General features: G+C 33.3%; 8 protein-coding genes across 9 annotated transcripts; 3 read left to right on the top strand and 5 right to left on the bottom strand.

Moving 5' to 3' along the window:
- Window positions 1-6,694: 6,694 nt before the first annotated feature.
- LOC110707969 (cucumber peeling cupredoxin-like) lies at window positions 6,695-8,784 on the bottom strand. Its single transcript, XM_021886062.1, has 2 exons — window positions 8,454-8,784; window positions 6,695-7,383 (listed from the first exon to the last, which is right to left on the bottom strand). Exons 1-2 carry the CDS (start codon window positions 8,629-8,631, stop codon window positions 6,938-6,940), a joined length of 624 nt encoding a protein of 207 aa, XP_021741754.1. The 5' UTR covers window positions 8,632-8,784; the 3' UTR covers window positions 6,695-6,937.
- Window positions 8,785-18,408: 9,624 nt separating this feature from the next.
- LOC110707651 (umecyanin-like) lies at window positions 18,409-19,752 on the bottom strand. Its single transcript, XM_021885674.1, has 2 exons — window positions 19,575-19,752; window positions 18,409-18,894 (listed from the first exon to the last, which is right to left on the bottom strand). The coding sequence occupies exons 1-2, from the start codon at window positions 19,750-19,752 to the stop codon at window positions 18,557-18,559; spliced, it is 516 nt and encodes a 171-aa protein (XP_021741366.1). The 3' UTR covers window positions 18,409-18,556.
- Window positions 19,753-21,623: 1,871 nt separating this feature from the next.
- LOC110707650 (cucumber peeling cupredoxin-like) lies at window positions 21,624-22,955 on the bottom strand. The gene is made up of 2 exons (XM_021885673.1): window positions 22,627-22,955; window positions 21,624-22,233 (listed from the first exon to the last, which is right to left on the bottom strand). Exons 1-2 carry the CDS (start codon window positions 22,805-22,807, stop codon window positions 21,863-21,865), a joined length of 552 nt encoding a protein of 183 aa, XP_021741365.1. The 5' UTR covers window positions 22,808-22,955; the 3' UTR covers window positions 21,624-21,862.
- A 1,193-nt stretch (window positions 22,956-24,148) lies between these two features.
- Window positions 24,149-29,324, bottom strand: LOC110707968 (glucan endo-1,3-beta-glucosidase 14-like). The gene is made up of 3 exons (XM_021886061.1): window positions 28,380-29,324; window positions 26,370-27,409; window positions 24,149-24,535 (listed from the first exon to the last, which is right to left on the bottom strand). The coding sequence occupies exons 1-3, from the start codon at window positions 28,447-28,449 to the stop codon at window positions 24,449-24,451; spliced, it is 1,197 nt and encodes a 398-aa protein (XP_021741753.1). The 5' UTR covers window positions 28,450-29,324; the 3' UTR covers window positions 24,149-24,448.
- Window positions 29,325-33,071: 3,747 nt separating this feature from the next.
- Window positions 33,072-34,399, top strand: LOC110708144. Its single transcript, XM_021886249.1, has 2 exons — window positions 33,072-33,090; window positions 33,879-34,399. The coding sequence occupies exons 1-2, from the start codon at window positions 33,072-33,074 to the stop codon at window positions 34,397-34,399; spliced, it is 540 nt and encodes a 179-aa protein (XP_021741941.1).
- A 5,319-nt stretch (window positions 34,400-39,718) lies between these two features.
- On the top strand, window positions 39,719-41,655 carry LOC110707967 (thylakoid lumenal 16.5 kDa protein, chloroplastic-like). The gene is made up of 4 exons (XM_021886060.1): window positions 39,719-40,411; window positions 40,925-41,064; window positions 41,184-41,256; window positions 41,335-41,655. Exons 1-4 carry the CDS (start codon window positions 40,027-40,029, stop codon window positions 41,442-41,444), a joined length of 708 nt encoding a protein of 235 aa, XP_021741752.1. The 5' UTR covers window positions 39,719-40,026; the 3' UTR covers window positions 41,445-41,655.
- A 156-nt stretch (window positions 41,656-41,811) lies between these two features.
- On the bottom strand, window positions 41,812-51,359 carry LOC110707965 (methyl-CpG-binding domain-containing protein 11-like). Its single transcript, XM_021886059.1, has 3 exons — window positions 51,205-51,359; window positions 50,988-51,087; window positions 41,812-43,294 (listed from the first exon to the last, which is right to left on the bottom strand). The coding sequence occupies exons 2-3, from the start codon at window positions 51,072-51,074 to the stop codon at window positions 42,146-42,148; spliced, it is 1,236 nt and encodes a 411-aa protein (XP_021741751.1). The 5' UTR covers window positions 51,075-51,087; window positions 51,205-51,359; the 3' UTR covers window positions 41,812-42,145.
- A 9,717-nt stretch (window positions 51,360-61,076) lies between these two features.
- On the top strand, window positions 61,077-65,333 carry LOC110707964 (axial regulator YABBY 5-like). Of its 2 annotated transcripts, none has more exons than XM_021886058.1 (7): window positions 61,077-61,904; window positions 62,478-62,621; window positions 63,619-63,766; window positions 63,908-63,956; window positions 64,074-64,149; window positions 64,369-64,437; window positions 64,975-65,062. In XM_021886058.1, the coding sequence occupies exons 1-7, from the start codon at window positions 61,809-61,811 to the stop codon at window positions 64,975-64,977; spliced, it is 585 nt and encodes a 194-aa protein (XP_021741750.1). In that variant the 5' UTR covers window positions 61,077-61,808; the 3' UTR covers window positions 64,978-65,062. The 2 variants fall into 2 exon arrangements, with proteins under 2 accessions (XP_021741750.1, XP_021741749.1); XM_021886057.1 differs by having other exon boundaries at window positions 61,081-61,904; window positions 65,023-65,333.
- Window positions 65,334-72,089: the final 6,756 nt, after the last annotated feature.

The following is a 72,089-nucleotide window of genomic DNA, read 5'->3' as shown; positions in this document are numbered from 1 at the left end:
TAAGAGTGAATTTTGATGAGAACGTCTCACATTAATTTATTTGTAAAAAATAAATTTTGATGAGAACGTCTCACATTAATTTATTTGTAAAAAATACCCATAAAAGGATGTACAAGATCTTGTCTTTACTTGAGGACATGGGCTCACTCAAACTGATGCATGATTAAGGGATGTAGTGAGACAAGGTGAAGTGACAACTCGGTTGTTTATAACATGGAGTTGAGAATTTTGTGGGGCATAAGAAAATGGCAAATTAGGCATGACAGTGACCCTTAAAATATGGTACCAGTAATGAACAACGGCATTTATACTCACAGAAATGGGCCGAGCTAGTGTTTTTTAGAGCCCAATAGCAATTGCGGATTTGAATAATATGGGCCGAGTAATGTAGTGAAACATCTTAATTGCCTTTTAGGCCTTAGTAAATCCAAAATATTTGATTGGAATAGGAAACTTTAGAAAAATGATACTAAGGTGTCGTTTGGTTCACATGGGAATTAGAACTTCTCCATTAATTTGCAATTTATGGGAATTAAATTCCTATCATCAAATTCATGAGAATTTTCTAAAATTGTTTGGTTAACAATGAGGGAAATAACTTTCCATGAGAATTTCTACTTATCTGGGGAGGGGGGGTTTACCGGTTAGGTAAGTAAGTTCCTACATTTTGTGGGAACTCAAAATTCCTAGGAAGTTCCACTTCCCCCTTTTCACCAAATTTTTGTCAACCAAACAACACATAAAACTTGCAATTCCTAGGAAGTTTCACTTCTCATGTTTTTTTTATGTCAAACAAACAAGCCCTAAGCTTCTACTATGCATTTATCTTTAGACTTTCCAAATTAAAACCAACTCATATTTGACCCACAATATCTGATTTGTAACCCGAACTCTACCTGAACTCAGTTGACACAATTTAACCCGACTCGACCCAAACCAACCAGCACCAAAATGAATGTTCCTATTGATGATTTAAAAAATAAAAAAAAAAGTATCTTAGCAATAAAATCAACTTAAACTGAACCTGAAATCGACCCGAACAAATCTTACTATCCCCGAATTGACTTAATCTGAACAGTTCGATTGCCATTTCAATATATTTTGCATTCAGTACTAAATGTTATAACTTTAAGGATATGTTTAGTTTACGAACTAGTAAGGGTTTAGAATCAAGTATGAAATCAAAGTAATACATATTTATAACTTGATTATTGGAGCAATAACGTATATTTAGTTCTTTTTCAGGAATGGACTTTTTTCTTTTATTTGATACCTAAAGGTAGGTTTTGCATGAGACAACTTTGTCCCATAATTTCTTAAACCATAACATACGTTAAAGTTTTGATGTATATTTTACAATCATGAAATTCCAAAATTTCTCACTTTTTAATTGAAGCTTACCTGAAAGTGCATAGAAGGACCCTACAAGTCAATAATTTTGGTGCTTAATATGTTTAATACTTTAATTACTATCATTATAAATAAACTAATAAAAGGAAGATAAGACCATTCCATTAGTTGACAATATACCCTAGAATAACAAAGAAAAAAGGGTAAGCAAAGAAAATGGGAAGAAGCTAAGAAAACACGTTATTAGAAAAAAGGCAAGGGTTTCCTAAAAAAAAGAAAAAAAAAAGAAAAAAGGCATGAGAAGTCTCACATGGGTGAGTAGGTGTAACTTGAGCCGTGTGACATTTTCGACAAATATAAAAGAAAATTCAAAATATGTAAATAATGTACAATTTTTCATGGTAAACGCATTACAGTTGTACTTGTATTCTAAAATATGTATGGAGCTCTATACTATGTGACAATTTTTGTGGGTCTAAAGCAGTGGCGGAGCCACATTAGAACAAGGGGGGACAGTTGTCCCCCCATTTTCGGAAAAAAAGTTTTTTAAAAAAAAAAAAATCAAGAAAATACAGTAAAAGGCTATAAATAACATATACTTACAGTAGATATCACAATATTGAATATGGTTTGGTGGTTGAGTCCTTAGTAAGGTTGTGTTTTGGTCCTAGGTTCGATTCCCTACTCTACTGTTTTTCAGCTTTTTTGTTTTTTTTTTCCCCTACTTCTTGTTTTTTTTATTACATACTCTAATTTTCAACAACCTTTTTAATTTGATTTTTTATTTCCTATTGCTTGTTTTAGGATTTTTAATGTTATTTCTTATTTCCTACTTCTTGTTTTTAATTATCGCTTAACTAAGTGTGCTTAAACTCAATTTTTTTTTTACATTTCTAATAAATAGATTACTATTAATTAATTGTTTGTAACTGTGTTTTAACGAAATACATATTAATAATATGATTGATTTGAAAAAGTTGAGTTTATTTTTTCAAATGTAACTCAAACCCTGGCCCTTCATATCTACCATCAATTTGTTTTAACGATAATTATTTGACTTTATGATAAGGTAATTAATTCGTATTTATCAATTATGTGATTACATAACAGGATTTACAAATATAAATTTATTCATTTTTGTTGGATAATTTTCTTAATATACAATAAAACTTTTTTACCCCTCTTTTTCCATATAGAAATAATTGGCATATGTGATTTCAAATAAATATTAAACAATTTAGGTTATCAATTTTTTTCTTGAGATTTTTGCCGAAACTTTAACCTCCAAAATTTGTCCCCCCGAATTATAAATCCTGGCTCCGCCACTGGTCTAAAGATGGAATTCTACAATTATACCATGTGAAAGGATCCTTTTCAATGAACATACATGTTTACATGTTAAGGTTCTAATAATATTTTACTCAATATTAAAACAAAATAAAAATAAAAATCTCTAATTCTTCCGTCCCTATTTCATGCGGTACTATTTGATTACGAGTCATTTTTTATAAACTGTGCTATGATTATGTATGAGAAATATTGTAGTTATTATATAAAATTACGACGATTTTGGAAGAGAAATAGAGAACGAATTATTAAAGTTATGGAGAAAATTATATGTATATTAGTAGGGTATTATTGTTTAACTTTATGAAACTTGAGTTTGAACTTGAATGATCATGGATTAGGTCACTTCCAGCATTTGAGTTGGAGTGGAACTGATCTTAATTAGTGGGCTAGTTCCTAGTGGCTAGTAATTTTATTTAAGAAAAAGAGTTGTTGCATTCTTTTTAATTTTATATAAATAATTAGTTGTTAATTTCAATTTGTACATCGTGTAATATATCATATACGGAGTATAAATATATTCATATTTATGGATAGTGGTCCTAATGGATTGTTCAAGTTCTAACTATACTAAGATATTTTTATGTTAATATTGTGAAATTAATATTATAAATTGAAAATAAATGAACAAATTAAAATTGTAAAATACACAATTGCTTTGATCAAGGTTCAACTTTTTTATGTTTTTCTTTTTAATCAAAGCTAATAATGAGGGTCATCTTATTTATTTATTTTTTTTCCAAAAAAATTAAATAAAATAAAATAAACTAACTAGTAGATCCTTAAAAAAAAAACATTTATATGTTAGAATGTGTTGTAATTGGACAACAATGTCTTAAAAAACATAAAATTTTAACTATCGGTACTCAAGTACAAGCATTTTTTAATTTTTTTATTTCACCATGATTGCTACTTGCTAGTTGCTACTTGAGTTGTATTACTACTTCTTTTGGCATTTTAATACTTGAAAAAATGGAAACTAATAATCCTTTTTTTGGGTTTTCTGCTCAAAATAATATCACCTTCTCGAAATTTCAAAACAATCCCACCTTCTCGAAATTTCAAATTAATCCTACCTTTAATCCCCATCTACTCAAAATGATTCCTTTTACCCATAACCTGTTTAACAGGTTGATTTATTTTATTAATTTTTTTTTCCTAACCTCTTCAATGGCAACTCCACCATTATCACCACCCTCCATAACCAGACCACCACTTCATCAACACCACCACACCACTACCTGACCCAACCTCGCCTGGTCTAGCAGAACCCCCCACCACCGCACTACACCACCCAACTTCGCCGCCTGGTCCAGCAGACCCCCCACCCAATCCCTAAACCCGACCACCCTCAATCCCAAAATTCGTTTTACCTTCGCTCTCTCCACCCCAGCTGACCCCCTCACCTAATCCCAGCGATCCACTTGACCTCCACTGCGCACTCCCAACCATATTCTAGGCCACCAAATCGGCAAACCTCACACGCAAAATTCGAGGTCTGTTTTGTCGTAATCGCCGCCAGTGCGAACAACAACAATTTAGTCTTATCTCGAAGTTATTCCGATCTAAATTGAGTGTTGTGAGAATGTGAGTTCATCGTCGATTTCGGTGGTTGGATCTGGCGAGTTAACTTGGTGCAGTAACCGGTGAGTCTGGGCAGATTGAAGGCAAGTCCGGCGAGGTTGGTGCTAACAAATGTTGCGAATTTTGCGTTTTGTTTGAGTCCATTGGTGAGAGTTTCGCTGGCAAGTCGGTATCACAGAGTATGCTAAGTAGGTTTGCTCCGGCAAGGGGAGGGTGGTTGTAACGACGAGCGGCTGGTCCGGCAGGGGCTCTGGCAAGGGAGAGTGGTTTTAACGGCGAGCTGCTGGTCCTGGGAAGAGGAGAGAGGGATTTTTTTATTCTTTTATTTGTTTTTTAAAAAACCAATCAAAAGCTAATACGTGGCCAGTCACCTTCTGAAACAGGTTACCAATTTTACAAACTGGTAAAAGGCTTGTTTTGAGTAGATGAAGGTTAAAGGTGGGATTGTTTTCACTAGAAAACCCAAAGGTGGGATCATTAGTTTCCATTTTTCCTTAATACTTTCCTTGTAGGATCTTTTACATTATATACATAGAATACAAAGTTGTTAATTATTGTTTTGGTATTTTGAATTGACATATACCTTAGGTTTTATAAATAGAATGAAAGTAATACTACCTATTAGGCTACTACGTTGAGGTTTTAACTTTCACGTGACTAGATAATTTGAAATTTGTCAAACGGATAGAAAATAAAAAATTCCCTTAATCCCCGGCCCCTATGAGCAAATGAGCTATATCTTTAATTAAAAATAAAATGAACTTAAGGTTTACCAAGGAAACTAGTCGAAACTTGCCTCTCATCATATCATGTCTTAGTCTCTTTAAGGTCAAGGACTCGTTAGGCATGCGAAGTTTACTACGAGTACTAGCTTCTTTTTTTTTTTGTTTTTACAAAAGATTCTACGAGTACTTGTTATTACAAGTAATTTTTCTTTGGTCCTTAAATCACATTCTAATCTTTTCATCATAGAAAAGGTTAAAGTCAAATAAAATTTACGTTATTCATATTGAATTAACAATATTTTCAACAAATTATTTTAAAAAAAAAATAACAAAATAAAAAAAAAAAAAAAATACACCTTCTTCCGTCTTATTATATAGCATCTGTATTCTAATTTTTGGAGAAGACAATAGTGCTCAGATAATTTTAAATGATATGAATACATTTTAGCATAGGGTTCTAAAGAATGATATGAAAAAGTTAATATTATATTGTACATCATCATCCCACCAAAGTTATTTAAACCAATTAATGCTTAACAAAAGTTATTAGCTCATTGGAGAAAGTCACAATCGCTTTTTTAAGTAGGTTCTTTTTTTATGATCTTGGATGATCAGTTACAAAATGTCAAAATAGTTGAGGAAGTGGTTGTAAAGAATTCATCATCCAATCAACAATTTTATAGTCTAGCAATTAACTAATAATGGTAGAGTTAAAAGAGTTTGTCCAATGATTATACATGTTTAAAATACTTTATTTCAAATTTTTGTACCCTTTTCTATTCAAATTAAAACAGCTTTGAAGTGGTAATTTTTTCAAAATTAATACTCAGATATTAATAAATTATCGTATTTTATTTATCATGATTGATTTGGAGTTTTTTTTTTAAAAAATCAACATTAAGATAATTTACTAATTATTTGATTTTCTTATATAATATTGTAGAAATTAATAACTAAAAGTTAGTTAGTCTTACAAAATAATCATGAAAAACATTTGAAAAAGGAGATCATTTGACAGTTACAAATTACACTTTTCAACCTGATATATATATATATATATATATATATATATATATATATATATATATATATATATATATATATATATATATATATATATATATATATAGCGAATATCTCAAGATTAAGTTTCATGTAAAAGATTTTTGATTTAATGTTGATAGTTCTCCAAAAATATTTTACTTTCAACTTCTTTTAGTTTGCTTTGGTAAAGTATGTAATTCTTGTGCATTTAAGACTTCTTAGCCATATTTCTTTTGTGGTAATTTCTTGTTTACTTATTTATTATTTTAATTTTCTCTTGCGGCTTTCTCTAGAATGTTATATATCATGACTAATTGTAACAAATCTAACTAGTGTACAAGACCTAACTAACTAGATATGAGTCATATGACCTGAAACTTCACCTTCTAAAATACTACTACATGGCAATTCTATCAATCTATGGCTCTATGCTTGTGAGATTGTATACCATAACTTATTTGCTAATGACATTTTAAGTCGAGTAAAGCTAAAAGCCTAAAACTATGCATATTGTGAATCGAGCTAATGAAATTTGAAGGGCTATGCGCATGTAATCTGCTTGGTTTATACATTTTCAAATATAACATACATTCGAGTATCGATGACTAAACTATAAATTAAAAAAGTGAATTACGCTTATGCCATTGAAATTTAAACTCATCATGATGAGAAGAAAAATATATTTATACCGAACAAATGTACCATAAAACAAAGGCTGATGGATGAAAAATCAGCCCTTATTATTACACAAAGAACTACCAAAAATATATATAGACCATAACATGATAAAAAATTAATTCGTTAATAATAAACGAAATTTAAAAAAAAAGGAGTAAATAAATAATAACACCCAAAAACATGTAAAAATAATGCAACAAAAATCATCTCTAGAACATCAAAGCCGCAACACCAACAGACACTAAGCTCAACATGCTAACACTGGTAGAGGCGGCGAAGTTGCCGGGGGGGGATGAACTTCCGGGACCATCGGCGGCAGGGGAACCGGCGGCGGGGACGGTGGGGGTGCCAGATGGGGTGGTGGGACCTTCGGCGGGGGTGGCTGCACCACCAGAGGGGGCGGAAGCACCACCGGCAGGGGCGGGTGAAGAGGCGGGGGAACCAGTGGGTCCGGTGACGGTCACAGCGAGCTTTTGACCAGTGGAGCAGTGGTTGGGGATGGTGCAAAGGAAGTAGTGGGTTCCGGCGGCGGTGAGGGTGATGCTGGCGGGGCCGGTGCTGCGGACGGCGCCAATGGTCCTGTTAGTGCTGCATACATCATAGTTTGCCTTGCTCACTTCGGCTACGGTGTGGGCCCCGGTTGTGAAATTGAACACTGCATAAATAATGTAATGTTAGAAATTGAGATACAATATGAAGTACGGAGTATTATCGTACACTTAACTATACATGATATCGGTGTATGTTAGTAAAGTCGGGGAATGAACTACATATATTATTCAAAAGAAAAGCTTGGTAGGTAAAACGATGTGTTTAAGGAGATTGGCCTCAACTCGCATTTTGAATTAGTTAGATAAAGGTTTAACGTTTGAGGTGGTCAAGTTTATTTGTTCAAATTGTTTCTAGAAGAGATATAAGTGACATAATGTAACACCTAACACGTACAAACGACTTTATACTATCAACATAAGGGTATGCAAATTTGTCAACAAACATGCATATGGCATTTTTGTATAACAATCATATAGCTTTAGAAATCTTTTGTTTGATGTACAACACACTTTGTTCCAAAAGCATGGTGCTAAAATAATGCACTATCGATCACACCATTCACACCACATGTTTTTCTTCAAAAAAATAAATGAGAAAGTATAAAGAATAATGCTGAAAGATAAAAATGGTCCAATATGGAGTTCCATGCATACTATGCAACTAAATATGAGGCTCCATTATTGATATATATTTCTCATGTATTTTAAATTACCAAACAAAAAATATTTCTCCTTTTTTTTTTGTTGTAGTACTAAAGTACTTGTTTATTTTATCATCACAAAGATAAAATATTGACATAGTTAACGAATCTTTACCACTTTTATAGTTTATAATTACTATTACCTTTATCTTTTGTTTTCTTAAAAGTTTTTAATTCAAAGTCTAGATCTTTAATTAAAAAGATGCCTTAACCTATTATTACTACCCAATATTAACTAATCATAAATAGTAAAAGAAATTATAATATAAAAAATTCAATTTAAATCAAGATCCAAAAATGCATTAAAAAAAACAAGTAACCACTTCCTCATCCCACAATATTTGTAGTTTACCTACTTCACAATCTCAAAGATTACAAAGTAGGCATACTTACATACAAACTACCACTTCAGCAAATATTATTATGGGACAGATGGAGTATTAACAAAGACCGCTAACACGAAGAATACGTACCAAGAACATCACCAACGGCGAAGGTTTCACCATTAGCCCAAGTAGAGTAAGTAGAAGGAGAACTTGGAATAGTCCATCCAGTTGTACCACCAACTATGTGTGTTGCAGCTGAACAAAGTTCAGAAATTCCAGCAATCATAACTAGTGCAAGTAACAAAGATGATTTGTATCCTGCCATTTTTTTTGAGTTTTGTTGTTGTTGTTGTGTTCTTCAAATGATTTAGTCGCCCCTGCTCTAAGTTTTCTATAAACTTTTAGGTGTTTTTAGAAAGTATTAGAGCAAGAAATAATGGGATGAAGTTAGATGTGTGTTATTTTTGGTATTTATAACAAAAAATTCTAAGTCTAACAAAAAGTAGAGAACCGTGTTTTTTTTTTAAAAGTTGGAGAATTTTTTGTTGGTTGAGCCGTTGGATGTTTGACACGTGTGTGTGGATTAGTTGATTTTTTTTTTTTTTTTGGGAGGATTAGGAGAATTTAAGTGTGAAGAGGTCAACTTTTTGTTTGTTTTTGGTTTGAGTTGGTTTTTTGGGCTGTCAAATGTTCAATATTATTTTAGTCAAAAATGGTGGAAGACAAAATAATAATGATAATAATAGTAAGGATTTTAATTATTGGCTAGATCTGGTTAGGTATTTAGATCTTAAATTAATTGATCCATGAATTATTACTGAGTGAATGTATAAATATATAGGTCATATTTATGTTAAGTGAGATTTCAAATTCTAAGCTAGTTTTGATTAGGTAAGTAATAATTGGAATTCAAAATTTAATTAATGATTTAAATCACGAGCGATTTATTTTCATAGAATTTGGATATTTAGTTTAGATTCACGTGTAGCATACTTGTTATCAAAGGGCTTGTTTGGTTAGACACGAGAAATAAATTAAATTATTTATTAAGAAGAAATTACTATGTTGTAGTTATATATTTTATAATTTGTGATTAATTACTTCATATTATTCTTACCCTAATATAAAGTATGCTTATAAGATCGATACATGTATATTCATTTCATATGAATTGAATAATATTCGGTTGAACATGAAAAGTATGCAATTATATGTAGTTAGAAGGACATAAGTGAACAACCTCCTCCAATCTACATGGTATTGTCAACCAGATAATGTACTCCGTTTTAAAATGAAAGTCTTATTTCAATCAAGTCTAATTCACTTTTAATAAATCAAACTTCAATATTTTGTTTTTCACTTTTAAATTTTAATCAAGCAAACATATTTATCCATATTTTTAAAACGCGTGTAAAAGATAAATAAGACTTTTATTTGAAAGCAGGAATAAATTTCTCCCACTTACCATGATTTTGAGTGATAACCAAACGACTTCGAAATTTGAAGTATACATTGTAAGACCAGTAATATATACAAATTGCAGTTATATATGCTTTTAAAAAATTACTCTTTTATATATCTATACAGTATTGTATAGATAAAATTAGATCAGATTAACAATATTTTAAGATGTAATTAATGTAAGACGATGATGACGATGATGATGTATTAAATGATGTTATAAGATATAGGGAGACGTAGATGATAATAATTAAGGGGATGGGGTGCATATTTGGCGGCGAGTACCCGTGTTTAATGGGGACATTTAGTCGTGTCGAAAGAAGTAAAGAGGAAAGAGAGGTCTTAAAATTAAGGGTATGTATCAATTTATGTAGCTTTCTTTATTTAGTCTCAAAAAACAACGTAGCTAGTAAGATTAAAAGATTTTTGTGCACACATGCAATTAGCCGTGTTGAAGAGTTTGGTCTCATTTCCACCTAACCTATTTGGACTTTTTATTTAAGTTGACTATTTTTTAAATTTTTTTTGGTCCTTTTACTTCTTCTTAATTGTGAATTGTGATTGCTTTCCGACTTACTAATCTCTTTTATTGACCAACCAATGACTTAATAAGTACGGAGTTAATTACAACATATTGGACGTAGAAAAATACATTATGATATTATAACTAGAAGGTTGACAAATTCGTATTGAAAAAGTTATACACTATAGTATATAACGAGCATGATTTTGACATGAAAACAAATTTAATTTGTTAATTGGCTTTTAAGGAATGAAAGATTCTTCTTAAGCTACAATAACAAAAAATAACATAATATAATGATGTTTTATCATTCCTTTATGAAAAAGGATAAGTACGGAGTACATCAAGTTCTAAAATTAATATCAATTTAAGAAATATATTAAATTCTTATTCGTAATCATAAGAGTTGTATGTATCATTACCCTTTTCTAGTTCCTTTTTACATGATAGCTAAAAGAATTGATGTGATTAGTAAGTGGTAGATGTGATTATGGATGCTAGTAACTAGGATTTGGGCCAAGACGTGAGCAATCAAGCCAGTCCCATGGTTTATATATACGAAAAGCATACTCCGTATTAGATAAAAAAGCGTAGTGCAGTTTTACGTGCTAAACATAATTTAGGAGGTAAATTATATTGTTTCCTTTAAGAGTGTGTTATATTCATTTGATTTTCAGGTATATGAACTTATTAGATCTTATTAAAATTTATCATAGTTGTAATTTGTATTTGGCCAGATAGCCCTTATCAGAACTAATTTTCTCTAAACTGAACTAAATTTATCTAAACTTAATACTAAACTCATCTGAACTTATTATACCTGAAATAAGTGAAAATAAGGTGAACAGATTATCAATTCCCTAAATCTACCTCCTAAAGACATTTCAGTAGTACATGCTAAACATAATTTATGAGGTAAATTGAAAGGAAATGACATATACTTGTGTGGTAAATTATTGAGTAGTAGATAAAATGGAAATGTTAAGCATAATTATGCATTAAAATTTTTGAATAACAATTCCTCATGGTTTATCAAGCAAAATTTATTTAAAAAAAAAATTGAATTGAAAGAAGAGAAGTCAAATTTGGCCCCTGTAATAACCCCATTGTCTTCATCCCACCTCTTCTTTTTCAGATCATGTGATCCAAGCCATCAAAATCATTATAAAACCATATCATAATAATACAATGCCAAAAATAAGAATAAAAACCAACTAGAAACTTCTAGAAATAAAATAAGAGGCTAGTTTTCTAATATTTGCGTTTGAAATATTGTGCAGCCGATTAAAGTTGTCCAAATTGAATGATTTTTGTAGTCTATTTTTTTTTTCATACTCCCTATTAAAAATAACTATCCCAAGTTGTCCAAATGATTATGATTTAATATTTTTCACCATAAATACTTCGTGTTAATGCTGCTCTTTGACAGAATATTGGGCCGGCCTTTGGGCCTGTGATAAACTTGACCCAACAAAATTTTTGTGACTTGCCAATGATGGAGTTTGGTGCATAACATAAAATTGAACGTAAAAATAACAATAATATGATGATGCATCACCCCAAAAAAACAAAAAAACAAAAAACAAAAAAAAAAACACATCATAAAATAATTAGTCTAAAATTCTAATGTTGGTAAATACGTAGCTAGAGTATTAATTATGCTTTCATCACCTATTTATAATTTGGTGAATTATAAAATCAAATGTCAAAAAGACTATTTCTAATACGGAGGAGTACAATTTCAACTTTTATGACTAATTCAAGGTGTTGTAGACTTCAAAAGATTGTGTATATAGTCGTACCAATACCATTAAAATCAGAATCAGTCTTAGAATTTGTAGAATTAGCAATACCCAATGTGTAATTTGTTATTGAATACAATTAATTCACAAATTCATAATAAGGGCTCGCCCATTCTTATGAGATTGAAATTCTAACTAAGTTAATTTTTAATCTATGTGCAATAGTGTGTGTGAGAAGTGTAATTTGATTAAAATAACACTTTTCAAATTTCAGACTTGAAATAAGAATAAATCATATCTAATCAAATGGAGATGTCATGATTGTGACGTGTCTACTACAAAGCTAGAAGAATAATAAGTTTATGAGATTTTTATCATCTACCCTCCACGAACAATGTCAATGCAGAAGTCAATAAAGAATTTAATACAAAATCAAAACTTCAAAATGTAAAGAATTACAATTTGACATAGTACACCAAAAAATAGGGCTACCATTACACTTAAAAAGGTAACATTAGGACCAAAGTATGAAGGAGCTGAATTAGTTGAAGGTGAAGGAGGTGTGATCACAACATCAATAGTAGGAACAGCAGGAGGAAGAGTTGATCCCGGGGCAATTTCTGGTGGTGGTGTAGCTGGAGGCGGTGGTGGCAAGTGTTGTAGGACATTGATGGCCAATTTTTGACTATTTAGACAATCAATATTAAGGGTGGAAATGAAATATATATCTTATGCCCTCTTTGTTTAGGGAATTCCATTTAGAGACCTTGTGTTACACTTGTTGTAGGCTTTCTTTGTTACTTCTGCTACATTGTGGCTCCCATTATTGAAATTAAATACTGAAAATTTTGGAAAAATGATTATATTAGTTCAATATTTGAATTGAGCATCCATGAATATAATTTAAATAAAAGCGTTACAATAGCTTGGTTAGGACGGGTGTGCAAATGTACATATAGGTATCGGAACATTGTCTGCATTTATTTTATACTACGTTATAATTTAAAATTACCTATAGTTATTCTAACTAGATCGGACATTCACTTATATATTATCTTATATGATTACAAAATACTTTGTAGCTAGAAAAGCTTGTTCACGGGTGAAATAATAATTAACATGTGAGCATGATATGTTTTTTAATTCTTAAATGGAGTAGAATAAAGTTCTCAATTCATGAATATGATTTCTTAACAACACACTATTACAAAAATTATAATATAAGAAAAATATATTTCCTAAATAAATCATGACTATTAATTTAACAAAGTAAATATGCTAAAACACAAACATAAGGAAATAAAATTACCTAAAACATCATCTTTGACAAAGACATTGGAAGAAGCCCAAATAGAATAGGTTGTTGGAGTAGGAGGATCCACCCAATTTAATGCATCTCCAACCATATATGTTGTTGCATCTGTGCAATGAACAATAATAATGCAACTTCCATGATTATCACTAAAAACATTCTCATTTTTTTTTCATCCTTCAATTTTCTATCTTTGAAAATGTAGTTAATTTGGTCAAAGAGACAGTTCAAGTAGCTATATATAGTTATATGCTTATATACATGTATAGTATAAGACTATAAGGTATAGTGAAGTACAAGTATAATGGAGTAATTTTTATAATGTGGAGTCAATTGTAAATTGTTGACTTCGTACCAAGAGATTTGCTTTTTTTTTTTTTTTTTTTTTGACAAAGAGCACTAGCAAAGAAACAAACAAAACAACCACCACTAACTAAAAGACCAACAAAGGAAGTGGCGATCACGAGCACGAACAGCCAGAGCAACCCAACTTCGAGGAACTTTACAAAGACGTCAAGTCGAAAAACAGGGGAGGAGCCCCTTAATCTCCTGAAACAACCACAAATAGGAGTATCTGTAGAACTGGAGTGTTGAAACAAGGAGATCATAGCGGCATAGTCTGTACAAATGAGAAGACGAAGATAATCCTGACGGACGGCAGCTCGAAGAGCCCACAGAAAAGCCTGCAACTCCGCTTGTAGAGCGGTAGCGACGCGACTGGCCTTTGCACTACCTCCAAGAATTTGATCTGAAAAAACCTCTCGAAAAACCCAACCGGCGCCTGCATGATTATCCTGGGAAAGCCAAGCACCATCAAATATCAGACAATGGTCGAGACGATCTGAGGCGCCACCCTGTAGACATAACGACATCAAATCATGAGGAGGAGAAGGATAACGTCTGGCCAAAGTCAAGAGATGTTGTTGAAAATCACGAGCTTTCATAGCCCGAGTAGTCCAATGGGCAAGGTGGCGAATCAAGGAAGGAGACCAAACCGCTTACCGAAAAATACAATGATTCCTCATAACCCAAATAGCCCAGAGAAAAGACACGAAACACAACAAGAAATAGGCCAAATTCCGACGGAAACGTTCCGACGGACATATATTCCGTCGGAAAGTCGACCTGTCGGAAAATTCCGTCGGCAAAAGGAAATTTCCGTCGGAAATTTTCCGACGGAATTTATTCCCTCGGAAATTACAGCTTCCGACGGAAAATTCTGTCGAAAGCTGTGAATAAAACAGGAAAAACAAAAAAAAAAATTATTTAAGGATTTTCCGACGGAATTTTCTGACGGAAAATTCCGTCAGAACCTGTAAATAAAACAGGAAAAACAAAAAAAAATTATTAAAGGATTTTCCGACGGAATTTTCCGTCGGAAAATCTTTAAATAAAAATTTAAAAGAATTTTTTTTTATAAAAAAAAATAGAGTTTCCGACGGAATATTCCGTCGGAAACTCTATTTTTATAAAAACCTAACCCTAATTCCCCCTCTCCCCTCTCTCCCTCACTGCCTCCGCCTCTTTCTCTCTCCTTTTTCCCCTTCTCTTTCTATCTCCTCTTTCCCCTCTTTCTCCTGTACGTCCTCCTCTCCTTCCTTCCTCTCCTTCCTTCCTCCTTCCTCTCCTTCGACGACCTCAACAACAACAACAACAACGACACAACAACATCAACAACGCATAACAACAGCAACAACCATAACAACATCAACAACGCATAGCAACATCAACAACAACGCAACAACATCAACAACGCAACAACAACAACAACATTTGTAATTTTTGTAAATTTTGTAAATTTTTGTAATTGTTGGATTGATTTTCTGATTTTTTGTTGATTTCCTTAACTTTGTAATTTTTGTTGAATTTGTAATATTTGTTGATGGATTGATTTTCTGATTTTTTTCCCCTTAACTTTGTTTTTGTTGATTTTTTCCTTAATTTCTGATTTTTTGTTGATTTTTTAATTTTGATTTTTGTTGGGTAAGGGGGTGGCTGGGTGGGTCGTGTTGGTGGTGGGGTTGGGTGGCCTGGGTCTGGTCAGGGGTTAGGTGGGGGGCGTTTGGTCAGGGGTTGGCTGGGTGGGGGGCGTTTGGGTAAGGGTGGGGTGCGTTTGGTGTGTGGGTGTCTGGGTGGGGCTGGGTGGGTGGGGTGAATGCTGGCTGGGTGGGGCTGGGTGTCTGGGTGGGTGGCTACTGGGTGGGTAGGGCTGGGTGTCTGGGTGGGTGGGGCTGGGTGGCTGGCAGGGTGGGGCTTTTTTTTTTTTTTTTTTTTTTTTAATAAATTTTCCGACGGAATATTCCGTCGGAAAATACCTTCTCCGACGGAATATATCTTTGAAAGTCAGATCCTGCTATGACGGAAATCATTCCGTCGGAATCGTCATTTCCGTCGGAAACTACATTTTTTCCGACGAAAGGTTTTCCGATAGACATGTTCCGACGGAAATGACGATTTCCGACGGAATTTCACAATTTTCCGACGGAAATTTTCCGTCGGAAATGAGCTTAATTCTCGTAGTGAAAGACACCAGTCCAACAAAATCCTTAGACTGCCTATAATACAAAACCACAACCACAACCCAGTTTGGAAAAGGAGTGAAACCCAGGTGACCTCCATTTTGTTGATGATTTAGAGTGTTGTATGGTGCTTGGCCGCGCCAGGTAGGCGCGGCCGCGATGAGAGCGCGTCTAAACCGCACACCTCTCTAGAAATCAGCATGTTGGATAAAAGTAGGAGGTGTGCCTGCGCTTCCAGGTGGAGTGCCCACGCTCAAACCGCGCCCCTCACAGTCTTCTAGTTTCATTTGCAGAATTTCTTGGAGGAGCGCCCACTCCCAAAATAGGCGCGCCTGCGCTGCTTTCCAGTTCTGCGGTTTTTTGCTGACGGTTATTTCTCTTATAAAAGAGAATTTTCGTGAACAACGAAAAAAACGACATAACAATTTCTTTGTTTTCTCTCCCAAAAGTATTCTCCACATTTTCTCTCAATTTTCTTGCAAACTATTGTGAGAATACTCTTGAAATTTAGCCAATTTTTGTGAATTAATCATTGTTCTTCGATTATAAGTGCTAAGAACGAAGTTTTGCTGTCAATTGTATCTCAAAGAGGATTTCCGGTTTAACCCAAGCACTGTGTGGGGGAAATAAACCTCTTTAGGAAAGTGTTTACACGCCTTTGACAGTGTATCAAGGTTTGAGACTCAAGTGGTCATCGTTTTTCTCATGTTCATGTTCATCATCATCAAGGATTGGAGTTGAGGCAAGTTAGAATCTTTTGCATTAGTGTTCTTGTTTGTATTTTCAGAAAAATCATTGTTTATTTGGTGCTTGGTTGTACTATTTTTAATAGTATTTGGTTTGTTGTATAATTGATTGTTATTATACACAATTTAGGTTTTGTTTCCCACAAACTTTAAGTAATTCTTTGTTTGAATTGCTGTAAAACCTAACACATTTAAAGTCAAAAGGTGGGGAGACCAAAGAGATCCTATGAAGGGATAGTCGCGAAAGTGATGTGAGGTAGTCTCAAGATTAGTGCGACAGAAAATACACACTGGATTAACTGGAAGGCCCTTAGAGGAAGAAGAGGGAGACCCCAGAAATATTTCCACCACGGCGCAGGAGCTGGAGTACTGACAATTGAAGCAACAGATTGTTGACTCAGCAAAGAATAAGCCGATTTAGTGGAAAACCGACCATCCCTAGAAAACTTCCAATGAACAAAGTCATCCATGACTCGGTGCGGCCTTTCCAATGCCAGAATGCGCTGAGCCAACAAACTATCAAAGAGCCAAAAAATCTTAGAAGTGTCCCACGCGCCAGAGCGCGGAATAATAATGGAAGAAACGTGAGTCGGCGCCTCCGACTCAAACGCAGAAGACTTAAAACTCAATCCTCCGGGAACCTAATCATCGTCGAGGATCTGAACTCGGGAACCCGAGCCAACCTTCCAAGCTAGACCCTTGTTCAAAACAGACTGCCCCTTCGTCAAACCCTGACAACCCCAAGAAGAGCGAGACATCATTGCCGAACTAAGAGAATGAAGTGAAGGGTATGTCGCACATAAGACCCTGGAAAGGAGCAGCTGAGGGTGCTGGAAAATACGCCATCGTTGCTTGGCTAACAAGGCCTGATTAACAAGAGCCATACTATAAAGACCCAAACCTCCCAGTCCTTTGGGGAGATGTAAAAGTGAAGCTGACTGAAACGCCGTACCCCTAGAAGAAGAGGAGGACCGCAACCAGAAGCGAGCTAACATACAACCGATGTGGCTACATATCGAAGCTGGAACCTTAAAGACCGATAAGACATGATTAAAAGAAGCCACCAACACCGATTTAATGATAACCAACTTCATCGCAGCTGACAGGTTAAGGGAACCGAACTGTGAAAGACGATCAGAGGCGTTGTCAATCAAAAACCGAAACTTTAAAACTTTACTACGGCCCACGTCGACCGGAAGACACAAATAAGCACCGAGGGATGGATGATGCTTTAGGCTCAAGCATCTGGCCAGATAATCCCTATAGTCTGAAGGAGTATTAGGACTGAATTTGACAAAAAAATTTCTAAAGATTAATCATTTGGCCCGACACCTCACTGAACTGCTGAATGACCTGTAAAATGTTATCACAATCTTTGATAACACAGAATTATTATTCAGAGATCACATGCTTGATGTTTTTTGGCTATAAATTATGTTCAACATGACCTTAAAGTCCTTAATAATAGGGAGGTGAGAGACAGTTCGGATCGAGTTTGATTTAGGTTAATGGATTATGAGTAATAGTAACTCGTCTTGATTACTTGGGCTTTTTTTATAAGTGTGCTTGGCCCAAATAGCATTCATTAGCCATTTTGAAGGTCTTATTTTTTCCTAATTATGATCCATCCATGTAATTTAGGCCCTTTATCAAGAGAGATCGATCATTCTTGGATCAATAATATGCAATAGGTTCTTGGATCAACTGTTTTTTAGAAGACTTGTCTCCGTTATAGTTAAGAATTTCTCTAGCCTTTGGAAGACACATAAATCTGAAGTGCGTGTCAACATGTCCCTCAATTCACGACTTATTGTAACACCATAAAGAAAGTTTTAACATGTCATCCTACAAACACGCCAACAAGTAATGGCACGTCAATAATGTTAATATATGAGGCACTCTTACAAAATTGAACAAATATGTGTGATCACGAGCACTTTCAAATGGTTAACAATAGAATCCCACAAGAAGCAAAAAGAAAGCAAGACTAGATGAGGCAATGAGAGTGGCAAAAGGAGTGAGATGATTTGAAGCTGATGGGGCTGACGAGGGAGCTGGTGGCGATGACGACATTGGTGACTCGTTGGTGATGTTGATGGCTAATTTGAGGCCCGACGAACAATGACCATCAATGGTGCACATGAAGTGAAGTTGGCCAATTTTCTGAAGAGGAACTCTTACAGGACTTTGAGTCTTGACTGAGATAACGTTACTTGTGTTACATGTCTCATATGCATCTTTGTTCACCAAGGCCACCGTGTGAGATCCATTCATAAAGTTGAATACTGTAACAATATTATTCAATCCTTAACTTAAACATGGTACAAAAATCTAAGCTAAATTATGAATTTGGATACCTAAGATTAATTACTTAATTATATATGGAACAAGTAATAGGTAATGTGTATACTTTTAGTGATCAAAGTTAACTAATTCTATACAGAAAACGAATCATAGTCAATGATACAACTTTTGTTACTCCGTATAAAAAGTTTTTTTATGATTCAAAACCATTACATTCCAGTATAATCTAATCTTTGCGATTACAATTATATGTGATTTGTTTGTTCATTCAAAAACAAGATACTTGTTTCAAAGTATATGAAATAAATCTACATACTAATTTTGGACACAAACTTTTCTTTTTAAGATGGTGTTCAAGTGAGTCTAGCTCATGGTCTTATAACAAGGAACTCCGATTTGATCTTACACTCAAAACCCCTAGGGAATTGAATTCATCTCCGTTATATATACGTAATCTTGATTAATATGACGTATATCATGGTACATATTCCATAGGACCATAGCATATAAACTAATGTACATGATAGGAAAACGAAATTTTAGCAATGTTTAACACATTAAACATTCATAAATCGAATTCATCTTGTAAACATTAGACCCACATATATTGAAAAATAAATTGTTGAATTAAAATAGAGAAGAAATGCATTGATATTGTTACCTAAAGTATCACCAACAATGAAAGTGTGCTTGGAAGCCCAAGAAGAGTAAAACGTTGGGGAATCAGGAACTTTCCAGGCTGCATCATCTCCTACAATTACATCTGTTGCACATACATTATTATTACACAATATTAGTGTTGTAATTACTACTAACACCACTAAATATTTTTCTACCATCTTAATTTAATTTTCTTAATCTTGCTCTAATTCTCTTTGCAATTTTGATTTTATTGGTTTGCTAATTACATAAATAGTCGTGCACCATTATCTTAAATTTGATGATTACATTTCAATTGGTTTTCAATAAAATAATATCGGATCATTAGTTGTCAAAATACTTTAACAAAAAATTTAAAGAGATGAAGAAATAGTCAACCTTCGTCTCTTTTATCTTCTAGCTTAGCTGCTTAGCAGTTAGCACGTACTAGATGATGGAGCCCTTACATTTGTATGTGCAGGTCTGATCTAGATGTCATGGTAGTATATATTGACTCTTAAAACTTGGTCGGGATCCAAAATGTCTAACTTTTCCATTAATACGTACTTATAATTTTTTTAATATTGTTAATATTTGAAAATATAATTTGAGATAAATCTAACAAGATCTTACAATATACAAAGTATAATATAATTCTATGGACATAACCTATATTTTTTGACAGATATGAACATAACTTCTAAAAAAAAGTCATTGAGATTGTGTAGTAAAGCTTAGGAAGATCTATGTAGGCAGTATTCTATCTTGGATACGAAGCAGGTTCTCTTTGATATTGAAAATAATCTACATGTCTCCTAGGCCAAGATGGCTACTCCAGCAAGTTCTTCAAGTTTTATACGGTTATGGTGGTAACAGGGCCAAGGTAAAATAAGGAAACTAAGCCATCTTAAGATATGACAACGAAGGGTGAACCAAGGCATGAATGAGGTGGTTCCAGGCACTAAGTAAGCCTCTTGGGGCCCTTTAATAGCCCCTTGAAACACCTCAATGCATAATCTCGTCAGGTTAAAATATAGTCCCTGGAAACCAGCTTTGATGGCTATAATACACGAAATTGGACCGATTTCGGAGGTTCGACACCCGATGTTGAAAAATCTCGGGAATGTATTGGATGCATTCTGGGGTCATATAATGTTGTTTAGAACTATATACGACCATTAGTTAGTCACATACAGAGCCATTGGCAGCCTTAAGTCAATGAAAGAAGTTGTGTACATAAACGGTTAAACTGAAAGTTTAGGGGCAAAGTAGATAGTTTCAACCATTCAAATAGCCTCCTGGGGTGTTGTGGGATCCATGGATAACACCCCGACTTGTTTTCTTTTAAAGTCCGAAAAATTCATAAATTGTCCAAAATTAAAGGCTATAATCCACAAAATCAGACCAATTTTGAAGATTTTTAGACTTAGTGTTGAAAATTATCGGGATGGTAGAGAATGCATACATCTCGATCAAGATCATATATTGGTGTTTGGAACCATATATGACACCTAGTCAATCACATAAAGGCATGTAGTGACCTTAACTTAATTAAAGGAGTTGTGTATGTAGATAGCTAAATTGACCATGCATTTAAAGGAAATATAAAGGAATGGTTCAACTACCTATGCTTTCGGGGTAATTTTAAATTATTTTTTCAAAATTGAAGTGAATGCGTGGGGTGTTCCCCACTCTCAAAGCTCATATAAGATGGTTTGGAATCATAAGAATCCTACTAATAAGTCTATATTATTACGAAATTCCTAAGTTGGCTAAAAAGAAAGACATCGTATGACTTAGCTAACTGTTGTACTTTATCATGATACATGAGTGCATGCACTATTGCCAACAGCATGGTTTATCTACTGAGAACATTGAGCTAGCAAAATGATGGGTGTGAAATTCATTAAAACATAAATCGAGTGTGACGTTAATCAATCTTAGAGGGTTGCACACACTCCTTAGTGTTGTCGTCGAAGCCATCGAGCCAACTCCAAACCAGGCTACCAAAAAAACGAACACGTACAAGCACAATTTTTTTTCCCCTAGTGAATTGTGAATTGAATATTGAATATAATGTATACCCTTGAAAAGACTCAATAATATAACCGATAAATGTTACATGGAAAAGAAATGCCAATCCATCGTTCACATTTAACAAAAACCACCATGATAACAAAATTTAATAATAGTCTTTGACATTTTGTGAAAAAAATAATAGCAATAAATAAAATACAACAAAATAGTAATCAGAATAATACACGTTTAGGGGTGATCATGCTGCCATAAAAAAAAAAGGGGTGATCATGCTTAAAATAATATAGCCATAATAGAGGCAATGAAGGAAACAGAGAAGAAGGTGGAAGTAATAGACAAAGGTGGTGAGGACCCTACGTCGGAAGGCGGTGGTGGTGCCACTGACGGTGCAGGGCTCGGAGAGGCGGTAGTGGTGGGACCAGGAGAAGCATCCGATGAGTCAGAGGTGCTGCCAACCGTTACAACAAGTTTCTGACCACCAACACAATGAGAAGCAAAGGTGCATACGAAGTAGTGTGGTCCTGTTGTGTTGAGAGTTATCTCTTTCGGGCCAATGGCGAAAACCTCGGCATTCCCTGGATCACATGCTTCATAACCTTCCTTTGATACCTCAGCCACATTATGAGGAGCAGAAAATTGGAAATCTACAATCACATAAAAATGCAAATGAGTATTATAAACAATGTCATACATTCATAAACTTAACCACTTATATTGCATACTTTGTTCTAGTTGACTTTTTATGACACAAATTTGTTCTTAGCTTCAATTGTAACACTAATTTCATCATAAAAAATTAACACATTTTACTAAGATAGTATAGTTGGATCTTACACTTTGACTCAAAACATATAATCAGGACGATCTTACAGTTACAGACTGAGGATTCAACCGCGACTCCCTAGCAGAAGCCGGGTGTGGATCAATCATCCAACCAACCTCATCAAGACTAATACGTACTTCAAGCACCACAAAAGCTAATTCATACAAGTAGTTTAAATTACATACATAAACTAACACAAAAACTTAATAATTACCTAAAATGTCACCAATAGCAAAGTCTTGTTTGGCAGCCCAGGTGCTATATAAAGTTGCTGGAGATGGTACAGTCCATCCACTCTTATCTCCCACAATGTGTGTTTCCGCAACAACACCATTCGATACCATTATTATTGCTACTGCAACTATGAACAATACATTCGACATTGCTCCAGCCATTATCAATCTCTCTTTTTCTCTGATGCAGACCTTTGTGTGTTCTTAAGGTCTAATTGAGTAATATAATTATGTCCACATTATATATAACATGTTACATGTATTTTCTTTGAAGCCAGACATAATGGGTTGCCACCAAGTCGGACAACGTTTAGGCATTGTTAGGATGACTTGATCAGTTCGTATTCTATTGCTTTGTTTATTTCAAATTGACAAAATGCCAACTAATACGATGTGTGTAGATTCTCTCATCAATTTAACCATTTTCAGAAAATCTGTGGCTTCGTCATAAAATCTATCGAGCTATGATCATCGACTATCGAGCTATGATCATCGACATCATATGTGGCTACTAATTCAGGACGGAGGTAGTAATAAGAATTAATAAGTCCATTAAATCTCACCCTGCATAAAAAAATTGAAAATTTAGGGAAGACGTACCATTATTTTGTTACTCGTATTATATTTCGATCTCTTAGTAAGCCAAACCAAAGTACAAATCATACAGCTAGCAAAGAATAAATTACTCCCCTGATTACCTGATTGTACTCATTGTTAGACAAAGTAAACCATAACAAGTACGTAGCTGTTTATTGGGAGTACTATTTGTTGATGCTATATATTTAAATTGTTTGTAAACTTTGTGTCATGTGCTTGGTCGGTCAGTTGATCATGGGCCTGTTCGGGGCGGCAAGGGGAACCAAATAGTTGACCCTTCAGCCTAATATAGTCATCCAGACAGCCGCCCCCTAGCAATCCAGCCGAGCAAGTGTAATGCTAAAATATTTTTAACAGGACCATTCAAGGGCGAGCCACACAAAGAGGCCAGAGCCCCAATGATAGCAGGGCCAAGCAGGATAGGCTAGTCGTAATCAGCGGTACTTGGTAAACAATTCTGATATCAGAAAGTGTGATTCAATTTGGATAAAAAGCGGCCGAAATGGCCTGCACTTCCCTCAAATAATATATACTTAGTTCTCATGAGGACAATGCGTGAGTAGGGGAGGTGGATTATACAATTACACCCAATGATCCCACCTCATCGCTCGCAACCCTGGCAAGTTGCAACCCATTATGGAAAGATTGGAAACCAATGACATATTTCTGCTGAAGTTGGACAGAAGGTTCATGGATAGACGGCAATCCTTTGATAGCGCCATCAAAATACCATAATAGATGGCACCTCCCAGCTCCCACAACTGCCCTACTAAGTCAATTCATTCGTTGTAACCCAAGATACCAGCAAAGTTTTTCTCAAAGGTTATAAGTTACACTCGTCCAACATAGAATGCAAAACAAAAAGTCATGTAAACGCTTACATCCAACTAAAAGGCTAAATTACGGTGAATGCTAAACAATGGTAAGCACCATCTGATGGTTAAAAACTTTAAAAGCATTTGTCGATTCTTCACAAAGCAGAAGAGGAGATTTTATTTGCTAATTGGAAAATGATATATACTGCTGAACGTAACAAATATTATCAGCTTCATCTAGCATGTGTTTTAATAGTTACAAAAATCATCTGTGGCTGCTGGAAACATGCTTAAACATGTTTTAATCAGCACAACAGATTAGTTACTGAATAATCGAAAAAGTACCTGCTACTTGTTTAAATCCTGAATAAAATTTCACGCTGTAGCTTTATCATGATCTCAAGAGCAGAAACAATATCATCATGGAGGTAGTAAAAACGGTGGAGTATGGTGTCAACCAACCTTGAGCTCGTATATCCTGCTCATCGTTGTAAATCAAGGAATCAGATATATAGCTTTATATTTTTACACCTTAAAAATTTCAGAAAATATAAATTCGGCAAAGTTGGGATGAGGGTCATGTCAGGGACAATAAGTTCATATAAAAGTTACTACATTTAATTAAGGGGTTTCAACTTTCAAAGTGAATAGAGTGAAGCCATTATGATAATATGTGCTATCTAAAGTGAAATAAAGCGATAGCTGGAAAACAGCATAATATCATATCAGGGGCACACCTCTAGGCTTTAAAGTATCTTAAAGTTGAATTATAGAAATGAGGAAGAAGAGAATACAGGGAGAATGAAAGATGATCATAATTTGATGTGATTTGATAAACAAAAGGTGGCTACAATCCTAAACCTTCATGTGACTCCGGACAAAAAGCTAAGCAAGTAAAATAACTCCCTATAATTCTGATTACACCCCCCTCCAACTGATCTATCTATATATAGACATTACCATTTTCCTCACCTCTCTCTTTAAGCTAATCCTAAGTTCCTAACCAACTAATATTGTCATAGCAAACTACCAATAGACCAATCTCCTAGAGTCCTAGAATAAACATCACTCCTGAGAAAAAAGCCCTTTCATATTCCAAGTGAAACCCTAAGTTTTAAGGATAGATTACAATAACCAATACTATTCATACAATAGTCGCAAGACTCACTCGCAATTTATTTGGCACATTGAATCCTGTGCATAAAAAGTGTGTCTCAATATTATTTCCTTAGCAAAGACAATTCATTACAAGAATAAACCTGAGAGAATGACAAAGCTAACCAAATTCCTCAACCTTATGCCTCCAAGTTTATTGAACATATATATGAACACAATCCTATGTTCGGAAAGTCTTACAGATAAAGAGGTTACAAATATTTGGCTTGAAATTTAGAAAGAAAAGAAACTGCTAATCTGTTGCTCGGACTTTTATATCATGCTCTAGTAGTGAACAGATTTGGAAAAATGAGCTTGTAAGGACACTTAGCTACCTTAGTCTTTGTCAATCCTGTCCCTTATCACACCTTCAAATATCCTACACCAACTTCTCCAAGCTTGTAAGAGGCTCTAAGGGCTACTCCCAAATCCCCATATGTCAGAACAAGTAATAAATGAAGTATGATATATTTGTATGCTCTACAAAAACTCCATCCCCACTATGCAATAATAAACTAAAATTTCAATACAGTCTCGGAAGATAAAACTAAGATATAGCACATTCATTGGTAAATAAAAAGAAGCCAACCAAATATTCTGGCACAGGGGCTGTCCTACATCACATTTAGAGATAAAGATGGAAACTAATCAAGATTAACAATGAGACAGAGCAAAAAATAAACGTCCATGTTTCTAGGTTACAACAGTCATATAAGACAATAGAGAACATGAGACTTTGACCCCAAGATGTACCACACTATATCCCTATCAGAATACTGCATGAAACCAAGCCTAGTGTACCATGAAATTCTCACTAATACAAAAGGATAGCTAAACTTGCAGAGCAGTATTGCTCGCATGAAGGACTTGTACTTGATATTGATAAATACTAACTCAAAAAGCCTAGCAATGACAAATGCTTGCCTATATGAATACACCCAAAAAAAGGGTATGACATAACAGCAATGCAAAAATCTGATCTAAATAGACATTATATAATATAATCTTGTACTCCTTTTATCTCTTAGAGCAATGTTTACTAATCTTAGGTCAATATATGATAAGTTTGCATAAGTTTTGATAAATGAGGCCGTCATCCACTCAGCTTAATTAAATCTACAGATAGAAACAAATACATATATAAATCAAATGCATACCTTTATTGAGAAAGGTGATGCAGATACTGCAGATGACTTTAATGCAGGAAAACCAACATCATACGAGATGCTACCATCAGGTTTCCAAAGCCCGAAATTCCTCTCGGAAGCTGGCCCAGGCTTGTCATCCTCATTGAACATTGCAAACACATAAGCTTTAAGCATGATTTTTGGCCTCATTGGAGTCCCCTTCCTCAAAGCTAGCCTCTTCCGCAGGTTGTAATTATAGGTCTTTGCATTTTCTGGAGTAGCAACAGCTTCACTTGGATCCCCATGAGATGCCCAACCAGTCTCAGTAATTATTACCTCCATCTTCTTGAAACCCGCATCTTCTAGAGCAGCATAAGCTGCATCAATCTGAGCATCAAGCAGATTGTCATAGTGGAGTTTTGTTTGGGAGTCAACAATGCCAGGATTTTTCTGAAAAAGAGCATATTTTACATCAATGTGTTTTGGATCACTCATGTAGGTGAGGAAAGGATAAGCATTTAGGCAAAAAGGTGATCCAATCTGTTGAAAGAAGTTCAAAAGTGGCACCATGAATTGCTGTTTCACATTATCTCTAAACGTACAATTGGATGGAGGGTAAGAATTATCAAAAACACCGAAACTATGGGATGTGGTAATTTGAATTTTATGATCAAGATGGAGACTTTTTGTTGCATTATAAATATTCTTCGCTGCACCTAAAAGACTTTCCGAGAGGTCCTGATCATTCCCTAGTACTTCATTTCCAATGGCAATACCAACAATACGAGTCTGAGGATAAAATTGTTGTATGTTGTCTTTGACCCAGCTAAGTGCATGGTCTGCATTGTCACTCATGTCTTTGAGGTAACCATTTGGAAGTCCGACAACCAACTCAAGCCCAGTCCCGCTGAAAGCCTGAAGCACGCTGTGATCAAAGTCAAATATTCTAACATTCCGTATCTTTGCAGCTCTCAAAAGCTGAACAACTTTGTCGGGCGTTGGGATATTGTCAGCAATTCTCCCATAATTAATTCCATAAGTTCCAGTAAAAGCATTAACTGTCAATGGTGCTGGAAGAAGGAACAGAAACAGCACAGTCAAGATTAAATCTTCCAGCTCTCAGAATATAATCACTTAAAATTGGTCATCTTCAATTTTTTAAAGATACTAATTAGTTTATGTAATGGACATGGACATGATGCTTGAAGACTTGAAGTGTCCAACACCAGTATTCGAGATGAAAGGAAGGGCCCGAATTACATTCATCTAAACTGAGTGAATATTCAAACTTAACAAGAATTGCATTCATTATATTAGCCTTAATATCAAATACATTTAACATCACAGAATAAGAAAATTCTCCACTCAAACCACGAGAAGAAACAAAGAGCAGACAACAGTTTAGGCCATCCAATATAGTAGTTCACTTAAAAGGCTACTTATTCATCACACCTCGCAGTGGAGGCCTATTCTATTGAATCAGGCAAAGCAACCATATGCTTACTAATCCATCAGAACCAGATACTTTGACATGTAAATTTTCTACAATGATCACAAAGGCTATAAAACAATAGTGAATACCCATAGCATATCTACTTCTTGCTAACGAACCCCCCTCCTCGGTCAGATTCCTCGTTTTGCTCCTCAACCTACCCGGTATTCGCAGCTGTTTTCACAGCAAGAACTAATCAATAAGGAATTACTGTACAACTATAATCCCAATTTTTTGTACTCCTACTTACTAATAAACTGACCCTATAGACAGGAAACAACCATTAACACCCCTAAATTCATAGCAACTCCAACTTATATTTCAACAATTCAGTAAAAATACAATCACTCTATCCATTGCAATCCAACTCCAACAAATATAAAAGCAAAACAAAAATCCCACCCAGGTATCAAAACCCAATAAGATCAAATATGAGATAAATTTAAACAAACTGAATACTAACAAAATCAAACTAGTAAATAGCAATAATAATATGATCAAATTAAACTTTAAAATATTTTTAAAAGAATTTAATTAGGAAGAATTACCAATCTGTGATGATAAGAGCAAGAACAAGAAAGAATTCAATCTGCCGAATCTCATAGCTTTGTAGAACATTTCAAGTCTCAACCTCCACAAATTTGAATTTAAGCAGCCTTCAAATGAAAAAAAAGCTACTACAACCAGAAATTATTATTATAATTAATGTTAAAATAGTTACTATTCAAATATACCATGAAATTCTCTTTTTAAAAATACTCAGAAATAAAGATTTCAACTTGAAATTGAAGATCCCATTGAAAAATAGATGTTCTTTAAGAATAATAACTCTCAATTTATGAAAACCCCATCAAATTAAATGCTAAAAATTGCTTAAAATAAAGCCCAATAATTGATTGTGGAAAATTAATAGTATCACAAATTAGTTACTGTGATTACTTTATAAACAGTGATTATCAAATCAAGAAGAATAAAGAAAAAAAAGGAAGAGGGAAACTGGAAGAATGTGGAAGGGTTTTATAAGAGAATGGGGTTTTTGATTCACACTTGTATTCTCAGTTTAATTAGTTTCTTGTTTTTTTTTGAAGTTGTTTTTGTTGAAGAAAGTAATCACATTTTTTTTAAGGTAATTGAGATTTTAGTCAAATGGAGTAAACGCGCTTGAATGTTTTTGAGTTTTTTTCCTTTTTTTTTTCTTCTTTCTTTTTTCTTTTTTATTTATTTATGCATATATTTTCTACCTTTTTTTTTATTTTAAGAAAAGGGTATTTTTAGGTATATAGAGTGTGTTTAATACGCTTTAATTTTTAAATTAAACTTATTAGACCTGATTAACCTTAATTTTATCTTATATTTACAATATTATGCATGATCGAATCTAATCAGTCGTGATTACACCTAATTTGGTAGCTGATAAAAAAAAATGGCAAGAGTAGTACAGTAGAAGGGATAAGGCTCAATATGCTAACTTTGTGTCACGTGATGACAGTCACCTCGATGCTCTGTCACAACAAGTCCTATATAAGGTAACTTTCCTATCCTTGTGTGTTTTACTGATGCATGTGTTTGTGGTATAGGTTAGTGTCATTGCGTGTTGTTTCATCTATTTATTAACTTGTTGTGCATATGGGAAAGACTAACCTGGATCAAGACTCAGAATTCAGGTGTCGCGCAGGCGATCTGCGCGCTCTTATACCTATGTGCTCCTCGTAATATAATGAGTACGTTGTTTTATTTACCTTATTTTTATTTATTATTTGATTTTATTAGAAATTATTTGAACTTATTTTAGTTATAACATAAACTTATCAGAACTTGTTAAGCCTTATGTAAATTTACTTTTCTCAAAATAAGTAAACACAAGGCGAACAAAATATGGCCTAATAATAACACTCATAAGTCTATTAAATTTTAAAGGTTAAATATAATACATTGTACAAAATGATTTTCATGAGAGTTTATATTATATGAGTACACATGTATACATACATCAATAAGAAAAATATAGAATCATCAAAGTAAACCGGTTGACCTTGAAGTCAAATATGATGACCTACATACTCTTTCTACTCGTGTTTAGTTATTACATTACTCCGTATTAGTTGTATACACCTATATCAACTTCACAATAATTTCTGAACAAAATAAGCATTGTTCTAACCAGATATTTTCATATATACAATGGAGAAAATTCAATCAAAAATAAAAATGTCTTATTTTGCTAATCATGTTTGAATCATGATATTAATTCATAATGTCGACTAAAGAAACAAAGAAATGATCGAAGAAAAGAAACCTACCCTACTAATCATTGTAGTTGAGCTGTACCATTTATGTGCTGTGCAAAGAACCAACCACTAGATGCTGTGATGATATATGTGATTGTGATACAACCATAAGATTGCTCATCTCACTTAATTAATAAAAGGTTAATTAAACTAGGTCCATAGGATTATTATATTAGCTAATATAAGTATAGTTTATACTTCAATAAAAGGAAGTATTTGGCTGAAAATGTTTGTTGTTACTCTCTAACATAAGTTTAGGCTTGCTAATTAATTATTGAAACTTCTACCGTTTCCAAGCTGACTTCTAATGGTAAACTCTCACTTGTGTTAGTTATCCCAAAAGAAGCAACTTCCAAGGGTCTCTATGTATGGTATATATATAGTCTTTGGTATTTCGTCCATTCAAAAAAAGTATTCGATTAGTCACGTGTTTGAAAAGTAAAATTGAAAAAAGTAGATCGGAATTTTATTTTTCAAACATTAAATGCTAGAAAAATGATGGAATATATACATTATCCATATTAATATATTTTTTTTGTCATCATATTACAATAAAATGTAATATTGTTTATACATTTTTGTATAAAATAGACATTGTAACAATAATTACTCCAATTAAGCTTGTAAAGATAAAAAAAAAATAAAAAATAAATAAATTCTTCATCATACTAAACAAAGAAATTAGTGTTTTCCCTTCACATGGATTAAGTGTAAGAAAATAGATTTACTAGAGTAGATTTTTTTTATTAGTGTAGATTTAAGCATAGTTTCTAATTCTAACTATAGGATAAATTTACTAAGTATTTCGTATATGTCTAAATTAAAATTTTTGAGCACAATTGATTATCAAATTGCATGTTAAGGCATTTTGTTCAAAAAAAAAAAAATTTGAAAAAGTTAGATGTCGCTCAAAAAGAAAATAATCTAACAAACTTTTAAGGTTCGTTGCATGCCAATTACAATTGGAAAGTGGAGCAAACCTATTGAGTTGCAATAAGGATCTTATCTTCTTATATAATGAACAAATATGATTTGGTAAGGTGTCAAATAATATAATTTCTTTTTTTACATTATCAATCGATTGAGTAATGTAGTACGTGATAGAGACCATGTTTGATATAGTTGTTTCTTTTTTGCCACCTATTGGTTTTAAACCGTTATTTTAACTTATGAACATGATTGAATAGTCAAATGATATGTTTGAATTGGTATCCAAACTTTTTATCTAGCTAACATTATCAGATTATGATATTAGTCTAGTGAATAAGTTAACAATTAACAACTGAATGACTGATTACGATTTGATTTGTTTTTACTATTATTTGAAAAAATTGTGTAAAAAGAATCATAAAGAGCAAATGATATTATTGACAGTCATTCAATCTCATGTCGTAACTCGTAAATACCACCTCATGACATTAATCAACTAAGCTACTAAGATATTCGTATCCACGTACACTCCTACGTGTACACCCCTTATATAACATAGTATGACACACAATAGTGTATAAACCATGCATGCAAAAGGCAAAAAACGTCAAAGATTCTAAAGCACCACTTACTTTTTATATATGCATTAAAATTGAAACTTTTAGATCGATCGATTAGAGAATAAGTGCACCTTTGTATCGTTAAGAAGTCACCAAAACATCAATTTCATGTTTAGTGCTATCAACGCTGTTAATGTACAAAAATGCTTAGTTTTGTGAAACAATATGACGATTTACTTTTTAAAACCACCGAACATTTTTAAACCTTTTCATGTTATTTTATTTTCTATCAATTTCATAATTAAAGTTATAAAATTATACTCCATTGCATATAATAGGACAATTAATGTTACTTTGCTATGAGAAATACTTACCCATTAATCATATGTTATTACGTGTACTAAAGTGTATTTGATTAAGGAGACTTCTTCATGTAATTAACCACAACCAACTACACTAAATTAAAACAAAACTTCTATTGCACGTAAACTAATTTATACTTGTAATACATACGGTATTGACTAAAATATTTTAGCTATATACAGAATGTTATAAAATAAATACAACAACATTTGGGAATCAAATAAACGAATCGAATCTTTAAAACTTTAAGGTATGTTGACTTTAAACTACAAAATTTATAATTAAGTATAAGTTGATGGAATATCTACATTAGACTAATAAGCTTGGAATAATATATATCAGTCTAATTTTTTTTTGTACTACTATTAACTCTTATATAACTGCATACAAAAGAGGAAAACACACTCATTTTATTACTCTATATACTTCCTTCGATTCATCTCTAAATTTACGTTCTTTTTTATTTAAACAGCTTCATCTCTATATTACTAATAAGATATGTTAATCGCTCGCTCAAACAATTACTAACAATAATAACCACTTTGAAGTCCATTTTCATAGGAAAATTGGAAAAAAGCTTTAATTTGGAAGAAGATACACATACCATGATAATCAAAAAGTTCAAAGAGATCTTATAATAAAATACAACCATCCAAAGTATATTTATTGTGCTTTTTAGGTAAATTAAAGGAGCATCTTTGCATGTACAACATCTACATGACTAAAAAGGTCACACCTTAGAGCTGTCTCTTCCTAAAGAAGCACATATCCAACCTTCATTTTCATTACGTACTAACAAAAAAATTAAATCAAATCAATTTGAACGTTTATTATTTTTTTTTATGTGAACTGCTATTCGTCGCTCCCAAATTACCAAGCGTCGCTCCCATTTTAATATGAAATTACCATTTTGCCCTTTTCATAATTTGGGCTATATAAAGCTCCACCGCTTTGTCACAACAAATCCCGAGCATTTTTATAAGTTTCCCGAGCACTTTGACCCACCACTTGCTTTAAAAAATTCCCGAGCCCACCACCAAAAACGTATTGTTTTTTTTTTTAAAAAAAAGGAAGAAGCTTTAGCGACGGGTTTTGGACGATGGACGACGACAACGATCGTACACCGGAGGCCACGTCGGAAGAATTTTTTTTTTTCGGTGCAAGGGACTTTTGCCCAGAAATTTCGGATTCTCCATGGAGGATCCGAATAAAATTTCCAAATCCACCATGGAGGATCCGAAATTTCTGGGAGGAAGTCCCTTTTTTTTATGTTATTGAATGTTAGTATTATTATTATTGTTATTATTATTATTGTGATTATTATTATTACGATTATTATTATTATTATTATTATTATGATTATTATTATTATGATTATTATTATTTTTAGTATTATTACTATTATTATTTTTGTATGTTATTATTGAATATTACTATTGTTATTATTCTTGTTATTGGTGTTATTATTGTTATTATTATTATTAATATAGATATGATTATTATTATTACGACTATTATTATTATTGTTATTATTATTATTATGATTATTATTATTATTATTATTATTATTATTTTAGTATTATTACTATTATTATTTTTGTATGTTATTATTGATTATTACTATTGTTATTATTCTTGTTATTATTGTTATTATTATTATTATTGTTGTTGTTGTTGTTGTTGTTGTTGTTGTTATTGTTGTTGTTGTTGTTGTTGTTGTTGTTGTTGTTGTTGTTGTTGTTGTTAAAATATTGTTATTAATATTATAATTAAAATAATAATATTGGAGTGTTTTGTGTGTATTATTTTATATTTATAGGTATCGGAGTTCGAAGACGGCGATGACAGTGTGAATTATAGTGCTCATTTTGTCACAGGCACGTTTTTCCAACGTTTGATGATGCAGTTAATTGGGCGGATGTTGTTGCCATAAATCTGGGATTTATTTTGGTTAAATCGTCTTACAACAAAATCAGAGATGGTCGACCGTATCGATATTTGAGATGTGATCAGGGACGAAAGAGCAAGCCGAGAGATCTTGAGAACGCAATTCGGAAGGACACAAAAACCAAAACTAATGGTTGTCCTTTATACATCAAGATATATTATGAGTTCGTCACCGATAGTTGGAAGATTCGGGCAAAAAATGATGCAAATGGGACCCATAACCGTCCAATGATTGTGTATCAGGAGGGTCATCGTAAAATTAGTAACTTGAGCCAGGATGCGAAGAAGGTTGTGCGTGACATGACAAAGTCTAAGGTTGCACCGCGTAACATCATGGCGACGATTGCAGAGCAATTTTCTGATGATCATCCAAACATCAGACATATTTACAATTGCCGGAATGACTTGAAAACGGAGATGTCTGATGGGAGAGGAGTTGTTCAGCAATTTCTTCATTTGGCGAGACAAACCCACATGTGATCGGTATGGATTCGACTTACAAGACCAACCGATACGGGATGCCGTTCTTTGAGATAGTTGGTGTGACACTGACAAATCAGAATTTCCTCGTCGGTTATGTGTTCATGCGCAACGAGTGCACGGCCAGATATCGGAGGGTTTTGCAGAGATTAAGAGAGCTGATTGGGTATGATAAGGAACCGTCAGTATTTTTGACTGACCGTGAGCTTGGCCTCTGTGCAGCATTAAGAGAAGTGTTTCCAGGGACATCGCATTTACTTTGTCAATGGCACATTAACAAAGATGTGGAGGCTCGGGTCACTGATATGTTCAAAAACAAGAGGATTGGTGCGAGTTTCAAAAACGGCAAATGGAAACGTATCATGGATGCTGCAACCGAGGCGGATTATAATGCTGTTGTTGATACAATGAAAACTCGGTGGGCAAGTTATCCGGCAGTGATTAGTTATGTTGAGAGAACATGGCTTTGTCATAAAACCAAATTTGTGACATTCTGGACGAACCAAGTTCTTCACTTAGGTAACACGAGTACTTGCAGAGTCGAGAGCCAAAATTCGGCCGTGAAGATGTGGTTTGAATCTTCGACAAGTTCGTTGTTATTATGTTGTAGTTGATGTACTTACTTTGTTTTAGTTATTCTAATTACAAATTGTAACGGTTTTTTCATAATTCTAATCAACGGCAGGTTCTTTGGATACCGTATGGGCCCGAGTACATTGTCATATTGGTAACCAGATCATTGCGATTCGTAATGGTTTGGAGGCGTCTAGGTCGAAGATTGGTGAGAAGTACAGACAATTGCCACTGTCACGTATTAACGGCAAGGTGTCCCAGCATTGTTTGAAAGTTCTCGATGACGAGACGAGAATGATGAGGGAGCTGAGTTACCAGGTGTATGAGCGTTGTGGATGTGCAATGCGTGTGACGCATAGTTTGCCATGTGCTTGCCAGATACATGATTCGCTAGTTGCGCAAACATGCTTGTATACAAGGCAAATTCATCCGTTCTGAAAGACCTTGTTTATCGGTGATGAGGTTGATGTACCGGTGTTCGTTAACGACTCGAACGAGGAAGCTGCACATTTTCGTTCCCTGGTTGATGAGGTCATTGGTAGTGATCCTGCTGTACTTCGAAATGTATCTCGAATCATTGAGGAGGTCTGCATCCAGATCATTCAAACCTTGAAGAACCACAAGTAAACCACAACGTTCGAGGTCGACGAAGAAACAATGATACAAGACGTGATCCCTGTTATTTCGAGCATGTCAACCGTCGAAACACTCCATGTGGTGCACAGCAAACAGGTACGGCTGGCAATTGTGATTTACACGTATTTCATCTTGGAGCATTCTAATAATGAACATTAATTTTGTGTAGGAGCAGAAGATCCATGTGACATCCGCCAATGCAGGTATTTGCACTTGCTTCCAGGACCGATCTTGCCTTACATCACGGCATGGAAGGATGTCATTGGCGATGATAACTGTGGCTTTCGTTGTGTGGCCGACTTCTTCCTCGGTGATGAAGCGCAATGTCTTGACGCTCGGGAAATAATAGCAAACGAGGTTGCTGCTCATCCATTCTTGTACGAAAGGATTTACGGGATTGGAAGGGTTCGGGTGAACGTGGAACGTATTAGATGGGATGGTGGGGTGGTTGATTCACGACATTGGATGGTTGCAATTCAAGATTTATTTCCTATTGCAACATGGTTCAACGCAAGGGTTATTATTCTTGGTGTAGGCACCGTACCAGGCTGCTACCACCCATGCATCACGATCTTACCGTTGCGGGCACGAAACACGGTCAGGGCACCTGCCCGAGAGTTTGTGATTGCTACAGTTGGGGGGTCACATTTCATCCGTATTGATCTTACAGAAAATTCACCTCTTCCCCCGATCGCAGGATGGTGGACCGAGCACCACGAGCCAAGTGTCGACGGATGAGATCAGCAATATGAAGTGAGAAGGAACATGTGGGATGCATTAGTTAGGCAGTGAACTGATTTATGTACTTTCACTTAGGTTGAACAGTTGTAGCTATGTAATATAAATCAATCAATATAAGTAATTAAACAAAGTTTCAACAAAACCCAATATTATATTAGTCTCAAGTTTTAAAATTACATGCAGAATACAAAGTACCGTAAAACAATGACTACCAGCTAATATAAAACTAAAGGAGAAGTGATTCACAACCCCATCATCGCCTTCCAATCAGCTATTAGCTGCTCAGTCATTGCCCTCGTGTCACGCGTCATGCTGGGATACTCCTCCAGTGATCTCCGGTGAATCTCCATGGACCGACCCATCCACTGCAAATAAAAGAACAACATATTAACAAAACAAAGTACACGTATTTGTTTAAGTGGTATATAAAGTATAATAAAAGACAAATGCTTACGTAGTCCGTGTTAGTCCTCTCCGGTAGTCTGCTACTCCCATCTGATGACCCACTCTTGTCCAAAAACAGACATCCGCCTAGTACTAACCACATGTAGGCACTATAATGGACACTAAAGGGCCTCTGCGCCTCCAAGGTCGAGTCCATAATCCTCTCATTCAGCACCCCACTGCCCTGCCAAATGGTCTTTGTACCGCACTTCTCATTCAGCTCTTCTGCAGTCATGTCCATGGTGACCGAGCACGCGTCCCGTAGCACGTCCGTGCTAGGAGTAGTGGAAACCATGGAACCATCAACACGAAGCCCAAGAATACGGTACACATCGTGCAGCATGATGGTGATCTCCCCAAATGGCATATGAAACGTGTTCGTATCTGGCTGCCATCTCTCAACGAAAGCATAAATCAACGGCCAATCAAAACGCCTAAACATGATCCCGGGTAAGTGAGACAAACCACTACCATCAATCAACTCCAGGCGCTCCTGTGCAAGACGACCTCGCCAGGTATCCAACTCAGAACACAACTGTGTCCTGCTCAAACAGCGCAAAACATTACGCTCCTGCCCGCCCCATATATACGCAGCCACGTGACCCCCAAAACTAGGGATAACAGTACCATCCTCAGGACCACCTGGCATCGGCTGCTGCACTACCCATGTCTCTGCTGATGTGGTGGAAGGCTGACTCGTTTGACTACTGCTACCAACAAATCTCCCATATTGACCCTTATACACCGTATGGTAATCCTGAGGGTCATACTCTTCATCTCGATCAGCCTGACTTGCCCGCTCTTCGTCCTCATCGTCAAATGTAGGCTCTCCACCTGACGAGTACATAGGGAGGCTCCCTTGTGACTGATGCTCCCCCGACCAAGTACCAGCAAACCCATATTGCTGCTCATGATGAAACGGTGCCCCCGTATTTCCTGAACGACCTGACTCCCTCCTAACAGACGCGTTCAAACGTCTTGATATTGCATGACGAGCACCAAAACCCTCAATCTACATTAAATAGGTAGAAAATCAAATATCAATAACAATAAATCAAAACAACAATAACAATACTAATAACAATAACAATAATTTCACAAAAGAAAAAAAAACAAATCAAAACAGTAATAACAATACTAATAACAGTAACAATAATAATAATAATAACAACATTAATAACAATAACAATAAAAATAATAATAATAAACAACAACAATACTAATAATTTAACAACAATACTAATAATACTAATAATATAAATAATAATACTAACAATAAAAATAATAATAATAAACAATAACATAAGGTGTTGGTAATAATACTAATAACAACAACAATACTAACAACATTGCAAAACAACAACAATAACGGTAATAATACCAATAACAACAACAATAATAACAATATTACCAACAACGATAATAATAATGACAACGATAATTATAATAATAGTAATATTGCTACTAATAATAACATTAGGTAACATTACTAATAATAATAATTTTAATCGGTTATTTAAAAAATATTAATCATGAAAAAAATAAAATATTAAGCACGAAAAAAAAAACATAAAATTAATCACGAGAAAATAATAATATTAATCACGAAAAGCCAAAAAAAAATTGAAGAGAAAAAGAAAAAAAATTAAAAAAATCTTGAAATCTATAGGGACATCCGCCTAAAATTTCCGGATGTCCCATGGAACATCCGGAAATTTCAGGCGAATGTCCCTATATATTTCCAGATTTTTTTTTTTTTAGATTTCACGCGCATGCTCGCCACCACCCACGCCGCCGCCACGACCCCCAAACGTCAATCTGATTCGCCGCCGGTCCGCCATAGCTAGCCTCCTTGGATTGGTGTTGGTTGTTGGATTGGTGTTGATTGTTGAAATTTTTTTGCTTACTTTTCTGTTTTTTTTTTCACAGATTTTTTTTTTCCCAAAAAAATCTGTTTCAGATTTTTGGTTAGTTTTCTGTTTTTTTTTTCAGATTTTTTTTAAGATTTTGAAATTTTAGAGAGAGAAGTACGAGCGTGAAATGTGTTGTACGTGTCGTGAGTGAGTAACGTGAGTATTTATATACTAGGGGCAAATATGAAATATCATACAAAATTTGCGAACGACACCTCGTAATTTGGAACAACACCCCTTTTTATTTGTTTAATAAAGCTCCAAATCTTAATTGATAATTAAGACCTTTGTATATGCCAATAGTTACAACACACGTTTGTGATGGAATTTTTACTTTTTTGGCAAGCATTTCTTTATATCTCAAAGTTTATCATGTTATTGTTTCTTTTGATCCAGGCTAGTACTTTTAATGCAATATATCCTAGTCAAGTTATCAATACGAATTTCAAGACTTTCTGCTTGAAGTTCTTTAGCCATGTATGTCCACGTCGTATATATGGAGTAAGACTTTGTTCTCTTCAACTTAGAAAACTAATCTCACTTGGGTAGCGATAATGGGATCACTAAGATGGACAATTCACAAATGTATGTGGGAGTACAAGCAACAAAGCAGGTGAAAATGAAGTATGGATTGCTTAGATTAGTGTGATTACAATAAAAGACAGCAAGGTGTGCAAATGGAAATTATCAAGACCTTTAAGAGTATCATTATAGACTTGTAGAGAAATCATGCAGTTGTTTGGTTTTTATAACAATAACTATTTCCTTCGTTTTTCAATTCATGTATGACATTTTGACCTTTATAGAAACTTTGACCATCAAATTTTTTAAATTATACAGTATTGTTTAAAAAGAAATTCAAAAATATATAATCAGATAAATCTGACAATATGGTGTTGAAAAATCAAATGTTGCGTACAATTCAGTACTCCTTATTAATTATTACAGATTAGAAAAAAGTCAGTAACATAATTCAAATATTATTTATTTTTTTCTTTTCTGAAAGTAACAGTTTTTTTTTTTTTGAAACCATGGTGAAAGTAACATAATTCAGTAATATAAAATATTAACAATTAAACATCAGTTTTAATAAGCAAAAACTGCAAAAAAAAGACTCCCTAATTTTACAAAAATGACCCCATATATATCTATTGGATCAGAGATATCCAACAAAACCTTATCTCTTTAAAGTCCAATGTTGCCCTCCTTCACAAATTTTTCCCACCAAAAAAAAAAAAAAAAAAAAAAAAAAAGTTCATACTACTAAATTCTACTAACAAAAACTTAAAGTGAAAGAAGAAAATAAGAGGGAAAAAAAAAATGGCAGTAGCATCAGCTTTTCTGTCAACTGCTAACACATTCCATTATCTTTCATCATCCAATTCTTTAACACCCACTTCAATTCCACCATCAAATTCATTATTTTGCCTTCAAAAAAACAAACATTTTAATCTATTAGTACCCTTTTGTAAATCAGAATCACCAATTTTATCATCATCATCAATTCCATGTCTTAGTAAAAGAAGCTTTGCCCTGTCTTTATCCTCTGCATTTCTTCTATCATTAGCAGGGAAAGCCGTGCCAGTAGCCGAAGCGGCGCCATTGGAAGCTGAGGATGATTTAGAGCTCTTGGAGAAGGTCAAGAAGGATAGGAAGAAGAGGCTTGAAAAACAAGGAGTTATTAACTCATCTACTAAGGAAAAAGGTTCTTTTTCTTAATTTTTGAGTTTTCTGAATGAAGTCGTTATTTCACGTACACTACCCGTGTTGGATCCTTGAGACTCGGACAGGCAATCGTTTTGGGCCAAAATCATTGAATATTATCACAATATGCTACCCAAGTCCAAGTAACAGATTTGAGCTTTACCTACTTATATCTGCTGTCATGCTGAAATTCAGACTGTGATTTACTGCTGAAAACACACAAATAATTCAGTGACTTTAAGGGGAATAATGTTTGAACTGCTTAAGATCTCGCACCTTTTTCATTTATCATTTTGTTGAACAATTACTCCTTGCAGTTTTAAATGTAATTTCTCCTTAACAGTAAACGAAGAATCAAAAGCATTAGGGTAATGTTTATATCGAATTTATGGGCAGTTGCATGTTTTTACTGTTCAGTAATCTCCAAAGTTCTGCAGTACTGTGAACCTAGTGGTTAATGCACATTTCAGTATGATGCTTATGCAGTATGTTTCTTTCTGTCCAAAACCATCAGGATACCTGCAAGATGTCGTGTACAAGTTGAGCGAGGTAGGCCAAGCTATAGATAGCAATGATCTGAAAGCTGCTAGTTCAGTTCTTGGCGCTAGCACTGACACTGATTGGATTAAGAAGGCTAATTCAGCCTTCGCCAAGGTCTGTTCCTGAGTCTTTACTCGTAGTATTTATTGCTGGATTCAAGTCTTCTATTGATCTGCAGAACTCTCAGTCTATTTTTATTTCTTTTGAACTTCCTGAAAACACTCCCCTAACAGCTAAGCTTAGGCCCTGAGGAAAAGGAAGAAGTTGATATGTTCAACACCTCAATTTCAAAGCTGATATCATCTGGTGAGGGCTGGAAAACTCTCTAAGCTTACTTTCTCTGCATTACGACGTGTCATACTGATATTTTTTCGTTGTTTGTAGTGGCCCAGAAAGATGTTGAATCATCTAAGATTGCGTTTGTATCTTCGGCTAGTGCGTTTGAGAAATGGACTACACTGACAGGACTTGATGGAGTTCTCAAGGGACTTTGAAAGAGACTTTCTAATTCTAACTGCACTTGCCTTATTTTTAAGCAAGAGTTGTATCCACTTCCTCTATTTTGGAGTAGATTTCATACTTTCTACTCATAATTTGTAAAGACCCACTAGTTCGGCAACATTTTTTCTATGGAGTATGTGAATTTTACCATTCTTGAGGCCAAGAATTAGCATTCATTTTACATGTAACTATTCTCATAATTAATCACACCTTAGTTGTAATTCGGCATTTTCAAACTTATATCACGGTTTTAAGAGCATATGTTATAATGCAAAGTGATTTTTATCTCCTCGATCAAATGATCGGCTGCAAACAGCTGATAGAGCCGCGTTATTCAAGTGTTATAAGGATATAGAATTATTTAACCGTACATATAAGTGTAGCTTCATACATTACATATAATGGTTGTTAAGTTATAACAGAAGCAGCAATTTGACAGCAAAACGTTACAGACAGATCTCTACAGGAGCTACAAATTTTCCCCCTAATCACAGGCTAGGTCAAGACTCTGTGGCCTAATCTACAACTGTGTACAGGGGTATCTTGACTAACAACAAATCAGAATCTACCATAAACAACAAATCAGTTTCTACCATAAACAACAATGCTACTACAGTCATTCAGAGAGCCCCATAGATCTCAAAAAGAGATGACTCAACAGCAAGATGACAATGAGATTAGCGAGAATCAAGATTCAAGATCTAGCCTCGCCTGCCTGACTTCCATTCTCGATCACCTCCAATACCTTCTTGTTTATGTCACCCTCCACGGAATCTTTTCCCTTTGGTTCTGTGGGTTCTGGAGTAGCTGTTCCATTGTCTTTGGCAGCAATATTGACATCAGCTTCAGGCTTCACCTGTTCTGGCAAACTGTCCTGTTTCTCAGGATGTGGTTGCTCCGCAGCTTTAGAATTATCCTCTCCAACTGCGTTCTTTTCAAGAGTAGTTACTTGAGAAGGATCCGCTCCTATTTTATCCTCAACATTTCTTGCATCTGGATCAGTTGATGCATCTTTCTTGCCTTCTTCAGCATCTTCTTTCACCTGTTCCAGCAAACCTTCTTGCTTCTCAGCCGGCTCTTGTGGGCTTTGCTTCCCTGCTTCTAAATCCGCATCTTCAACGGGAGTCTTATCTCCCTCACTCTCTTTTGCATTTGGAATCACAGCATCTTCTTTCACCTGTTCTTGCAAACTATCCTGCTTCCCAGCTGGCTGTAGTGGGCCTTGCTTCTCTGCATCATCAACGGAGGTCTTATCACCCTCACTTTCTTTTGTATCTAGCTTCTCAGTTTCTGCACATTTCTCATCCTTAGCTACAGGCACTGCAGTCTCACTCTCAGGCTCAGGAGCAGCCTCCTTGGTCTCAGAAGTCACATTTTTGTTTTCCGGTTGGTTCTCTTTTGCAACTTCCTTTTCAACTTCCACCTCAGCCCCCCCTGTCTCGGTCTTTCCAGTTTCCTGCATCTCGACATCTTTATTGGCTCCCTCGTCTGTCTCTTTTTTCTCTATCTTTTCAGCATCATCCATCTGGATCTCATCCGTCTTAGTTTCTTCAGCTGTGGCCTCACCATCCTTGCTATCTATCTTGGAAGCAGACGATTTCCTACTCTTCTTCTTGGGGGGGTCACTTTCAGGAGTAGTAGGAGAAGCTTTTACTTTCTCACTAATTCGAGCTGATCTTCTAGGCGTCTCACCAGTGCCCCAATCAAATTCAGATGCTGGTGGACCACCAGGATGAGATTTCAGGTACTGCTGCAGCTGCCTTTGGCTGTGAATCTCCTCCCCTGTTGGGGCAGTAAAAACAATCTCGTTCTTCCTAGGGGTGCCTCCTCTTTTAGGGAAGAACTGCAAACACCTCATCACATTACAAGATTCAGAACAGGAAATCCACAAGGAAATCACATCTTTCCCCCTTGTATAAAGTGCAAAAAGTAAAACACAGAAGCATAAGTGGGGAAAAAAGAGGAGAGAAGGGGGAGGGGGGGAGTAGTTAACATTTTCAGCAATAAGATGTACTCCCTCTATCCACAAATACTTGCATGGTTACTTTTGACACAAAGATCAAGAATCATTAACATAAATGAGTAAATATATTGTAGTGAAAAATGAGAAAATATTTAGATAAAATAAGAAAGAGAGAGTAAAAGTGGAAGACACCATAAATTGTGAGCGAGTTATTTTGGGACATCCAAAATAGGAAACCGTGCAAATTTTTGTGATACGCAGGAAGAACTAGTACAAAATGAATATGCAATCAATATTATACTCCACACAAACTTAAGGAGATAAAGAGGCAGGGAAAAAGAAAGGGGGGGGGGGGGGGAGGGGCGTGCATACAGTAGGAACATTACAATTTTTTTATTTCAGTTTCCTTAAAAAATAAAAAAAATAAAAAAAAGAAGATATGACATCAATATTCCATAAGCTTTATAAGCATGCTACCCAACTAAATGCCGCATTTGCAGGACTAATTATATGAGTTAAGATTGCACCCAAGAAGACAGCAAAAGTTGTTTCCTTGAGGATAAAATCAAACAAGTATTCATTAAACCAGCAACATGATGATGACTTGATCCTGACAATAGACTCATCCTAGGACTGATAAATAACCAATCGGGGAGAACTTATGTATGCTCTTTTTGCATTGATGCAGTAAGCCTAAGCAAGTATTAAGGTTATCCTTCGTCAAACACACATTATATATGATTACCACATTTCAAGCTCTCACTACTGACCGAAAGTATACTACTCTAATGTGGTGCAAGAATGAAACCAATACGGCTTTTGAAAAGAGTCTGTTTGCATAACACTAGCTTCAAAGCTCACAAATGAAGAAGACAAATCAGAGTTGCTTTGTCACAGTTGATGTAGTTCTCCCAATTAAAAAGCATGATCACAAAACCCCAACCAAAAAAGTATTTAGTAAGCTAGATTAGACCATTCATCTATCAGTACCATCCACAAAGATCAAAAGAATACTATCGAGAATTTAAACACAAAGCAAAGGCAGCTACTTTCAATACGTCACTCCTAGTTGTTTTCAGGCAATGGCACCTACACAACATCGCAAGCTCACAACCACATACCCAACGTCTAGTAACAGGATCAACAAATTCTAATCCTAAATATATCATAATGGCTCAAAAAGAACCCATGGCAAGCCTATAAGCCATCACTAAAGATACCTACTAATCACTTGTGTTTCAAATTTTCAATACTTTCATGTGCCTCAACAAGTGGTTGGTCAAACTTGAAGTAGCGGAATTAAGTTTCAAGATGACACAGCCAAAAGTGTATCCACTGAGCCACACACACACACAAACAAAACAAAAGGAAAGACAGTGAATAAAGGTGTGCCAGACGTAACACGGTCATTAAAACAAAGTAAAGATGGTAGGGAGGCATCAAGTTAGATATCAAGATTTGAGGCGTCAGCAGATTAGATGAATGCAGAGGACCCAAATTCTGACCTCATTGGTTCAGCGAGAAAGAAGGTCAGAGGAACTAAGGTTTTGCAATCCCACTCCTCTCAAGGCTATTAAAGCTTGTTCAATCAACAGCTTTAAATTTTTATCAGAGCCAATTCAAAGGGAATGCTAAAGATATGCAATATAACAACAGGAGATCTATGAAGACTCAAATGCCACAAGATATCAATAAGGAAATGAAAATGAGATAGGTTGTCACCTTGGGACTCTAAATCAATAACAGCGTATTCTCACCCAAAGTCTGTTCATATCCACCATACAGATATTTTAACATCAAGTTTAAATATTTTTCCAATTATCGATTCCTTCTTGATAGATAATTTAAGTCTTTAAGGGGATTGAGTCCCAAGCAGCTAGCTGCAAGCAGTTGTAGACTAGTAGCACTTACCTTGCAAGGATTTCAATTAGGTCAATTGCCCAACTATACCCAGCAAAACCCAATTACGATTGATTTATGCCGTACAGGTACTTTCTAATACAAGATTTACAACATGGATATGAGATATCACTGATGACCATCAACCCATGCGGAAATCGTAGGTATGAGCAGACAATCAGATATTACGCAAAACGTGGGTTCTGCATCTCATACATACTAGAAAAGCTGACTATGAAAACTCTTGTCTGTACCATCAAGAAATTCAGGACCAACCTCCAGAGTTAAGATTTTTTTTTTTGGACCATACGAGGAACTTAATTGGCTTGTGTCCAGCTAGGTTGCATAAGCTTCAATCCATCCTTAGGGATGCAACAAAACAGCAAATATCAAACATGAACAATTCTCTAAGGCTCTAAGCCAATTGATAGAGCAATAGTATCTTACCCTAAAATTTTCCAACATAAAAGAATGATTCGTTTCAAATCTTTCATAATAAGGCATTACCATATTAAAACTTCATCTAATCCAAGAGAAAATAGCTTCCGCAATCAGGGGATGACCACAAAATTCAACACATGCTACAAATCTAAATAAAAGGGAAGTGTCAGAGAACTATAAGCAAATCTACCTTGGGAATTTATACTAAACATGAAAAACAAGATTTCCTAAACGGATAGACTAGAACAACTAAGGCCCAATCTCTTCACCTTAAAAACAATAAAATTCAGTATAAATAATTCAAGTTTAGTAAAAATAATTCAAATAAGTTCACTTCAATAAACACAAGTTTTTACAAAAATTAGTATATTCATATAACAAAATATATAAGTAAGTCAATAAAAATAAGTTTTAACCGGTATAGATAATTTAAGTTCAGCAAAATAATTTAAAGTTAGTAAAAATGAATTAATTTCAGTTAGTTTCAGCAAAAATAATTTAAGTTCAGTAAATATTAGGTGAAGAAAAGAAGGTCTATTAAGGCTAGTAACTACATATAACTTGGATGTACAACAAGAAATGTATCGCCATACAAGATCAAATCCTTATATTTATCTTACCCACTGAATTATCAGAAATATCTTCACCATGCATCCCAAAAGTATAGAGCATTTTCACTTAGAGCTAAAAGAACACAAACAAACATAACATATTTATCTCTCAAGCTTAATGATGTCCATTGTTCTTGACTCTTTTCTCCTCATATTAGTAATCAGAATTCCCTCAATTTGCTGATCTAAAATCTCTTCAAATTTTCACTCATGCCATGTTATATAGACATACTTGCTACAGATTCTATCCCTACAAGCCTAAGTTAATAAGTCCACACCTCAACAAATTAATCCAAAGAATAATTAATTAATACCATCCAATCCATTTGAATACTGGAACAGGAGTAGAAAATCCTGAATTTAAAAAGATTCTCCAGTGGACATGCATAGCAAGTCTGCTATTAAGCTATAGTTACTAGGTTAAGCCCGAGTATGACATATTATCCTCATCCCAGCAAACTCTAAAGGAACTACAACCTCCAACAGCTAACCACAAGAGACCTTAGTTTACAGTAACTGAAGATGTAGTGATAAGGCCTTTCCTCAACTTTCAGCAACTTCTAGCAGACCCAAAAAAAAAAAAGGGTTGCTTCTGTTGACCAAGAAGTACCCTTTCCTCGATGATAGGTCATTTAGGTGTTGATCTAGGAATTACCTTCAGCTAATCGTATAACAGCAAAGAAAAGGCTTCATACTAGCAGCCACAATAAAAGGATGACTTTTTTTTACATCTAGATCCTCTCTTTGGAAGGATTTTACAAACACTTCTCTAAATTTCCCAAAGCAGACTTGTCAAAACAAATTTCCAAAAAAAGTATCAGATTTATGACGTGTTAATCATAAAGAAAGCACTTGGATGTTTATCTATTCAATATGTTCATGAAGCAAAATCCTAATCATTCATCATCAAGTCCAAGGATTTAGCAAGCTAGGGATTCTGCAATCAGCAAGAGAACCTCGAGAACAAGGAGGAATCCAAACCACTAAGGTTAAGCATCTTCAGTATACTCCACTACAGCAGTACAGCTGATACATATTGACTCTCCCTATCACCACCATATAGATGCTTTTTCTGAAAAATTGGTATGTAAAACGAAAATAGTTGAGGACTTACCAAATTCTATCAAAACAAGTCATGCGCAGCTTAACAGAACCTGCATCATTTCCATAATAAGTTCAACAGATCCTCAGCAAAAGTAGGGAAGTGTTGATTTCATATAACAACTTGGGGAGCTCTAAAATTGGTTCTGCACTGAGCTCTGCAATGTTCCTTGAGAGGACTTCATACATAGGATCAGCAGAACCAGACCTCTTAGCAGGGGAAAAACCCATGTTACAGCCATGTAAAGTAAAACTATGTAATACACTAACAGCCTAGAAGATTTAAGCATTTCTTGACAAGAGCACACCATAAGAATATAAGGATTCCCTATAGTCCCTCTAGAAAGATCTTTGTCCCATACTCTTATATGCATAGTACCCTGGTACTAGATTGAATGAATAGATCAGTTGTGCATGTTTGTTATCACCTAAACTTCATATGAAATCTCAACTGCAGGGTTTCAACAGTAGTAGTAATAACATCAATACAGAAGCATTTCCATGATGACACATTAGACCTTGTCTCCTCCAACGCCTATGAAAAATGAAATGTACAAATATGGTAAGCTATTAACTCCAACAGACAGTTCATGCATTGTCAAGGTAAATAAGGCAACCAAATTCTGAGATACTATCATCAAATCTATAAAACTCTTACTCCCTAATGCTTCTGATAAACCCGGGTATCTCATCAACGCTTCAACCATCAAAAATCTAATTTCAAAGGAAATGCAACAGTGAGCAACAGCAAAAACCAAAGCCTTGTATGAGTTGGTTACATGAACCCAAAAAATCTGTCTCATGTGGTCATCCACAAAGATTCACTTCCTTTAACTGCTTCTATCTAAATTTTCATGCTTTTGCAAACCCAGTTTCTTCATATCATCTTTAACTCCCTTAATTCAAGCCATCTATGGTCTTCCAAGACTTCTTTTGAAATCTCCATTTCCCAATCCTTCCTCTGTTCCTCAAGCTAAAGTCTCACATGCCCAAACAGCAAATCTTTTGCAACAACAATTATGCCCTCAAGCTAAAGTCTCACATGCCCAAATCGCGGAAACGGTTGCGGTATCACGGTAACGGGATTGATGCGTTAGTCGTGGGATTTTTTTCATTTTTCCCTTTCTTTACCTTTCTAAAGCAAGTACTTCGCTGGAAATTAGCAAGCTGTGAGATAATATCGGTCAATGCGGGCGAAATTTAGTTCGTATCGGTCGAATCGGCTAAAATCTCGGTGTTTTGAATAACACCGCATCAAAACGGGAAACTCATATCGGTAGGGTTGAAATCCGGTACATATCGACCGAATCGCGACGTATCGGCCGCATTTTTATACTATACCAAGCTAAATCAAGCAAACCCTAACATTTAAAAAAAAAAAATAGTAATAAAAATAAATAAATAAAAACTGCCAAATGAACTAAGATCAAAGACACGGAAGTATGAGGTCATGAATTGAATTTTTACCTCAAGAAACATTAAACCTGATTGGGTGCATGCAAAAACTTAGAAGCTTCAGATGCTACACCTACCTAAAATGTTCAGAGTTGTGAACCAGAGCAATAAAGTTCAAGGCTGCTTTGAGTCAAAATGTAGAAACTCTACCCCAAAGCAATAAAATTGAAGGGAAAGGCAAAGCAAAAAGGTATTAATTAATTTTAAAAGCCTATTAGACATTTATATGGCCCCAAATGGAAGTCAGAGTTATCAAAAATCAAGCAGCCCTTCAAGCATCATGAAGAAGTTGCTGATAGAGTAGCTATCACCAATACCATGCAGCCAAACCATCAATTATCTCCTTCAGGTTCATCCTTAAAGATAAATATCATAAATCTGCTCTCCCCCTAGTCAACACATGACAAAGACACACGATCTCCAGTTTCATTATCAAGGGAGCTCTCATAATAAAAAAATCAATCATTTGATAATGACCACCCACCACATACATTATACTCCATTATGTGTTTATAACTATGGATAACATATTAACATAAAACTCCTTGTTGTCTTGGTCTCATATGGTTCATGGAGAAGAGCTAGTGGACTAAATAAAGAAAAACGCACTAGTGTACAGTAACTTAATATCCATGGATCTTTTTTCATGTTCACATCCAATTTATCATAACTACAGATCTTCAATGTGGAAACTCATATAACATCTCCAGTCAGCAATGCTTTAGACTATATCCATCACTAGGTCACCTCATAAAACCTCAATCCTTAAACCTTGCAAACATCCTTAGACACCTCTGTTCTAAAAATATCCAGCATTCATCATAGTATCATACATCTTATACTTGAAGCATTCATCAAACATCCTTTCAAGTGAACTCTCTTTTCTGCAATACACTACCTTCAATAATAGTAAGTAATTGGAGCATGTGCAAGGCTTTCCCGTAACATCAACTCAAATCAAGCTGTAATCCATTTAGTAATAACTATTAGCAATGGCACTTTCATAGATTTCCTTAAAACACTCTCCATTTCAATGTCCTCAGTCCTCACCCAGCTTTAGATCAATAACTTGTATTCTTATGATAATAGCACTAATCAAATTTTAAAATCCTAGGAACTTAAATTTCTAATTTGCAGCCAAGCCAACCATACAGTGAAGTTCAAAACTATGCATAAGTTGCTCTTAGATCCTAGTTAAACTTGCACTACTAATTTATGTTGTAAAAGGTTCACCTAGCCAGGCCAATGCTCAAACATTTTTTTTTATAAAAAAGTAATGCATACACAAAATCTTTGGCAATGTTTTTCCAGTAGAGAGCATCCCACTGATCTCAGTCTTCTTTCTACTTCTAATTTCCCCATACTAGCTTACATCGAGGAGAAATTGTTAACAGTTATTCAACTTATGGATCACTTGTCACTCACATTAACAGTGGGGAATTTTTTAACACTGAATAGCAATTGAATGATTAAAAGAAAATTTTCAAATTGATATCCACCGCATCTGCAGTTCGAATTTCCTAAATCCACCACTCCCAAACCAGCTAAAAATTTTAAAAGGAAATGAACAATTGGTAAAGCAGCATTTTTATAAGAAAAACAACATGACACTACATTTTGAATATAGCATTTAAAGAGAAATGCCTGAAATTAAAATGCGCAGTTAATTATTTGCTTCAAAAAATGTTTACAAGCAACAAGTAAAATAATAATTTATTAATTAAAATAAAGATGTAAGTGCCTTCCCACAATCCCACTAAACCCTAAAAGACAAAAAATCAGATAGTTTAACCATAATTTGAAATATTTTGTTCCAAAATCCCTTTCCCCCCATTTTCTGAGAAAGGCATAACAATCAAATTAAACTAGCAAGAAATCCCCAAATACAAACCCTAACTTACAAAAAACAAAATTTCCTACAAATTACTCAACTAATACAAAATTAAACACAAACCCGTATCATAAATTACCACGAATTCACCAAAATTAAACCCAATTCATACAAAGAATTAAGAAACTTAATACCAGTAGAAAAATTAAAAGTGAGAAATTGAAGAGAAAAAGACCTGTTTCTTCCAACCAGAAGGAGCAGGGAGCTCCATTGAAACAACTTCTTCTTGTCCAGAAGCATTCTTCTCAACTTCAGTTGCCATTTTTAACTTTCACCTGCAAAAATTCATAGTTTACCCACAAATTAATTCCAAAAAAATCAAGAAAAAATTCCAAAAAATTGAAAAAAAATAAATTTAAAGTAGTTTAGAAAGAGAAAGCTTAAGGCTTTACTCTAATTCTGTGAAATTTTAGGTAATCTCTGTACTCTCTCTCTCTTGCCGTTTGTGTTGCGAAAATCAGGTGAAGAAGAATCGAAGAAAGGAAGAGAGAGAAAGTGGATATAAAGGAGGTGGGGTTTGTTGAAATTTCTAGAAAATAAAATTAATTTGTCTTGTATATGGAGGATTATTACACGTTCATTATTTTTATTATAATATGGGTAATGATACAGGCAACTCTTAACGACAACGAAGCATGATACAGTGCTGTTATGTATAGATAGTTGCATAGTATTTTATATTTTTTTAAGTTGGTAAGGAGAAAGGCCCTATCAGACCCAGAACCTTTCACAAATCCTCCCGACTCAAATTAGCGGGCTTAGTACTTTGGGAGTGGGGGAGAGGGGAGGGAAGGGTAAGGGAGATAGGTGCATATGCTAAGGCCGTAATAATAAAGGAAAAATGAAAAACAAAAAACAAAACAACATTGGTATTACTAAGTTGTAAATTGTACCATTGATAGTATAATGGTGCTATAAATGGTCATAATAGTATCATATGGTACTTTTAAAGTTGGTATTTGTATCATTAGGTTGTGAAATATTTGTATTACGTCGGTCTTGTTCACTTCACCTTAAAAAAATAATATTCAGTAAAATTAATTGTAGTTCAGTAAAAATAAGTTCAGTTCAGTAAAAATAATTCCAGTTCAGTAAAAATTAGTAACTTTAAAGAAGAAATACAATAGAGAATCAGTAAAAATAATTTAATTTCAGCAAAAATAATTTCATTTAAGTACAACTAATTTCGGTTCAGCAAAAATAAGGTAAAATGAACGAAGCCTTATTACATTAAAATTTTATGACTAGATCATGTATGTCGATAGGTGTTATCAATGTTGATTTAATGTTTGATATTTTTTTAAGGTAAGATGAAAGGCCCTGTCGGGCTGGAACCCCTCACGGGTCAACTCGACCTGGATTAGCGTGCTAGACAATTTGGGAGGGTGGGAGAAAGGTAAGGGAATCTCATCCCCAAATTATCACTGATGGGGATTGAACTTCCAACCTCATAACTGGAATGTGCTCTCCTTTTCACTAGACTAGATCAAGTTTAGCTTTAGCAATAGATCTATGTATGTTATTTCTTATAATAGGAGATCTATACAAATACAATATCTAGCTAAACAATTAAGATTTAGCCTAATAGAAAAATTTGCATCTCACAACCATAAAGTTATAGAATCAAATCCTTATAAAAGATACTCTAGATAGAGATTCCAGTATCCTCCACCCCCCATCCACAATATAATATTATGGAGCAAATCGTAGAGTTTACGGAGTACTCCGTATAAGTTTAATTTACCCCCCCAAAAAAAAGGTTCGCAATAATAGCTCAATGTAGAGTCCTTTCAAAGTTGAGCAGGTCCAGGGTCCATGACCCAATGGGCTAATGTACACAGACCCTAGAGGCTGTGTAAGCCCAATTGTTCTATTTGGGCTTTACGACAGTAAATGACTACTTGATGGGCCACTGAAACATTGTGCAGCACAATTGATTAAATTGATGTTCAGGTCATTTTGCAAGTCTTAACATGTCTTTTGCCTTGTCTCTCTATGCTTAAAGAATAAAAATATACTTCGTATTTTGTAATCACAACAATTGTTAAGTTTAAAGGGTGTGTTTGGTAAGTGATAATAAATTACGGTAATGATAATTTGAATGAATTTATATTTTTATTACCATGAATTATACAACTATTTATGTTATAAACTAAATTATTAATTATAACAAAGGAACAAATTATGATTTCGTAATTTTTACGACTGTATTGTTATTATATTTACAGTAATTTTACTAACATCGACCCTAAAAGCAAATTGAGTCGCAATACAATGATACAGATAAAATTAATCCAAATTAAAGGCCTTTAAAATGAAGTAGGGTCCGAAAGGGACTTAGCAAAAGCATTTCATATTCTTACATCCACATGATGAAGATACATATTGTTCAAGGAATTAATCTATATACAAGTATATAATGTGACATTGTGTTATTATTATTTAGTAGTAGGGTCATAAATATTACAAGGGGTGTTTATAGCTTGTTCTATACTATTTCTTACGTCCTAATTATATACAAATTGACCTATATAGTTTCAATTTTAGAGCAAATATTCTGAGTTTAGCAAAGGACATATCAATAATTCATTAATTCGTAATCATGTACTAATATTCATTAATTAAAGACATGCGTGATCAGGTCAACCTATGCAATTTCATCGTTTTAATTTTCATAATTATGCTCGTTCTAGCTATTAATTAAATTCGAATAAATGTCAAATGCAACTATAGTTATATATATGTGTGCTTGAAATATTGAAAATAATGCTTCTATGTTTGGATGTTTTTTGTCCATCTCGGAGATAGATTTATCATTCCCCAGAAAGCTAGGTGTGAGGAGGATGCCTAGTCATGTTGACTAGGTGATCCGTAATACGTGTGGTTAGACCTTTAATTAATACAAATATGCTATGGTTTGCAAGTAATTGGTACTTAATTTTACTTAAATGCTTTGTTTGATTTGAATTTAATTAAATTCCCTTTTGAGAAGGCACCAGGCACTTAAACAACTCGTACGAAGTGCCTAGCTGCCTAGGGTGATAATGGAAATATTGGGGGATGAACTTAAGAAAATACATTGTATTATTATTTGTATTATTATTCACAAGGGATAAGACATCTAATAATATGATCACCATGTTTAATTGATTGACCTTACAAATTCATTCCTTCTTGATCATATATATGTATGCATGGGAGATGAACATAAAAGATTAATATAATAAAGTTATGGCTCAATGATTATGAGTGAGGGTTAGATAGAATAATAAAAGGTAAAATTAGGAAATCTTTCTTACAAGAGGTAAATATATTGAAAATCATCGATCGAATCCTTGATTTATGCATCTTTTGGTTAGTTAATGATCCTATATCTACTTGCCTTTCCACTCATGAATAGATATGTACAAATTATCGTGTTGTTACAGCGATAAAAGTGTCAAAATTAATTTTGAAAGTGGGAAAACCTGTTCCCAAAATAATAAAAGACAGATAATAATAAGCTAAAAAGAGTTCTATCGTATCGATCCCGAAACATTGTGCAACCATATGCAATGAATTGGTTGATAAGACAGACAAGCACCAAAACAAGTAGGGGGAAGTCTCCAAGCATATCATGCAGTTGAGACTTAAGTGTGAAGTTGCATTGTCGTATGGCCAACCAAGACAAAGAGGTAGACAAAAGGGAACTCAATTCTTCCCAATATAGCATGACAACATCCTTTTTTTGTATGAAAGAGTTAGGGCAAACTTTTGCATCTTTTCAAGAACTATCAAGTCAATATCTAGCTCATCTCCCACATGATAGAATACAATACGAATTGAAGTTTTAATGCATATTTCCTTGATCGCCCACCATAAAAAGGTAAAATTACAAGATTGCTCCTCAAATTTTGGGTAAGTTTTAATTTTTTTTTTTAATTTAAATAACTGAGGTTAAATTTATTATGACAGTTTCTAAAAATTTTGCCCTATATTGACCTTTTCACTTAAAATAATAACAATACAAACAAAAAAAAACTATTATAGATGGTTGGAATTTAATTATCTGATGATTTTCAACTTCAATAGCACATTATAGATGACTAGATGTTTTGATGAGTTAGACAAAGAATTCATGATATATACGGGTTTCTTGTTTAAATTGTGATATATGAATTAAAGTCACCACTTTTTACAATCTCTTTACTTTACTCGGCATCTTATACGAGTATATATCTTGTAAAATTTTTCAATAACATGATAGTAATATCCTATGCAGCTATGCTACCATTGCTACAAAATATAAGTGAATGTCAATTATCTTAGCTAGTATGATTATTACAATTTTAAAAATGATACATTATTAAAAACCCATGCGTAAGATTGAATCTCATTTGTATTATCTATTCATCTACCCTCGTGGCTTTTTCTACGCCAAAAAGAAATATCCCATACTTTAATGGAACCAATTTTTATTTTAAAAATTTGTTAATTAAAAAATTGAGATGTTATTTATTGGGGCAGTGTGAAAGTTGGTGCATGTGTAAGAGTAAAAAATAGGGAGTAGTATGTAAAATTGGAGGTACAAATTAGCCAATGCCTATGCTAGAGAAATGAAGAAAGCTGCTAAGTTGTCAATGACTTTAATTTAGGTTTTTATTAAAAGAAGGAATTCTCTCCATTTACTCTTCTGAACACTCTGCGCCTTCACTTCGATCTAGTGCTGCACTCACTACTCACTAGTATAGGTGGATCCCAGATTCCTCTTCTGCCAATTTTATTCTCCATAATATTATTTTATACTCGTACCAAGTAATTTATTTGAAAACCCATTTTTTGAAGAATAGAAAAATATTAAATGTATTTTAAAGTTTTTTAATTTATGGATTTTATTTAAACTTATAGGGATATGTATAATTGAAATTTAGTAAACTTAAATCTACTAATCATCTCATGAATTTGTATAAAGTTCTTATCACTTCATATATATGTGTGATTGTAGAGCTCGGTGGAAAATGAGTCATTCTTAAAGTTTAATTACAATAAAATTGAGTTAGTATTTCTAGGTCTAATAGATACAAGTCAGTCAGCAAAAAATTATCACAAATCAACACTATAATAGTATAATCTATATCTATACTTAGTATTTAAAAATACAAATCACAAATCTATACTAAGCCACATGTTACCATAATCACTCATATGTCACACGTCACCTCCCTTAATTTTTCCTTTTAATATTCCATTTTTAATATAATAAAATAAATGTTTAAGTCTTTATGCATTTCGAAACTTGCAAATTTAAGTAATTAAGAAAATTAAGTGTTTCATTTTCAACATAATAAATTAAAGTTAAACTAATTATTATACATCACATAAATAATAAAATAGTCTTTCATCTCCTAAATTTAAAATACAACTTAAACTAATATGTCATTTCATACCCCACAATACCCATGTATATATACCTAATTGAATTCCAAAACAACTCCGACGCATATTACACAAACACTTAACACATTTCAAGAAAAAATAACCTAAGTAACAACCTGTGCATCGAACAGACCAAAAGGCTAGTTTAGTTTAAAACACCATAACGGGCCAATTAATACTATACTTCATGGTATTCTATTCATTACCTTTTTCCTTACAAAACTGAACAATAAAAGTGGTGTAGATCTACTTAAAGCATACGGAGTACATTAAACGATAAATATTGTATGAATATTAAAAAAATAAACACTTTTTTTTTTGAGAAAATTTAAAAAAACAACACTTAGAAAAGAGCATGAAGTGTTAAATTCGAATTCGAATATCATTTACAATTTATGACCACTTACCAAACGTATATTGTAGCCTTGTTGGGCGAGTATTTTGAGGAAGTAAGTCCTACCCACGGCTATCTGAAGTGTGGCTGTGAATGTACCTTAAATTTGAAGCACAGCACATCTTCCAAGAGTCGATCTACACTACATATAGCTTCCAGATGCTTTGTTCTTAATATACAAGACAATTTAACCAGCTACATCTATTTATTGTTATGCTATTTTTAAATTAAATCATGGATTCACCTTCTAGTTGACCTACGATATATTCACATTGAAATTTGTGACCAACACAAAAAGTAAGGTACTAACGAACCTCTAGTTTTTAAGCTTATAAGGTTCTGCTGTAACTCTAGGATTTAAGTTATTTATACCAAATGAAATTTACTACTCGTATGGTTTATAAATGGTATATATGATCGTTTATTTTATGTCCGCTGTTAAGTTAATACTCGTATGAAATAATTAATCTCACAAAATAAAAAACTAGAGTAAATTCTTATAATAAATTAGTCATCATGTTCAGAATTATTATTATTATGATGACGTATTTTCAGATTGAATTATGAATATGATGTACTCTATATATATAGCCGCCGTATATATACATGTAAGATATCGAACGAGTACTATGTAGTAGATAATATTAAGACTATTTATGTGATGACTAAATAAAAATCGATGAAAAAATAGAGTGGAAAAGATAATGAGTTAGATGTTTATGAATTGATTTAATCAATATAATCCATATATGGAGTACAATTAATTAAATCGGCCATGTAAATCTAATTTACATTAAAATTATGACCAACTTCAATGTTGCTTATCTCCAATTTATTATGACATAAGTCATAAGTACATTTTTTTTTGAGTTCGTCCCACTCGATTAACCAGAGCTTAGCTCCGACCTCGACAACATCTGGATCCGATCCGACCGGCCTTATGGTGGGTGCGTCTCTCAACAAGAGTATTCTGCATTCGGTGAGGCTCGAACTCGAGACCTCCCTTAAGCGACATCAAGTTGCTTACCACTTGAGCCAACTCTTGTTGGTAACTCATAGATACATACTCTGATTGTAAAAATCACCAAAAGAAGATACAATTATAAAAAAGATTCATGATATATAGATGTAACTAGAGACAACTCTATTTCCAAAAAAAAGAAAAAAAAGTTAAGGAGACAACAAACACTAATTTTGAATTATTTGGCTTTGATGATCTAGCCATATTTGTACGCATGATTGGAAACAATTTGTATTTATCATACTGTATTTCATATGTCGTGTAGTATTGGGGTTTTGTTAGGTCAAGAATATATAATGTGGAGAAAACCACTTCTCCTTATATATAGTTTTCATAGTGATAAAGATAATATAATTGATAATAAAAGATGTTTTGGAAATGAATTTCATTTCATACTGATAGAGACCCTTATTTAGACACTAGTTATGATTAAATGAGTTAACCTTTAGTCTTTAATTAATTATGTTTCTAGCTAATCTAGCTACTTAACTCATTGAATTAAGAGCTTGACATTTTATAACCTTTTTTTAATTAGACAATTTGATTGTGGAGTTGGAGCTATACTCAAGTATGGCCCTGTTCTTCTGAGCTGCTGTACTCTGCTCTGCTCTGCTCTATTGAGTATAAATAAGTTGTTCTGTTCTGCTGACACTTGTTCTGCTCTGTTAAAATCTGCTCCTTTACTTTGCTCAAAAGTTCCAAAATAAAGAACAAGGCATATGACCTCTTTATTATTAATTAGCTAATTGTTTAATTTTATTTTTGAAATTTTGTTAAATTAAACTTTACAATTAGTTAGGTTTTACCGATATGATTGATTATATTGTAGGTGATGCATGATTGAATAGTACTTTATTTTGTATACTCTTGTTTCCAAGAGAGGTTAATGGGAGTAAGAAGAAAGTTAATAAATCTAGAGACTAGAGAGTAAAAGCAGTACTTGTATATTATTACAAGTGAAAATAAAGAATTAAAATTGTAAGAGAAGCGAGTCTATGGTTTTTTCTTTCAAGGAAGGAAGTCGTTGCTTCTTAGTATCAGTGCAGGCATAGTTATTAAAATTCTAATTTAAATCTTAGAATCATAAGATATTAAGATTTATATATGTCCATACGATTCGATTTATGATTCTATCATATTTTACATATTTCTCTTAATTAGTGAAAACCTTACAAGTTTTAAACATGCTTGCAAAGTTATTTATAAATATATGTTGTCGATTATTGGTTGCTTAGTAGGTAAACAACTATTTTCTTTTAATAATTAGGTTTTTAACTTATTATTTTAAACATATTCAATCAAATTTGCATATGATATGACATCTTTATATACATGTTGGTAGAATTTTAATTACAATTTTACGATTCGATTCTAAAAGTCCCTTCCGATTCAAAGTGGAATCTTGATTTTGGTAACTTTGAATACAATATATATATTAAATCATTATGTGATGGTTTTACATAGATTCAAAGGTGGCATCTAAGTCATTCAATTTGGATTATACTTGACTGATCAATTATTTAACTCACTTTAATTTATATCATATTTGACTCTTTAATCAGTATCGTATTATGATTAATCAATCAAAATCAGACAAAAATAACATTTTGTTTAGTTAAGTCAACCGCACCCAAATTAAAATCAAAATTTGACATGTAATTATAAGCATAAATAGAATCTAGCTTAATCAATAGTTTGAAATGGAATAATTAAGTACGAATTACTTTTGATAGGTACGTAAAACTTTCCATTAATCTAATTTGTTAATAAAATTATAGATTGATATGAAACATAACTGAATTTTCTAAGTGAAAAGGGGATCCCCACTTCTTGACATGACTAAACATAAACTTTCCAAATAACATACGATCAAATCACAGTAAATTTGAGCTCAATGTTATGCTAAAAATAGTATTCTTAGTTGTAAGATGGATTGCCTTTTACAATAATGCTACGTAAAATTTATTTCATTGGCTACTTATCACAACCATAATATATACGGAGTACTAATGTTTGTGAACAGTCACCATCACAATGGTAAAACCAAAGGTTTTTTTTTTTTTATAATTTATTTATTTTAATTTTAATTATTATTATTATTATTAATATTCTAATTTTCTAATATTTTTATTATTATCTAGGAAGTTTATGTTTTTTCAAAGGTGACTTGTTGAAATTATATTTTTTTTATTCAAATTTAAATGTAGAACTATCTATCTAACAATGAATAATATTTTTGTTGAGATTAAAACACACTAACAATTAAGAAGATTTAGTTCATATATATGAATAATTTGTTGTCGATTAAAGCCATAAGCAAATTTTAGGATATGATCTAGTTCTTATTTTAAATAATTTAAATAATAATGCTTCATAATGTAGGAAAATAACCACACGTACAATTAGTATTCCACTTCATTTCATAAACAATATACTCCGTATTAGAATTGAATTAGGTATCACTATTTTTGAATTACTTTATTATTAATCCATAAAATCATCAACACATGAAAAAATATTGTACTTTACCGAGATGTTTGTTTTCCACCTTAAAATCGGCCACAAACTTGAACAAGCTTAAAGAGAAGAGACAATTCTTGATTGTAATTAAACTTTAAGTCTACAATCATTATTAGACATAAATCATTACTCATTACACTGTTTAGTCCCCCTAATGATTTCTTAAAACAAACGAATCGATAACAATAATGATGTGAATTGAAAGAAATGATGAATTGGCTGTTTCATTATGACACCTGCTCTAAAAAGATTTTGGACTTTTCTCCCATTCATATGGAACTTAATAAAGGATCCAACTTCATGCTTTAGGTTAAAGGGACACATCTATTATTTATTTTGGTTATCTCGCGTTGATTTATTGGTTGCAATTTAACATTTGTAATAAGTGTTAAGTGTTAATCAATACAATACATGTTTTTTTCACCAAATTGTCCTATAAAGTATTAAGGTGACGGGAGATACGAGAATCCTATCACATACGGAAGCAATTGGGGAAAACAAAATAATCGAAATTCCAAACAATCAACCTCATAATAGAGAGGAGCATACAACCTTTATCATTGAGCTCTTACTTGATTGTCTACATGCACATGTCTATGAGTGGCGTATACGTAGTCATTATAATATACATTCATCTTTTCTTGCTTCACGGTTATGTAATTAGCGCTCACACACATACAAATCCCTTACATTACACAATGGTAGAATTTTATGAGAGATACATCTCATAAGTAACAACCATCCAAGCAAATGACTAGAGCTAAAGCTAGTTTATACTACACTTGTATGTAACATATCATTTTCGTTAAATCCATAAAGAAAAGGAAGGAAAAAAAGGGGAAAAACATCCACAAAAATTCATAAACCTCATGATCTCATCCACCTATTGTATAGTGGTAAGGAAAGGGGTGAGAGGGACTACACATACACACAACCTTGTTTCATAATAATAGCCAGCAATACTAACCTGTCCAATTTTATTAGTCCTGCCAAAATCATTCATATTTATTATTTACCCGTTTTCTCTAACTCTTCAATTCACGTTATTTTTTTTCTTCTCTAAACCGTCCGGAACCAGCCTAAATATCCAAATCTCGAAAGAATTCCCTTTCTCAACCCCACCATTTTCTTGTTTGTAGCCTTCAACACCACTTCTTTCTTTTTTTTTAATAACTTTAATTTTCATTAAAAAAAAATCACCCAACTTTTTTTTTTTTTTTTTATAATTTTATTTTCTTTCCATCTTTATAGAAATAAATAATTGAAGTTCATTTAACATTATTAGCCCTTCCCTTCCCTAGCTAGTCTTTTCCTATCAATATTTCTCTCTCTTCCTCATCTTCCGGGCTAAATTTCTCCTTTTATTCAGAGAATTTCTGTTATAAATACAATAATAAGGGCAGAAGAATTTTACTGTTGAAGTTATCACAAAGCTAAGTTTTTTCTTCTTCTTCTTACAAACCAAAAAAAAAAGAGAATAACCTAGTTAGCTTGCTTCCTCACTCATTCTTTAGCGAGTTTTTCTCCTTTGCAAGTTGGGCATTTTTTCATTCGATTATTCGATATCCTTCTATCTATACCATCAGGGTTCGTTTCGTTTCGAATCGACAGAAAAAAAAAAAAAAAAAAAAAAGAGAGAGAGAGAGATGTCATCAAGCTGTATGGATCAAGCTGCTGTTGCTCCTCCATCATCTGAGCAACTTTGCTACATACCTTGCAACTATTGCAATATTGTTCTTGCGGTTGTTATTTATTATTACTATAATCTCTTCATTTCTTAGCTATATTTTCACTCATTAATTTTCTTTTATCTAGTCCTTTTTTTTAAAAAAAAAATAAATATTATATTTGAATTAGATTTGGGTTTTTGGAAGATTGTAAATTTTAATTTTATTTTTAAACTGTTGTACGGTATAAATATAGTCAAGTCTCAATCGTTTTATGAGACCATTTTGGTTCTCCCTTCTTTTGATTTCTTCTTCTTTTGCAGTCAAAGAAAAGTCACTCTTTATTTAGAGGTCTTTTCTTCTACCCTAATCACCAAAATATTTACAAATTATAAATATTTTCTTTCGATTTTCAAATGTGCCCTAAAAAACCCGGTTTAAACATTCAAGGATAAGACTGTATACATCTCGACAACTGTAAACTCGATTGTAATTATCATATTGTCATTAGTGTTTTTCAAGGGAGTTTAATTTTATTTTTTCAAAAAAAAAAAAAAGTAATGAATTGTATTTAGTTGAATTGTTAATTTATTTAGTTTTTGTTTTTTTGATGTTGATGATGATGGATCATGTGTTTACATTAAACAGGTGAGTGTTCCATGCAACAACTTGTTCGATATAGTAACCGTCCGTTGCGGGCACTGCACTAATCTATGGTCAGTTAACATGGCCGCCGCCTTCCATTCGCTCTCCGCATCCTGGCAGCAACACCAGCAACAAAACTTTCATCAAGTATTACATACTCTGTCTCTGTCTCTAAAAGTTGATCGGTCTCGTTTTAATTTTTTTTAATCACATAACCATTCTAAACATAATTTTGTTATTAATCTACTTATATACCTAGAGTTTTCAAATTAATAGTGTACTCAGTAATAATAACACATTTCTCAAGCTTGTCTTAATTTTTTTTTTTTTTTTTTTAAATATAAAATTATTCTACTGTATATGTATATTTTGGGAAGTGGGTGGATTATTAGATAATTTTATTAAAAATAAAAAAAGATAAATAATTTGATTTGGGAAGTCTAGGTCTCTTGGGATTTGTTTTTATAGGTATGACCTTTTTGTTGATTTGATTGGTAAAATTTGTTAGATCCTGCAGGTGTTTTTTTTTTTTTTTTCCTTCAATTGTAGGCTATAGCACACTCTACATATATATAGGTCTATTTATTTTAATTAATACTCCTTATTTACCTAAGCTAGTCTAGCTCTATGTCTTATAAACAGTATGCTAAAATCAAATAACAAAAAAAGTTAAAAATTAATTACATAAACCTTAATTTATAGGGGTGTTTAAGGCTTTAAGCTTTGCTTAGTTACCCATTTCTCTTTAACTTTCTTGATCTTTCCTAATCATTTTTCTTCTTTTAGCTACCTTGTTTGATTTGTGTCTCTCCTCGTCTTAAACTTCGATGATGACTAGTATGCTCGATAATTACTTGAGCTGGTTGAGCCCTATTTTGTTTTTTGTTTTTTTTTTTTTTATAAAGAAATTGTTGCGAACAATGTTTTTTATGATTATACAAAGAGTGTTTACACTTGTCGATTCCTAAACTCTACTACGCCGACATCGATTATCAATTAACATCTTATGTTAAACATATACTAGTCAAATAGTTAAGCATATATTAAACATTGATGATTAGTCTATTATGTTGTTAATGTTTTTTAAATTTATCATAACATTTAATTAATTTCTTTCATTAAACTTCATTCACATATGTTTTAGGCACCAAACAATGGCAATATGGGTGAATATAGGATTGACAATTTGGGTTCATCCTCCAAGTGCAACTACACTAACAAAGCAGCTACAACTATGCGAATTTCGCCTCCTATTAGCAATAATTCTGCTGAGGAAAGGATTATTAATCGCCGTAAGATTAATTTTCTTCTATTTAATTCAACATTAATACAACTATTAGTTTCTTTTCTAGGTATCTAATTAGTTTTACAATCTTATGTTTGATGATTCAAATCATTAACTTTGATTACAACGTTTTTGTTCATGTATTTAGCACCTGAGAAGAGGCAACGCGTACCATCTGTCTACAACCAATTCATAAAGTAATTAATCGTACACTTAAGATCGAGTTAATATATCAATATATGTACTTGTATATGATAAATACAATGCATTTAATTCAGTAATTAATGAATTTGTTATTTGTGAAATTTATGCAGAGAAGAAATTCAGAGGATCAAGGCTAATAATCCTGATATTAGTCATAGGGAAGCATTCAGTACTGCTGCCAAAAATGTGAGTCCACCAACATTGTCAATTTATCTGCACCATTATTCAGTGTCGGCCCAACTTTGAACATTAATATCTCTTGTAACATATACAATAATTAAATAAAACGATACTTTTATAGGTCAAAGTTCGATCAAGAAAGTATATATGACAGTGTGAGAAATAAATATACTTTGAATAATTATAACTTAATTTGCTTAATTATTTTTTTTTTGTTAATAACAGTGGGCACATTTTCCTCACATTCATTTTGGGCTGATGCTGGAGACCAACAATCAACCTAAGCTAGATGAGGTAAATTTTCACAGCTATTTACTTATTTAGTCCTGCATTTTTCGTTAAATTTAATTTACTAAGAACATTATACACGTACTAATTTTAACCAACACCATAATCATATACGGAGTAGTATTATAATTTTAATTGAAACAACCTTAATAATATATTTTAAGCATAGTGCAACATAGAACCCTTAATTTTTACTTAAACGGAGTATAATTTATCTTAGACAATGTAAAATGCAATATTGGTAAAGGAAGAATGGGAGATGAATTTGAACATACAAAAATAAAAATTAGATAATGTATAAAGCAACTTAAATTATGTAATAGAAAAATGTTCTAGGAGCATGTCATTCATTTATTGTCAAAAAATGTTTAGTTAAGCTGAAAATTAACAACAAAAACATGGATCATATATTGTCAATTGTTTAGTTAAGTTGCATGATAATTTTGCTTTTAATTTGATCTTCATTTAATACGTGTATAACTCTTCTTTTGTTGAATGATGGCGGCATTTATAATTAGTTTGATTAAGTTTCTTATTATTCAGTGAAATCCTTCAATTCACTAAAAGTCTTGTGGTTGATCGCGATTTTAGGGCTCGCAAAAGCATCTCATGCCAAGGACTGCTTTACTAAACAATTGATCGATCTTCCAAAGTACTCAAGAGTGGTACATTTTGTGTTCACATAAAGTACATGAAAACTAAACTATGTTCATTAAGAAGATGAGTAAACTGTATTTTTACTACTTTCAAGATATTTTGTGTGGGTTATTTCTATATCATGTGTTTAATCACATGATCATGTCATTAATATGCTAAGAACGTAATATTATTGTAATGCAAGTTAAAGCTCTCCTTATGTAAGTAATCTTGTGTTGCTATACTCCTTCTGTTGCTAATTGATTGTTTCTATCACTTTGACTTTTCGTTAAAATTACACAAAATATACGAATTTGAAATTGATGTCATAAAATATCTATTAAGCGATTGATGAGTCTCCTTCATTGAGCGAAAGCTTCAATTTAGTTTCCAAGCATGACTTCCAAGGTATGGGAGGACCACGGTATTGTCTTCTATGCATGTAAGATTACTAGAATGCAAGAAGTTGGTTGTGGGATCACATATGTTTGAGGGATCATATATGTAATTGAAATCAATGCATGAACGCAAAAATAGAGGTCGATGACACAAAAAATCTTAAGAAAAAAGAAAGTACTTGTACTATTATTTGGATGTACCATGTTACATACTTCTATATATTTTCTTCATTTCTTTTTAAATGACACAGTTAAAAAAAACACAAAGAATTATAATTAGGTTCTTAATTTGATAAAGTAAGAATATAATTGGAACTATAAATTGCAAAAATTACTAAAAAAAAAAAAAAAAAAAAAGTGTCAACCATACCAAACAAAAAATTAAAAAATAAATAAAATCTTATAATAGAATAAGTACGTAACATCTAAAATGAAATGAATGAAGCATACATTTGCTAGACAAACATAAAAACGTTATTTGTGTATACCATTTTCTATTCAGGGAGACTATAGATATAATCATACTCTATCTCAATTTCTTATTATCAGTCAACAAAAGTAATTTTCTTTATCATATTTACTTGTAATTAATATATATGTATTTTTTTTGAAACAACTTGTAGTTAATATATATCAATGTCTAATACTTACTTAGTTGATTTTTCACTATACGTTAGTTAATGCTTTGCTAAGTATCGTTGTAATAATATAAAAAAAATTGATTCAGATTCACGTTCGTAATCTTAAGACACTTTTAAATGATGAACGAACTTGTTTAGATAACTTTTAAAGCTCGGCATTGTATTGTGATATCAAACTCGATATTTACTACTCTTAACATGGAGATTCAATTTTGAATTCGAAAAGTTTATAGTAAAAATTTGACCATAGATGACACCAAACTTAAAATTGTCTATACATGATTAAGCTACAATTTCTATCTATCCTTAAGTTATGTACAAGATACTTAGTACTAAACTACAATTTCTATCTGTCCTTAACAAATTCTTAAAAGTATTTTAGGGAAGTCTCCCCATAAAACAACTTCTCAAGCCTCAAAGTCACATTTAGACAATTTATATTCATCACTAGGGCAATAAAATTGTAATTAGATGATGAGAATTAATAAATAAAGCCAATATAATCGTTCGTTTCAATGAAATTCATTTGAAGGTATATATATGCCTTTGAAATGATTATTGGGAAATACAGTTTCATGTAATTTATAAGTGAAAATACTTTAATTAGTTGAGTACATTAAGGCTTATGAATAAGACCCTTACTTTAGACTTTATAGTAACTATATATATGTATGAAGATAGAATGTTAGAAATCCTCCTTATTATCCACCAAATGACCTTCAATAAGTCTTATGGATGCTGTATCTATTTAATTTAATTGTTTTACTCCCCGTCAAAAAAAATAAAAAAAAAATAAAAATAAAAAAAGTCTTATTGTGAGAATCAAAGATTTTCAATCCTTCAACGAACTAATTAAGACCAACCGCCATACACCACAATTTTTATTAACTTTTTCTTACATATCTAAGCTAAGAAATGCTATACCTATTTAGCACGATGAAAATTCAAACATGTACAATCTAATATGAACTACATATATATGATGTAAACCTAAAAATCATAATTACTAAGCAAATAAAAATTCATCTAAAAGGTTGCCTATTTGGCTTAGAAGATATCTGAGAAAAAGACTAGTAGTTGAATCCAACATGCATAAAAATACAACTCATAAAATCAATACCTTTGATGATAAAAAGAATTTCATGGACCACATTTCTTTTACTAGCTAGCTATGTATGTACATAATTTTTTCTGTCTACTCCACCAAAAAATTGCCCTTTATTATTATTGCATTTGTGAGCTCCACTTAAACACTTAAATTATGAGTCAAAGTTTCTATTTCTTTTTCAGCATCACTTTTGCTAGCTTAACCAATCAGAGAATATCCCCAACATTTATACCTTAAAAGCCAAAATGGGAATGGCCTAAACATATGTTATGCACTATATATGTGTGTGTATATCATAATCTCAATGTTATGCTTGAATTTTGTACAGTGATAGTAAGATGTAGCTAGTTACAAGAATTTAAAATTTGTGGACCCCAAAAAAAGTGTCCGTATATATTATCTGGTAATTCGTCTAACTTCTTTTATACTTAGTATATTATATTATCTATCATTTATAAATTATATGAAGTAATATTATTATATGTATTTTTTTTATTTACACGGTGTATCTAATTGCATCATTTTCTATTAACTTGCGTATGTATGATCTTAAGTAAATGATTGTTAATAGAGATCAAAGAATTGAAGTATTTTCTATTGACCAACTTTCATGAAGAATTGAAGTTCCGTATTGAATTCTATTATACCGTGGAATTAAGTTGGATTCATGCATAGTTCAAGTAGAGCACAACATACCATCTATGTTAGTGGGACTAATTTTTGTCTTTTGGTATGTATTTTAATACAATGAGATTTGTAACCCAACTCCCTGAAATTCATTATATATAACAACAAATAATTTAACTTTCATATTACACTTCTTACATCAAATGAATAAGTTAGCTAAATCAATTAAATAAAACTCCTTGAAGTATTGTATCACAACCACCCTTACCATGTCTCAATTCCAAACGCAAATCCTCATTTAAGCTAGTCATATCATATCATTATTTCCTCGATAGTAAGTAGTACTCTATGCGTTATTTGATCCTCTATCCAGCCGAGGTAATAATCAAATATATAGTTGTCACTTTACTAGTTCAAAAGTAACACTAGTTTGGCTTTAAACTCCAGATAGATCAAAAAGAAATTATATCGATATAAATACCACCCAATAACTCGTTTCAATTATCCCAAAAAAAAAATAAATGGCTCTCTATCGATCCCACCATGGCACCATGAAAACTATATATCCATGTTCCCCTAGATGTAGTGGCGGAGTCATGGGGTGCTAGCAAAATCCATGGCCCCAACTGTTTATTTGTTTATTTTTTGGAATTGCTTAAAGAACAATAATTAGTAGCTATATAGTTGGTTGTAAGTATTGCAACAAAAGATATAATTCGTTAGTAATGAGTCGTTAGTTGAAATAATTGCTAACGGTTTCTAAGGCCGTTTGATCAAAACTCCTTATGCAAAAGACATTTTTCCCCCTCGACCCTTTATTTTTATTTATAACCTGTATGAAACCATACCCCTAGCTATGCAGCAAATAATTAAAATGGGACGGATAGAGTAGTAAACTACATACATACGGAGTACTTCGTATATGTATCATATTGGAACGATTTATTTCATTCTTGGTAGATGTGAAACAAAAGGACAAAGGCAAAGAGCAAAGACACTAGCTAGAGAAATGAATGCATGCATAAGCATTTATATGTGAAATGCATAAATCATGCACACTAAAGTTGAGGACCACCAAAGTAGTATATGTATGTATGTGTAGCAGCAAGAGTGATAATAAAAACATAATTTGCAGGACTCCCGTTGATCTATTGTATATATATGGATACAGATACAAAAAAAGTCTTTTGGCTAATTGGTTTAAATATGTTTTCTGTCCTAACGCTTAAAATTGACATGACCATATTACTACTAGCTAGAATATAGATAAGATAATGTATATATTTTGCTGCCAACTCACCAGAAACTCATACACATTGATTCATTTTGTAATTCAGTTCAGCTAGCTCATGTTGGTACAACAACAACATGACAACCTTGATAGAATATATAAACCAATTAAGTTAAGCTTTTGTTTGAATTGGTCCTCTATTATAGTATCAGAGCCAACGTGACACAAAAGTCACAGGTTCGAATTTCATCCATCCCTCCTTTTAAAGTGGAATATAAAACGGTGGGTATGATGGGGCCCATATTGCATCGTCCTCACATCAAGTCTAATGGATTATTGTGTGAGAGAGCGTGATAGAATATATAAATCAATCCCGAGCTTCAACCATCACCTTAACCTTTTGGTTGAGTTGGTCGTCTATCAAAATCTCAATAATGGTTAGTCTATATGAACCAAGATTTCATCTCCTGTGATAGTCAACCATAGTCCTCTCCCTCCATTCCCTTTCTCTCAAGTGATTTATCATGTACCCTTAAATCATGCCATTAGCCACTTAGATTACATGTCAAAACTTTTACTTTACATGGGATCGATGTCATATAAGATGCACCGTCGCTTATATTATACGAAGTATCGTAAATTAAAAGGAGTAAATTAATAAATTAACACATAGCTTCATCTTATCATGAATTCATGAACGAGATTTGGTGTATTGTAGCGCAAAAGTTTTAAGGGAGACTTTGGATGTTTGTAAAAATCTGCCATATCGTTAGGCAAAAGAACATTCAACTAAAGACAAGTGTCTGAAAAAATTGCACATGCTAACTCGTATAGTATAAATTCATATGATAGATTGATAGTGATGAATCACTTCCTAGTTTTGATGATATATATATATATATATATATATACAAAAAATTTAATAAAACGAGAAGATGAGAAATTAATAACTTGATGAAATTCAAGAATTAAGACGCTAGTACGGAATTTCATGCAGAATCATCATTTCTTTTAGGGATTATAACGTTTGACTAGTAATCAAATCCGACTCCTCAACAACTAACAATTAGAGTATTCAGCACATCTAAGGAAATCAAGCTATTAATGTTTAAGTTGGTGGTGTTGGTCATAGTTAGTTAGTGATAGTATAGGTATAGTATTATACCTTGTAATAATTTTAATTTATTTCTTATCTGTACTTTTAATGCACTAGGTTTTAAGAGTTCCTCATGTCTCCTCATGTTTTTGCCTAAGAGTCCTAACACTCCTTGTTTGCTGATTGTAGCCTATGTGAGTTGAGTTATTAGGTCGTTACACATGTCCTTGTTCAATTTATGAAGAAAAACTAATGCTCTTTATTTAATATCACATTGTTGATTAAGTTTACGATATAATTTCAATATGGTTATACTATACGTACAAATGATATTTAATTATGACCTTTATTGAGTCAAAAGTCTACCCAATATGCGTCGAAAAAATGAAATTAGAAATGTATGTCTTAGTAATTTGATGATTATGTACACTTTTTGAACACCCTCATATGTACTAGGCTTGTCCAATAAAAAGCAATGGATTAACGAAAATGGAAATTCCCACAAAACTAATATCCTTAGTCATACCCTAATTTCAATAACCTTCCTTGTAAGTGTGCTTTTTATTGTTTGGGTACTCAAAAATTTCAACTCAAACAGGTCAGATCAAGTGACTAAAGTTACTTCAATGCACTTGTGGGCTATAGCCGCCAACATGTGATAGACTTACAGCCACAAGCTACCTCATACACGTATTTCACTCATGTTCACCTACTGAAAGATAAATTAATATTCATTTCATATACAAACACGTAAATATGAAAAACCAAAAGCGTCATTCTAAATACTCTCAAATGCTCACTATAGCATCTCATTACATAATAGTCGTCATACCACCCCAACTTATCCAACATTATTGAGAAAACTATTATACTGTCAAGCTTATGAGTATTAATTACATTACATTACAACATTATTAATAATAATACATTAATAAACTAAAGAAAAAAAAAGAGGAAAAAAAGAAGAAAAAATACGGCTGAGGGAGCAGAAGAAGGAAGAAGGGGAGTGGGGTTAGAGACAGAATCTGAAACATCAAATCAATGTCTGGGGTAACCATTCATTCAATTTCATATTCATATAATGTCATGTCACTTCTGACTCTTCCTCTGTTTTCTCTCTCTCCACCCCCCACTTACTCCGGTGCCAATTTTTACTCAATTCCATAAAGTTAATGGGTGGACATTTTAAATCACATCAATTTGGCCCCCTGTTTTTTATCAGCACATCCCCTTGGTGTTTAGTGTTCACCAAAACGGATATTTTTTTTTTTTTACTCTAATATAGTAATATCTACACTTCTTTCGTGACATTCTTATAATCGATCAATGTTGAAACTCCCTCTGTCCTTTTATATCTGCATCATATGACTCAGATAACTCTCACATAAAGTGGGCCCATCGTGCAAATAAAAGGAAATAGAGGGAGTAACTAGTCTTTGGTTTTGACGATTCTGATCAATACTTCTGATATGACGTTGAAGTACAAGTGTTTGTAGCATATATTAAAAAGACGGGTTATTCAATTTTTTTATTTTTTTTTTTGAACTTTTAATATCCTTTTGTATATGTTTATTAGATGCAAGGATAAGAGAGACAAGGTTGTAGTAATACATGGTGATTATATGAACATAGCCACATAAGGAAAATGTGCATGTATGTTTCTTGTTCCCACATTTTCTTTTATGGATATTGTTTTAGCTAGTGTGTGAGATCTCACTTTGTCCAAACATGATATTATGCCAACGTAATCTATATGCGTTACCTTTTTCTTTTTTGTTATGCGAAATAAGATACTTCGTATATTGCTTTTTAACACAAAAAAACAGTTACAACCTATCTTGTCTAGAACAAACCTGATAAATTCTAATTAGTTCTAGACTCGAATTTGAGCAACAAATTGCAACTCAGCTCATTTCAACTC

This window comes from Chenopodium quinoa, unplaced genomic scaffold, assembly GCF_001683475.1.
Source record: "Chenopodium quinoa cultivar QQ74 unplaced genomic scaffold, ASM168347v1, whole genome shotgun sequence".
NCBI classification, from domain to species: domain Eukaryota; kingdom Viridiplantae; phylum Streptophyta; class Magnoliopsida; order Caryophyllales; family Amaranthaceae; genus Chenopodium; species Chenopodium quinoa.
Note: the sequence above shows the minus strand (reverse complement) of the source record. Positions and strands in the feature narration are given on the sequence as shown.

Bases quoted from the DNA above. Each gene is read 5' to 3' on its own strand.
- LOC110707969 (XM_021886062.1), bottom strand. From the start codon at position 8,631: ATGGCAGGATACAAATCATCTTTGTTACTTGCACTAGTTATGATTGCT. The intron at 7,384-8,453 runs GTACGTATTCTT...TTATTTATGCAG, and splicing joins CGCCGTTGGTGATGTTCTTG to TGTTCAATTTCACAACCGGG.
- LOC110707651 (XM_021885674.1), bottom strand. From the start codon at position 19,752: ATGGTAGAAAAATATTTAGTGGTGTTAGTAGTAATTACAACACTAATA. The intron at 18,895-19,574 runs GTAACAATATCA...ATATTGTTACAG, and splicing joins CATTGTTGGTGATACTTTAG to TATTCAACTTTATGAATGGA.
- LOC110707650 (XM_021885673.1), bottom strand. From the start codon at position 22,807: ATGGCTGGAGCAATGTCGAATGTATTGTTCATAGTTGCAGTAGCAATA. The intron at 22,234-22,626 runs GTAATTATTAAG...ATGTGATTGTAG, and splicing joins TGCTATTGGTGACATTTTAG to ATTTCCAATTTTCTGCTCCT.
- LOC110707968 (XM_021886061.1), bottom strand. From the start codon at position 28,449: ATGTTCTACAAAGCTATGAGATTCGGCAGATTGAATTCTTTCTTGTTC. The intron at 27,410-28,379 runs GTAATTCTTCCT...TCCTTCTTCCAG, and splicing joins GCTCTTATCATCACAGATTG to CACCATTGACAGTTAATGCT. The intron at 24,536-26,369 runs GTATGCATTTGA...AACGATGAGCAG, and splicing joins CATCACCTTTCTCAATAAAG to GATATACGAGCTCAAGGTTG.
- LOC110707967 (XM_021886060.1), top strand. From the start codon at position 40,027: ATGGCAGTAGCATCAGCTTTTCTGTCAACTGCTAACACATTCCATTAT. The intron at 40,412-40,924 runs GTTCTTTTTCTT...CAAAACCATCAG, and splicing joins CTCATCTACTAAGGAAAAAG to GATACCTGCAAGATGTCGTG. The intron at 41,257-41,334 runs GTGAGGGCTGGA...CGTTGTTTGTAG, and splicing joins TTCAAAGCTGATATCATCTG to TGGCCCAGAAAGATGTTGAA.
- LOC110707965 (XM_021886059.1), bottom strand. From the start codon at position 51,074: ATGGCAACTGAAGTTGAGAAGAATGCTTCTGGACAAGAAGAAGTTGTT. The intron at 43,295-50,987 runs GTCTTTTTCTCT...AGGTGTTTGCAG, and splicing joins CTTCTGGTTGGAAGAAACAG to TTCTTCCCTAAAAGAGGAGG.
- LOC110707964 (XM_021886057.1), top strand. From the start codon at position 61,809: ATGTCATCAAGCTGTATGGATCAAGCTGCTGTTGCTCCTCCATCATCT. The intron at 61,905-62,477 runs GTTGTTATTTAT...TACATTAAACAG, and splicing joins ATTGCAATATTGTTCTTGCG to GTGAGTGTTCCATGCAACAA. The intron at 63,767-63,907 runs GTAAGATTAATT...TCATGTATTTAG, and splicing joins GGAAAGGATTATTAATCGCC to CACCTGAGAAGAGGCAACGC.